General features: G+C 46.4%; 2 protein-coding genes and 2 long non-coding RNA genes across 4 annotated transcripts in view; 2 read left to right on the forward strand and 2 right to left on the reverse strand.

Annotated features, from left to right (window-relative positions):
• The window catches only part of LOC144101535 (uncharacterized), a 9,315-nt gene extending 8,685 nt beyond the window's left edge, over nt 1-630 (reverse strand). The window contains exon 1 of the mRNA XM_077634704.1: nt 420-630. The gene's annotated coding sequence lies outside the window, so the exon portion shown is untranslated. The remainder of the gene's footprint in view (nt 1-419) is intronic.
• A 13,051-nt stretch (nt 631-13,681) lies between these two features.
• Nucleotides 13,682-28,724, forward strand: LOC144101543 (uncharacterized). The gene is made up of 3 exons (XR_013308011.1): nt 13,682-13,847; nt 14,088-14,383; nt 28,313-28,724. It is a non-coding gene; the product is annotated as an uncharacterized LOC144101543 (long non-coding RNA).
• Nucleotides 28,725-52,775: 24,051 nt separating this feature from the next.
• LOC144101551 (uncharacterized) lies at nt 52,776-64,598 on the forward strand. The gene is made up of 3 exons (XR_013308012.1): nt 52,776-52,915; nt 53,156-53,451; nt 64,283-64,598. It is a non-coding gene; the product is annotated as an uncharacterized LOC144101551 (long non-coding RNA).
• A 4,229-nt stretch (nt 64,599-68,827) lies between these two features.
• The window catches only part of LOC144101558 (uncharacterized), an 8,177-nt gene continuing 4,915 nt past the window's right edge, over nt 68,828-72,089 (reverse strand). The window contains exon 4 of the mRNA XM_077634717.1: nt 68,828-69,302. Within this exon, the coding sequence (XP_077490843.1) occupies nt 69,029-69,302 (274 nt within the window). The 3' untranslated portion in view covers nt 68,828-69,028. The remainder of the gene's footprint in view (nt 69,303-72,089) is intronic.

Raw genomic sequence — 72,089 nt, forward strand, 5'->3', positions numbered from 1 at the left:
GTGCAAAGAGGGGCTTGGCTGGTGTTTTCTGCCAAGGCTTGGCTGTCGTGCTCAAAGGTAAATTGAGCAGTTGAGATTACATGTCGTCACATCAAGCGATCCGAATCTTAGCTTTAAAGGTCAAAGTCAAAGGTCAAGTGACCATTGTTCATTGGTCGCGTGGTTGCTGGTCATTAGCTATGACCATACAATACGCGCATATCGTGGCTCACAGTTACACATCGTTCGTCCAGGGGGTGTGTACTTGGCTTGACCTTGGCCGGGCTTCAAGGTAAAACGAGCGAAGCGAGGCGAAACTCTGCAGTTGCACCTCGAGTAGATAGAGCTTTCGCTCCAAAGAGCACCGATATTTACGCACTAAAAGAGTTGGGCTTCAGTGCACGGAGCAGACAGAATAAACTCGCAATGGGCAACCTTACCTTAAATACCGACGACGCTGCCGCGTGGATTCAGTAAACGCCAGAACCGGGTCCCGTAGCGCGGTAGTTGCTACGACGCCCGTTGGAGCATTCTTGAACACCGGGACCTTTTCAGAGATCTTGATGGGGTGGAATAGAACGGGTTGTCGTCGGTGGCGAGCGCTTCGCCAGCCCTGCAGTTGCAGAGTCGCGAAGCAAGGCAGCCTCAATGGCGGTCAGCAAGCGTGTTGTCTTCGTTTTCGTCACGCGTGCACTCGCGCTAGTAATTTCCACGACAGATGTCCGGCGATGAAAGCGCTAAAAAATAGGAGCTCTAAGGCAGTCGTTAAAAAAGTACCAAGAGAATGTGAATGAAGTCCAAGTCCGTCCACGAAAAAACCCGATGGATAGGTGCGTAGCCACACATTTAGAAATAAAGGAGTACTGTAAACGGCTTCCGATGGAGCAGAATCTTGTCCCATATACCGCTTTTTTTCCAGGGCTGCTACCCTGCTGCTGAACCAGAGTTCATCGACTGCCGTCTACAGGAGCGGAGCGTATATACTCCCGCTATTAATAATAATACTAATTGGTTTTTGGGGAAAGGAAATGCCGCAGTACTGTCTCATATATCGTTGGACACCTGAACCGCGCCGTAAGGGAAGGGATATGGGAGGGAGTGAAAGAAGAAAGGAAGAGAGAGAGAGAAGTGCCGTAGTGGAGGGCTCCGGAATAATTTCGACCACATGGGGATCTTTAACGTGCACTGACATCGCACAGCACACGGGCGCCTTAGCGTTTTTCCTCCATAAAAACGCAGCCGCCGCGGTCGGGTTCGAACCGAGGAACTCCGGATCAGTAGGCGAGCGCACTAACCACTGAGCCACCGCGGCGGGGTACTCCGGCTTTTCTTTCTTCTACTCCCGCTATTAGAAAACTTTGGGGGAAAAACATCTGCATATGAGCGGGGCGTCCATCCGCCGAACTTTCCGTCGCGAGCCGGGCGGGCTACTTCCAGAGCACCGGTGGGCCGGCTGCTGCAGCTTCGATGCAATGGTCAAGAACCTTCCCGGAGCAGACACCCAGCGCCGTAAGCGCTGTATCGAAACATCCTGGTTGGCTGGGAGTAGTGACGTCATCAGATACGTCACCAGAGTTAAGAAATTCAATTGGCTGTAGCCTTATCTAACAATAAGACACCTATCAACGGCGGGAAAGGCGCAGCGAGGGATACTAGTGAGGAAGAGAGCGACAGTGCGTTAATCGTGCGTCAGTGCGCCGAGGGAAGTGGATTGGTCGGCGCGCATTGTCGGAACTGAAACAATCTGGACGCAGGAGACGGCTAACACGCCTTGAGTAACCTCGTGAATAAGCCGGGTCGCGCAAATAGGGTTGCTGAGGCCTAGCGCCAAATCCCGGAGCGGAAATGATGCGTCAAGCGCGGCAAGATCCCGCTCTCCGTGCCGTCGAGACCAGCTAGAACCTCAATACTGGCAGCACACGGCTCTCCGTAACCTGTAACCCATGACCACATGCGGCATCAGAATAACGCTACACTCTGTGGAAGGTAATCAGTAGAAATGGTGGCCAACCTCATGAGGTTTCGACTTTCTGAGGTCGACCAGAACCTCAAGGTGACCTCAACCTCACGCCGCGAGGTGGAGATGACGTGAGGTCGGCGACGGCTCGAACTTTTGTATGTGAGGTCAAGAAATCAGACCTCAGCCTCACGCATGATTTTAAGGTTGAGTAAGGACGTCATTCGGTGAGGTCGAAATTTTTTGCAGTTGCCGCGACTAACTTCGAGCAGTACCGCTTCTGAAATAGAGTTGGAGCGCACCACTGCAGTGTTGATGCGATGAGGCTTGGTGTTCGGTTTCCCCTGTTTGGAGAACCGGATGCCACAGTCCGCTCTTATTTCGTATTTCAAGGGCGGACGGGAGAAGAGGCATCGAGCAGGGAGGAGCAGTGCAGTAGCACGCTGATTGGAGTACTTGTCCCGCCACTGGAACAGCCACTGCGCTTCAAGAGCAGTAAGCCAGGTTACCGCGTCTGTTTTACCAGCATTCCCCGCGTGCTGGACGACGAACTAGATCTCGAATCAGAGGTCATACTTCTGCTGCGACTGCTATCGTCGCCGTCGTCGAATAAATACAGCACCTCGGCAAGGCGATGCCACTCTTCCGTCGCTCCCGCAGACTCATCTGGCTCAAACTCATCAGATTCTCCGCAGCCAGCCGAGCGTTGACGCTTTGCAGCTGCTATGTTCGACGCCACCGATGACGAAAAAGACAAGCAAAACAGCAAAGATATGAGGTTTTCTTCATGTAACTCCTCCACTCTCGCGTTTGCAGAGGGAACAGCCCGGACTGCAGTCGACTGCTATCGGCTAAGCGAAACCACGAAAGGTCTACCATTGGAACTAAGTGCTTCTGCTCTTGTTCTCCCACTGGAAGGCGCCGCTCCTGTGAGGGCACTTGTGAGACTGCTCTTGAGTGCCCCTGCTCTCCCTCTGTAATGAGATTTTAGCTTTTGGTGCTGCGCCGTAATGTCCGTTCCGCCTGAGCCTACAGGAGTGCGCACCCCTCTGGTCTTCCTCGAAGGAGTGCTGCTTTCATGGCACGCCAATCTCCCTTCCTCTCTTCCCCCGGTGGCGTTGCAGTCCCAGCTGGCTGGCGGTCGCCTCAAATTCCCGGCAGCGCGCAGAGCACAGTTAGCTTTATCTGATGCCGCAAACAAATAAGTTCAAATAAATTGCTCACCTGCTCTCTAGAACTCAATAAACGTTTTCCTTCCTTCCTTTCGTCCTTCAGTCCACCAAGCACGCAATAAATTGGTAGCAGCACGGATGGCCCAAAGCAAGACTGCTTCTTGTTCATGTCGTTACCGCCGCTCACGTCAGGGCTCTTGCGTTAGAAGCAAGTAAAGAGGATACTGCTGTACATTACACGGTGAAAAAAAAAACGGTTTTCGGGGAAAGGAAATGGCGCTGCATCTGTCTCACATATAGGCGGACACCAGAGCCGCACGCTAAGATTGTAAGAGAAAGGATTAAGGAGCAAGTGAAAGAAGAAAGGGAGAGAGGAATGCCGTAGTGGGGGGCTCCGGAATAAGTTCGACCAACTCGGGATTATTGACATGCACTGATATCGCACAGCACACAGACGCCTTAGCGTTTCGCCTCCATTGAAACGCAGCTGCCGCAGTCGGGTTCGAACCCGGTAGCTCTTGATCAGTAGCCGAGCGCGCTAACCACTGAGCCACCACGGCGGGTAACTTAAGAGAAACTGGAGCAGTCGGAACATGCGAGAGAAAGTTATTTAGGCGGTTCATAACAGTAACACCAGTTGATTTGATGAAAAATGCATGAAGCCATAAAAGCCTGTACAACATCGTCGAAGGTTTTGATCGGTGTCTTCCCCTTCCGAATCTCACACCACTTCTGTATATTGCCTTTCGGTAATGCAAGCAGATTTAACTATAATTTCACTTTTATATCTTTCCGAATAACATCTCTATGTTGTCGTGTGCCTTGCTCCTTCTCGGAATTAGGCATATGACGAAAAATATCAGCACGGGGCGAACGTTCCAGCACACCGGTGTTGTAGCGGTAAAAATATCCAACACTGTAATAATTGCATGATGATGTAGTTGATTCTTTTTGCTTTTTTTAATGAAGATATGTGAATAGAACTGTTGACGTGCTGACGCTGGTCTGCTGAGGGGCTGCTTCAAACTTTCTAATATGAACTGTATGGGTCACACTATTGTACACTTCTGTTTTTAGTGTGTGATGTTTACTTCCAAGTTTGTAATCATTCTCTGTTTCTTTTTCTTTTCTCATATAGGATCAGTTGGGTTGACGGCCTGCCTTGCAGACGACCAGGCAGTACCCACACCGTAATCTATCTTTCCTTTAACTATTTTGCAGAGACCGAGAGTTCGCCTTAAACAGCTTAGCGGAATCCTCACGCGGTGCTCGCGGGAAAACACGTCGAGTATGGGGGCGTACCATTGCTCAGTTCAGTTTTGAAGGAAAACAAGGGATTGACTTAAAGAAGATTGCCTCAGACTGCTTCCTGAATTTTACCCAAAATTTTAATTAGGCGTGTCAGTATTTTTACGGTGTTTTTTTATCGGTGGGGGGGGGGGGGGGCGGAAAGAGATTTCGCGTCGGCGAAATTTGAGCGGAGAGCCGTGGTACTTTTGGCAGAGAGAGCGGTTCAGGCTGCCTACTTTGGGCCAGTTGTTTTGACCCGTGTGATTTCAGTAGTCGGCAGAGTCTTCGAAAACATAATGTAGCCCGTTTCCGCAAAGTGCCCCGGGATCAGCGAGTCATCGGGGAATTCCCACGAATTCGAAACCATTTGCATCGCCCTATTGAGGGAAGTGGCGGAATCGTAGCTGCAAATATTCCTATTTTCCGGCAGAATTATTGTCTTTGGTTGCTGGGTAATGTACAATATTTTATCGATATTCTGGCAATGTTTAATTTGGAAGCCACATATCAGACTTCAGGCGCTCATAAAGATACACTATCGTCATCACCATCACCATCATCTCGAAGGTCAACAGCATGTGTCGTTGCATGAGCGTTGTAGTATGTCGTTCATGAGAACTGTCACGTTTACCTTCTGGACAATGCGAATGTCAGTAATGTGGACCGGATGGTGGGCACTCTTTGTAATGCGTCATGTGCGCATGTGCACCAATTTTGGATCCATATGAACCCTGAAATGTTGTTGGGGACCTGGTATGACGTGGCATAAGATGGTAGTCGCGTGACTTAGTGTGATGTCACATACGTGAAAGTCGCGTGACCTGGCATGACTCCACACACACATGATATCATCACTAATACTAATTAGTCTGACCATTATATTATCACATTATATATTATAATCGCATACTCTGGTTTTTGTATGTAATTAGAATTATTATTTATCTGACGTCATAATCTTCATTTGGTAACACGTCGGCTCGTGACATCACATGGCAACGTTTCTTGTGAAAACTTTTTGGCGCATATGGCCTTGAAACCCAGCCATCTAATGGTTTCACATTAATAAAAGATGCCGCTGGCTTCCACACAGGCATAAATACAACGCGCCTCTGTTGGCGTACTACAGGTGTAGCTTGTTAAGTGTTTTCGAAGGGAGCCTACAGAGGACTGAAAAGAGCGTGCTGTGTGGCAAAGTTTTCATCTCCGCTGAGTCCTCCCCGCTATGCCAGATAAAGCTAGAAAATCAAATTATCCTGATATGCGCCTGCGTAGCCGCCACATTGGAAAGTATATTGGCGACCATTTTATTTACATTCGCTAACTATTAAAAAGTCTAAGAAGAGTGTCGTGAATACCACCCCACCCCCTCCCCATTTCTGGTAGATGGTGTAGAAGGTCTGTGTTTGTTAATTCCCAGATATTGCCTGAATGAGTGAGACGCTTCTAATACAACAAGAGCAAACGATGCATTGACACGGATAAGCCTACAAATCGTTAGTGAAGCAAACTTAATGAAAAAAATCCCTCCGACGTACTGGTACAACCGTGTAAGGGACGCTCTTGACCGGAGCCAATAAATTCTCCGACGGTTCATCCGAGATTATAAGCTCCTCGTATTGCGTGCACATGAAGAGTTTCTGTACACACTTTATAAAATAATTACCGCCCGCTTAGTGCTGCTATTATTATAGCTATTAATCACAATGATACCATCATGATTTTGGCTTTCCTGTCTACCAGGATTCTCAGAATTGTTTTAACTGGAAAACTTCTTAATCGCTGTTTTTTGATTCTGAGCTCGAGAAAGAGGCCTGAGCTATAAAATTTGAGGTTGAGTGAGGTCACCAGTGGCGTCAGCAAAGTGCGTTGAGGGTGTCTCAGGGGACCTCAACCTCAACTGATGAGGATGAGGTTTAGTGAGTTCGGCAAGTCTTTTTTTTAAGTTCAGGTGTGGTCGAAACTATTGACGTCAAATGCACACCTCTAGTCAGCAGAGCGTTTATCCTGGGCACTAGTGGGAGTGCAGCAGCATAAACGCAACAACCCACACTCTTTGTCAGAAAGCAGTCAGACTGTCGAAAGTATTCATATTTCCACACGCATAACCATCTGACAGATTTGTTTAACCTCTGCAGGTTGTTTGAATTTTTATATAAAAGAAACTTGGAGGCATTTGTATTCCCGTACGAACGCTGTACACAACACTGTAATTGTTAATTAGTTATGTAGCGTACTGATGTGCTTGTTTGCATCCAACAGTGAGTAAAACTGTAATTTTGACCCGAGTGCGCCATCGACTTGGTCTCCCTTTTTTTCTCCCAAAAAAACTCTTTCAGAAAAACTTTAGTTTTGAGGGTACATCTACAAAGACTTTTTGTAACATCCTAAACCTGTTATCGGCGCCGCTCAAATTTCTGAAGCTCATGTTATATCTACCAATGTCGCGCAACAGGCAGTTTTCTCTGCACTAGCCATGACTGTCTTATATGAATTTCCCTTAATCGACGTTGTAGTGCATCATAAGAGCTCCTCTGCGGCCCGAAAAATTTCGAATGGCCAGCGTTGACGACCGATGGACAGGATGAGATGAGTTTGGAACAGTGCAGAAGGGCTGGCTTCCAGAAAGGCCATCCAAACTCGAACATCCAACGAAGGCAGGCGTCAGTGGATTGTTCCCCGCGACAGGGCACTGCCCCATAAGCAAACCATCGGAATTCGACAAATATTCACCAGGCTTTTATGCAATACCAATGCGTTGTAATGACAAAATTTGAACTCAAAATTTTCCAGTTGACAGCTATAGTCGCGGCAGTAAAGCTAGGCTACATTCAACCCAAACACCGGCCGCCGAGGACATACCACCACGTTGCACGATTAAGGAGTGGTTGTGCCTGTGCTTGCGTTTCTCTCGTGTACTGTCTAGCGCTATTTGAAGGTTATCGCGCGAGCACTGACAGCCCTAGCGTTCTAGGCTGCCTAGCGGCCTGTTTTGGAACAATGAAAGTCATGATTTCGCATTCTTCTTTCTCTCGTTCGCTGTTGCATGCTACAACCATCACCTCCGTGACGACATTATCGCCCTTTCACTTTATTCTAAGCTTTGCATTCTTTGCAATCGAATGTGGATTTTGTTACCTCTTATCTTCGCGGACGATAACAAAATTGGTGGCAACGATTTAGTAAGGCGGAGCCTCAGCACTGCTTCATTTGAACGACTTTCCGAGTTGCAAAAATACACCATCACAACATCGCCTCGTCATACTGTCTGTGTCCGCCGATGAAATTTCGAAAAAGATTTTTACATAGGGTTATAACTGCCGTTACACACACCAGATTCACCTTCGTGGCGTCCAATTCCAGATAATACCGAACAGTACGTCGCGCGCAATACCATCACTGCCTGTTCGATGCAACAAAAAAGAAAATTAAAAAGCTGCTTGCCTAGCAGGGAGTGGCGGCTGCTTAAGGAACAGCAAAGAGAGTGAGGGAAGATGGCCTGATACTTCCCTCGCCACAGCAGAGGATTCTGGGCCATGGCGCTCTTCCTGTTCTCGGTCGACGCTCGGGCGATAACCATCAAATCACGCTAGACTGTACGTGGACTGTCTAATATTTTGCGCACATCGATCTTCCGTGGTATTATCATGCACCAACTGGGCCCAACAGAAGTTTTTTGAAGTTTACCCGAAAACTTGCACATCATCATCATCATCATCATCATCATCATCATCAGCCTTACTACACCCACTGTAAGGCAAAGGCCTCTCCCATGTCTTGCCAATTAACCCTAACCTTTGCCAGCTGCATCCACCCTTTGCCTGCAAACTTCTTAATCTCATCCGCCCACCTAACCTTCTGCCGACCCCTGCTCCGCTAACTTTCTCTTGGAATCCACTCCGTTACCCTTAAGGACCAGCGGTTATCTTGCCTTCGCATTACATGCCCTCCCCAAGCCCATTTCTTTCTCTTGATTTCGACTAGGATGTCATTAACTCGTGTTTGTTCCCTCACCCACTCTGCCCGCCTCCGATCTCTTAACGTTACACCTATCATTTTTCTTTCCATGGCTCGCTGCGTTGTCCTTAACTTAAGCTGAACTCTTTTCGTTAGCCTCCACGTTTCTGCTGTTATAATTCTGTAGTAATCGCCAACGTTCCAGTGCCGTGAAATCATCTGAAAGCGTGCTGCAGCCCGCGGAGCTTCCGCTCCCCCTGCCCCGCAGTCTCGTGATAGCAGCGATAGGTGGCGCAAGGGCGGTCACAAAATTTGACTGTACGGAGCCTATCTGCACGCGTCTCATGAACAGAATCTACTCTCTGACAAGCAATGCGGTTCTTTACTTTATGCTTTGAAACAACCCGATCTTTCTTTACCTCAGTTAAAGTTAGCACAGTTAACTGAAGCTTGGAACCTTTCATTTCTTTATGCTCCAGCATGGCGCGCTCTTCTCTTTGCTGCGAGCCTCCCGCGTGCAAAACGGAATCAACAACCGACTGCGTTAAGTTTCCCATCCACACTAATGGTACACTACTCTCCGGGTTGATGAAGAATCTCGTTCGCATCGCAGCTGCGCACTAACTAAACGCAATCGACCGGTGGATGTTTCACTGCCTCTGTGTTAAGCGACTCATACCTCTTAAACCATCCTGTCGCCTTTGCGCATTTTCCTGCATGCCTTTCAGCTCGCCTGGCTCATATTTGTAATACATCATGCGGTGGAACTGTTCTGCTCTGTATAGTGCACACTTTCAAGGCTAACCTCATTTTGAGCTTAGCAACCTATAGATTGGGGCACCTTTACCTTTTTCTTTCCAAGCCCGTTCCGCTTGGACTGCCGAACAAACTTCTTTTTCGATGCGTCGCGCTTATCCAACTCGGCCACTATCTGGCGTGGCATTTCCTATAATAAGGCTTTCGGGTCGGCTGTTTTCCTTTTTCAGCTTCACCTGTTTGCTGGTCGCTCTTTTCCGTTATTTTTTGTTTCATGTCAACGCGCTGCGCAGGCTTGGCAACGTTCTGTCAAGCCTCTTCGAAACCTCTGACGAGAGGTTTCGAGTTTTGTTTCCATCCCTGCCGATTACGCGCCTGTTTCGCATTCCATGCTTTGCGAGATCTTTACGCTCCGCGACAGTGTGATTCCTAGCGGTTTTGTTTTCTGGACAGGATCCGCGCCGCACCTAAATGGCTCCCCCGGTCTACCATTAAAGAGCATCCGGCCGCTTGGACACTCAGCTTTCTCACTCTCGGCTTTTGTCGAATTTCCGCATTCTTCATTCTGGACTGCGCCTCGTAGCACCTCAAGTTGAAGGTCCAATTGCTTTAGTTCCTTTTCTGCTTGTTCCTTCTCTTTTCCCACTCCCGATCAGCTTCCTCCCTATCCTTATGTGCTTTTTCCTCTTGTTCGGCTTTATGTTTAGCCTTCCGTACCGCTTACTGTACCGAGTTCTACATATCTACATGCTGATCGTTATTTTCCACGTATTTAATAATGGTTTTACATTGTTCAATTACTGTTATTTCACTCTGCACCTCCACTGACAGTTCCTGGTATATAAAGATTAAGTCCGACTTCTAGAATTTCATTAGGTCCATGACCACGCTTTCTTAGCTTTGGCTCTGCTGTCTCAAATATGTCGTGAAAGTAACCTCTCTCTTATGACCATCATATGAGCCGTAGTGAAGGGCCCTAGAAATTTCGACAACCTGGGGTGAGTGCACGTTAAAGAACCATAGGTGGTCGAAATTTCCGGAGCCCTTCACTACGGAGTCTGTCATAGCCTGAGTGCTTTGGGACACTAAACCCCCATAAACCTAAGCCTTTCTTAGCTTTGGCTCTCCTGTCTCAAAAATGTCGTGAGAGTAGCCCTTTTCATATAAGAAACACTCAATTCGTAGTGGTGCAAGATTATTCTCTCATTATCGAAAGCCTGGCAAACCCCATAGTGAAAGCCTAAATGCTCACCCGTAGAGAAGGCGATGCCGCAGGGCACGCCGGTTCCCACGAGGTGGACAGGGACATAGACGCATCGAAAACTGGCGTGTCGTCTTCCTTACGGTGGCGGGTTCTAGGCCACAGTGGCAAATGTATGCCCATCCATCTCCCAGCAGGTGGTTGAATGACCTTGTACTCCCCAGCCTGTTGCCCGAAACGCGGGAACTCTTTGCAGGTCGCAGCCGTCTTTCAATTAACATCCCAGGCTTGGCCGTTGAATAGCAAAACTCCCTCCAGCGACCCGAGGGCAGACTCCCCCACCTGGCGCCGCCGCCATTGTTGCCGCTGCAAGACCAGTCATTGCAGCTGCGTGTCTTCCCAATGAGTCATCCGCCATCATGTTGGTTTTCCAGTAATCCTTCTCAGCTCCGAATTCGCCGACCTTAACAGCACGTTCGTCGGCATAGGCTGGGCATTCAAGCAGAATATGTTGTACATATCCTATTGAGCTGCAGTTGCGCATTGTGGAGCGTTGATGTGTTTTAACGGTACAGCGAGTTGTTTGTATATGCGATGTTCAGGCGGAGACGATGTTAACCACTTTCCAGAAGGCGTTGAAGACACTGCGGTAGTCTACATTTGAGATGTGGGTCAGCTGCGCAAAGGAATGGGTGAGGGTGTGACGGCGAGTTCCGGGGCGGCTTATTTTCTTCATATGCCTATCTTTTGGCCTGTTGGAACGCCTCTGATTTTGTGAACAGAATACTCTTGTACTATTGATGCTGTAGACCTTTCCCGGCCACTTCATATGTTTTTTCGTTAGCTGGAATGCCACAGTAAGCTCGCATCCATGAAATTCTATGTGTAGTAGCTAAAGAATATAGATAAGCAATGCTGCGAGAAACTGGCTGGGTCTTCAAAAGGTTCGACAGTGTTTGTAGCGATGTTTGGAGTCCGTGAAATTCACCTATCGGCTAGGCGTTTGGGGCAGTATATAATAGACAGCTTCTTTAACTTCGTGAAGGCCTGCTCCAGTGGCCTTGTGAGCAGCCGCGACATCCTTCTACCACGCTTCCCCGCTTCAGTTTTCACTCCGCCCATGTGGCTGCCTACCCCCTTCCCCGCGCGCTCACAACGCGACTGCACAGCAGCCACCACTGCTGTGGGGATAGTGGGGAGGCTCGCGTTGGTGCCTCTTGCCACATGTTCCCTCTCTAGGTCTGCCCGCTGTTGTTGTTGCAGGAAACGGACTCCGCCTTGCGTCGCCGGCGCGCTCCGCCATTCCCGCTTCAGACGCCCAAGAGCCATCGGCGCCGGAATCACGCCGCGTCATCTTGACAGATGGGCCTTCGGCACCGTGCTCAGAGGAGACGCAGATGTAGCAAGGAACAGAAAAAAAATTGCCGGTGGTTTAGCTCTGGTTAAACCTGGAGTGACGCGATAGCTACAGCTGGCCGAGTGGAACCTGCTCAGTTGAATTGCAAAGTCTATCTTTCGCCGCTCCGTTTCGCTGAGCGTTTCTTCTTCATCTTCGTCCCACTTGTCACGGCGCATGCGCAGAGTTGTGGCAGTTCGGATTCGCCGGCGCGATGCGCCGCTGGCAGGAGCAGCTGCTCCGCACCACGTGGCTGGTGACGTGCGAACCACGTGACAAACTACGTGATCAGCCACGGCGCCGCGTTGCGGGCAGCTGCTCCACACCATGTGACCAACCACGTGACAGCGTGGCAGCACAGCCACAGGCTCGCGCGCCGCCACTCAATGGCGGCGCCGCCACAGGGTTACGCGTCGCCACTGGATGGCATCGCCTCCACGCTGAAGGCTCGAAATGCTACCGTAATTTAGCTATCGCTACAAAACAGAAAGAAAGGAAGATATCCGAGGGAAAGGACAGTGTTTGTGAACAGTGCGGAAAAGTAGTGTGAAATTTGTGTGTGTACTAAGTTCGATTATCTGACAATTTGCTTCTTATAATTGCTTAAGTAAGATAACTACACTCAATTAGTGTGACACAGTTAATCAAGTCCATTCGCGCGTACCACTCGGTTTGACTACGAACGCCTTTTTGGGCTAGGTGGTAAGTGTTTATCTTTAGGTAATGGCGTGAAATACACAGACACAAGGAGGGCGCTCAGTACCGTGTACCTTCCTTCTTACAATGTGTGTTTAACACCTTTGAGCAAAGATGTAAGTTTTAACCATACCATTTAAAAAAAAAACTTATTTTCCTGAAATTTATTTTAAAACATCGAGCGATTTCTTGGTGTCGTTTGTGTGATTGGATTTTACAGCAAGGTTGGCATCATTGCGTAAACGCAATATTAGAAAAATATTAATTACCAGACGATTAATTTTCGAAATTAAGTAACGAATTTTTAAAGTCTGGTTTTAAGGAGCAAGATTATATTATAATAAACGCCGTGAATGGAAGGCCGTCTACATCGAAGGCGATTACCGTTTTAAATTTTCTGAAATGGCATTCTGGGTCGAAAATACTCTTAAAGTGGAATTGAGCTGGCTTTGCCGCTTCCCCCTTTTATTAAGATGGCGTTGCTCGCATCTTTAAATCAGCAAATACCTTTGTAATATGTATTTTCTAGGTGTTGAAGAAGTTGACGTGATTTCGGGAACCATACCACGCGCAGCGACGCCACTGTATGTGAGCAACACGAGGAAGGAACTGAGCGAGCTTGAAAAACCGTATTTTTGACGGTTAATACTTGGAACCACAATGCCGATTCGCAGGATTTTAATTGGGGTTCACCTTCAATGCTGGTGGCTTTCTGTTTTGCCATAATATTTTTTGGCGTAGAGGAAAAAATAAAAAGTGATTAGTTAATTAAGTAATCGTCTCATTATTTAGCACAGTCCTGTAGACAATGCGCTTTTTGTTTTATAGAAATCTCATGCTAAAGCCCCGCCGACGTATCGGTCGCATTTTTAAATAAATATCTAAAAAGCACAAAAAATCGCTCGGTGTAGCAAAAGTTTTAGTGAATATAAAACGAAATGTGAGACTTTTTCTCTTACTCGAGACTAGGAAATAAAATCAATAGGTTGTTGTAAAAGAAATTCAGGATGTCCCTGGGCTACCTGCATGCTTTGTTTCTTGAATACACTTCGCCACTTACCTTGTGTTGCATTCAATCCCTTTGGTTTTTTTCTTATACTCGAGATTGGTAGATTATTTACGCCGTTCGACTGTTTTACTTTGCAGCCTACATGAGGCCCTTCCACTTTGGCCCATATATAATCGCACGCGCTTTGACTACCTTGTGGCAAAATGAACGGTGGCGGGAGAGCTCGCACCCATGACTACGAAGAAGTAGCGCGTGCTGAACGCTGGCACGACCAGCTCGCCCTACGTCTTCAGCCTGCTGCGTGCACCTGCGCTTTTGCTGGCTCCGTCGCCACAGAACTACCCTCATCATCCAAACGCAGCATTGCCGTTTGCGCTTCACAGTCTCGCCCTATTCCGCATTGCATACCGTACCCCTGGCTCTTCTTGGACGTGGTGAGCATCATCCTGCTTTCGACTCTTCCTGCGTAGCACCATCGCACCAGCGCTAAGCCTACCGGGGCTGAGAACCGCGAACACGGTGGCCATAGCGTTCGCTGCTCTCCCTAATCGCCTTCCGCCGGGGTTCTCCTCGACCTGCCATCGCCAGCAGCCGTATAAGGCAGGGGCCCACACCGAGCCTGGTTTTTGGTCTTCTGGCAATAACACAGGCCTCATGCTGCGTCCTCTTTGCAGGCCGTGATTGCAAGACATGGTCATGGTGCTTGGGATTCGGATCTTATCCTGCCATCCGCGGCGGGAAGAGGAGTTTCGTCCAGGCGGGCTTGAGCCGCAGGCACCTGACGTGGCTCGGCGTGATCCTGACGGGATAGTTTCGGCAGTCGGCCCTTTCGTGGACCAGCAGCAGCTGCACGGTGTTCTTGCTGCCGCTGTCAGGCGTGGAACGCAACGTCTCGCGCTAAGAGATGACCACATGGTTAACAGCCAAATGGAAGACGAAGGAGGGCGCGGCTTGGGTGGAAGGGACACAGGTAAGCAATCTTTGGGCGCCTGCTCAGAGACAGTCAACATCACCAGAAAGCACTGCTCCAGTGTTTGAAAGAATATTTTTTTGGCACACAAAAGAGACCAAGTGCAGCATTCTTTTACAAATATTCGAATAGTTGAAGATAGTAAGGTGCTGTTATTGAAATATTGAAGGTAATGGTCCATTCTTTCAATGCGTAGTAATATGTTTCTATTGACGTTTTTTCATCGCGAGTAATGCGCAATCGAGACTGCCATAAAAAAAATAATCGGGAACGTTTTTGGCGGTAGCAAAAACAAAGATGGCAAAAAAATGCACGTCTGGCGCTCGGACTTCTGCGGATATTTTGATTATTTCAGTGATATCTTAAAAAATATGAAAACTGTGTTCATAAACTATTTCCCGTAGAAATATGCCTTTGTCCATTATTGCTGGATGTGGATGCGTTATTTTTCCTTTCTGGGATGAGGCGCAACACAGCAGTGCCTTCCGTAATGGAGCGTAAAAGTGTACGGGATTTTAATCCGGAATGCTCGCAAACAATTATTTACGCTCTTAGATAAAAAAAGGTTATCCATTATTATCTATAAATATGCGAAAACGAGGTATGCGATTTTCCATATAAAAAAAAAAACCTGGATGGCATGACCTCTAGCCAATGTTGTATCTTGAGAAAAAAAGTCGCCAATCAAATGAAACGTCACCGCAATGACTGGTTGGGCAAAGGGGAAAAGAAAAATATACATGATTGAGGTTAACTCACGCATCGTAGAGTTTTTCCACCTTAACGGGGCTTTAGAGAAAGCATTAAACCGAGCTGGAGTACCTCTTTCGCCTGAAGACGCGTGCCTGAATATAATCCCGAAGTAGGGAATATAAACTGACATGTTCTAAGCTTATGTTATGAGGTAGAGGGCACATCTATTTTGTGCGCTGGATGAGGACCATGAATATGACAATCATCTTAGATACAATTGGGAGCCGTATTTTAGGTTTTAATTTTTACATTTATTCAATAAATCTTTTAGCGAATATTATTTCTCTTAAAAGAAATACCAGATTAATTTTTGGTTACATAGGGCACCCCTGCGCGCTCAAAAGGGACGCATAGCCTTCCTTGCCTTGTTTTTAAGGAAGGGGATTCTATGTACAAGTCATTAATACAAAAACTGTCGTACTGGAGTAGAGTTGGTAGTATGAAATACAATATTCGTATAAAAAAAGTGACAGCATAAAAGGTAGGGGGCCGGGAAGTATGACAAAAACTTAAAAAGAAGTTAATTCCTAAAATCGGTGTTGCTCAAAAACAGAAACGAGCAAAAAAGCAAAAGTTGAGCAGCGCAAAAAGAGACATGCCTGGCTTTGCCATGTGGAGCCACTCTACTGGCTTTCATGTCAATATAGCTTTTCCAAATTTTTATAAATGCAATTGCATTTGCTGGTTTCCCAGGCAATTTATTCATCGTAATACTATCTCCTTCAAGGTTTACGTAGCTGACGATCACTTAGAAACTACAAAGTTTGCAGATAACCAAGTGGTTGTCTTCAGCGACAAACTAGTGCGAAATTATGATTTGGTTCCAGAGCATTTCAAGTTTTTAATCGACAACGGCTAATCATGTCCTAGTGACTGTGCTTTTCGTTGCTGAACTTCCATCATTCTGGAGGCGATTTACGATGCTGCCTGGTTTCATGAGGTCCTCTGACGCTTTCGCGGCAACACGTATGCGATTCCGTATAACAGCTTGCTTGGTCTTGTCTCATCGCTTACTGCAAGTCCTCTTCTTTAGCACCTGATGCACCGCAGGTCGGGGAAGCATTATATTTACCTTCAAAGTTAATGGGCTGCACATAAATGAACTGTCGAAAACGCTACAGAGGATTTGATAAAATTTTTGAACGTAAATAAAAACAGTGATAGCATGACGTAATTTAAACTGATTAGGCAGCCTCGCATATATCCCATGGTGGGGTGTCAAGCAGATGGACAAATATCGAATGCCCTGACTACAAATCATTTATTGGGCTGGCTACTTGTGCCCTCTAGCGAAAATAAATTCAGCTCTGGGAGGCATTAAGAACGGGCGGTGGGCAGTCGGCGTTTGTGTGTCTATTTCGTCCCCGTTTTTTTTCGTGCTGCTACGATTATTTCAAGATGAATCTATACCAACTAGCCCAACTTCAGTTCTTTTGCATTGTATACTGGATGCTTCAAAGTGTTACGCAGCTGATGGGTGAAACCACCGACATATTGTTCCCCGCTCTATGGCTCAACCTCGAGTATTTATTTTAACTTTGCTAAGCATAAATCATATTCCTTTCAGCAAGTTCTATTTATTCTGGAAACAGACCACCTGCGGGGTCATTTTCTAGCCATAGCTACATTACGGTAACATTTCGAGCCTTCAGCGTGCCAGCGCCGTGGCGGTGGCGGCGCTAAAGCCCCACAATGAAGCAAAATTAAAGCAAAGCTTTGAACTTTCCGTCTAAACTCCTCTCCTTGCTCCGCCGGATAATCGAGCCTCCCATTGGCCGAGGTGCCCTTGTGATGTGTTAGCGTGCGCTTTCTTGCTCCACAGCACAACCGTCGCCATTGTCACGGGAGGAATTGTGCTTCGTTTTCTTTCTGTGCAACGTTTTTTGTGGGAAGTGTTTTTCCATCTTTAACTGCGTCTACGCGTTGCGGCGACGTCGAGATTCTTTTGCGCGTATGCATGCAAGAACCGAAGAAAAAGCAATGCTCTCGCCCCAAGGGTTTGACTTCGTAAGATCGGCCAGGAACGCATTGACAATGTGCTGGATCCAGGACCTTGTGGGGTGAGTGGCCGTTCTTCAGTCGTCAGTCGCTTTTTTTTTCGGTGATTTGGTGTGAAGCGCGAGCGACTGCAGTCTCTCTTCGCAGTAAATGCTGTTTGGCATTGTTGTAGATGGACTTGCTCGCTCGCAGGCTACGAAGGTTGTGCTTCTTGCTGTCTTATGCCCACCGTGCCAGCTATGCTAGATTCTGCAGGTGCAGCCTTGATGATGTGCGTATATCGTGGCGTGTCGACGTGGTTGCAGCCAGACTCGTTCGGAGGCTGGACTCGATAGTTACGCTTCATATTTTTGTAGCCACCATGTTTACGTCGCTCGCGTTGGAGGTCTAGCTTCCATTGCTGCAGGGATTTTTCTCGCAGTTAGACTCCTTCGCTTACGAGCCACAAACCAAAGAGGCGCTTGTCACTGTTTGATACCCGCTGAATATGATGCTCGCAATAGAGCTCTAGCTTTGACGTTACCCGCATTGCTTGCCGTGCTTGTGTCGTTACAGATGGACTCCTTCGCTTAGGAGTTCAATAGTGAAAGGGCGGTTCTCGCTGTTTGAGCTCATGCTGTTCATGCTGCTCGCGGTGCAGGTCGATCTTTCATGTTGGGCGCATCACTGGACGTATTTGTTTTGTTGCAGTTGGACTCCGTCGCTCATGAACTCGGCGCCAAAGGGGTGGTTATCGCGGTTGAAGCCTCCGCTGTTCATGCTGCTCGTGATTCAGGTCTAGCTTTCATGTTGCACGCATTGCTCAGCGTATTTGTCAGGCTGGGTTCATACAAAAACCTTCGTTGCTGTGCACAGTAACAGAACTTACGCTTGAACACTCGATATCCGCGAGGATCACAACTGAGAATGCAAACGAGGACCACCGTTAAACATAGTTGTAGACATTTCCGATTCAAGGCCGTCGTCACTGCCGAGAATTTGCGCAAAAGTCACGCTGCGAGGAACTTTGTAACGGGGATAGATGTTGTCAAATGAATCACCAACGCAGGTGTGCGCTCACTGATCCTGACGATTTCCAACGTCCCTGTTTGGCAACGGGCTTTTGTGGGGCCTGCTACTGTGCTAACACTTGTACATGTTTTTCATGTTATCAAAGATCGCGCTGTCTACATATTTTTCGTGCTTTGTATTGTTCCTCGTAAGTTTGTGTGATAAAAATCTTACTTTATTCGTCTTAGGATCACTTCACCGAAGACCAGTTTGAGAGCCATGTCTTTCGGAATTACAGTATAAAGAAATTAAGGCCGGATGCAGAACGCAAGCCTTTATGAGCATCGAATGTGGCCCACTCCGAGGAATGGGAATGCCCGGAACCTAACACCATACGACGTACTACTTTGTAATCACGTGATTGCTTGTTACCATAACAAACCTTGCAAAAACATATTTCTCGTAACTGTCCGAAAGGATAGTTGCTTAAAGCTGGTGAGGTTATAAAGGTTTGGTTTCGAGGCATTGACAATGTTTCAGCGGAAATACGGGAGACTTACCCCACTTTATTTTCTCCCATTTTCTTCTTGTTTTTTCAATTTTCACTTCAAGCAACTTCCAAAACGAACCAACGTGTTTGCTTTAGGGAAAGCTGAGTAAATTCGAGTTTTGATTTCACAGCATTTTAGTTGTTTTTCTTTTGCACGCTACTTCAACCGAAAGCGATTTATTAACTGCGGCAGTCCAGGCTACAGCGCGTAAGGCATAGAGGTTACAAGAGGGAAGGCAATGTTCTCTTACAAGCCATTATTGGATATGCTGACCGAAGATGATAATCACGTAAACAAGCAGCATTCGAATGATTCTTGCGGTGCTGTAGCAGTTCATGATACAGCGTTTAAATGTCTTTTTTGGTTGCTGTTAATCAACCCAAACTATTAACCCTATATAAAAGCTCTGATCCCTACTGTGTTACTGTGCGCAACTATAGGGCATCGTATTCGCCTATTTACAAACAAACATTACGTGGCTACCGTCAGACGGATATATTTAACGGTAGCCTGCGAGGTGTCCGAGGTATATTAAATCTAAAATATTCTCCAAGCTTTCCTGCACTGAAACAATTAAAATTGAGACGGGTAATCATCTACACACTGAAAAGCGCAGCCCGTTGCACCAGCGAACACGCCTTTGAGAGAATATGCTATAGGAGCATTAAACCACCGTCGATTCAAATAAAACCTAGGCCGCAAATCTAGTCGCATGTCGGTCAAATTCCTCTTTCTTAATGAGACTGGTCAAAACACGCCGGTTGAAAAGCACTACAGCGAGACATTCACTATAGTGCCGCGAGCTCACTCGCTCACTCCGCTTCCACCGTGAGCACCGCGATCAAAGCGATCGCAGTAAGAAATTTCAGATAAAGCAGTGCAACGTGGGTAGGGGCAGTTATTTTGGTAAGGTATTGTTGTATCTCCCATGCCATGCGGCCAAGTCAGGGGAAGAAAATGTAACCAAAATTCGTTTCTGCGCGAGGTCCACTACGCGCCAAAGCGCGAGCGTTGGGAGCACCAACGCGCTGAGTATATTCGCTATAGTGCCGCGAACTCGCTCGCGCACGCCACTTACAACGTATGGTCGACAATGAAAGCAATCGCAGGACAAAAAGCTTCGATAAAGCAACGCAGCGTTGGTCACGGCAGTTATTTCAGTAATAGATTTTTAGATCTTCTTTGTCATCATGTCATTTCGACCGAAGCCAAGGCAAAAAACGCTACACAAAATTTATTCGGGCGCGCAGTCTGCTGCGCGCCAAAAGGCGACGTTGGGAGCGTCTGCTAGTATCCCCCTGCTTAGGTTCCGCCATCGTCGGCGCCCGGAAGGAGCCGAGAGAAGGAGCTCCGGCCTATGAAGAGTAGGGAGCAAACGTAGTTACTTTTTGTCTAGTGAGGGGCTTTAGGCGGCGCAGCCAGGGCATAGCGGCGCCGCATCCACCACGTGGTCACGTGGTTCGGGGGAGCAGCCGGCGGCGCGGCGCCGTGGCTGGTCACGTGGTTCGTCTCGTTGTTGGTCAACGCCTACGACTTTCAGGCGCTGACCGGAGCCTGGAGCAGAGAACCCGCGCTCGAACTACACCTGGTCGCGATCAGCACGGCAGCAAGGTTTCAAACAGGACTGGCCTATCAGCAGGAAACACAGACGTGCCAGCTGCCTCCAGCTGAATGATAACTCGGACAAGCGTCTTGAGAGCGAGCTGCTGCTGCTGCTGCCTAGTTCCTTGTGAGTGTGGGATCCGAAAAAAAATTGGTGGTGGTTTAGCTCTGGTTAAACCCAGATTGACGCGATAGCTACAGCTGGCCGAGTGGAACTTGCTTAGCTGAATTGCAAAGTCAGTCTTTCGGCGCTCCGTTTGGCTGGGCGTTCCTTCATCTTCGTCCCACTTCACATGGTCCATGTGCACAGCAGTTGCAGCTTTGTTTTACCGGCGCGCCGCGCCGCCGGCAGCAGCAGCTGCTCCACACCACGTGGCCAACCAACATGCCTGGTCACGTGACCAACAACCTGCCGAACCACGTGACCACCCACAGCGCCGCGCCGCCGGCAGCTGCTCCGCACCACGTGACCAACCATGTGACCACGTGGCGGTGGCGGTGCCGCCACACTGAAGCCTCGATAGGTACTGTAATGCAGTTATCGCTATAAAAAGTGCTGATATTGTTCGCGGTCCTTTAATCGTTCCGCCCTACCCTCTTACACCGGATGCTAGTTTCAGGTTTGCGTTGCATCTCTGACAGCACTAAACAGAGCGCCTGCTGTTGTCTAGAAAGCCTAAAAGCAGCGGATCTCATTTCGAAACCAGTGCCACAGCACACCGCGAGTTGTGGCTGCAGTCGCAACTTTCAGGGTTTAAATCATGGAATGAGTTGCCAATCAGCGTCTGAGTCGTACAATGCACCACCTTTCACTAATATGCGTACCACGGGCAGAGTCGATTGGAAGCGGATTTTCAGCACAAGCTCTGCGATGCGTTTTGCCACCGTTACCGCCGCTGCTATGGTCGGAGAGGAAACGTATGAAAAGCAGTAAGGCGTGCATCCTCTCGGTGACCAACGCATTGGCCACAGCCGTTACTTCTTAAGACTGAACGCATAGGGTGTTAACTGTTAGTGCGCAGCAAATGGTCCTGTTGGGTGCAGCCATTAGTTCGCCGACAGCAAAGTACGGATGCAACTGTCCTCCTGAAGAGAGCAATGGCCAAAATGAATATCATGATAGGTTATTGCTTCAAAGAGTAGAGCGGTGCCTATTGTGTTGCCATAAACCATTTCCTCCGAATCTGTAATTAAAATTTTCTATAAAGGTCTAGTCTGCTTTTTTTCCATAGAATTAATCTAGTTTTTGCCCTGTGCGTCTTTACCTGTCATTTATACCGCTATGTCTCCGACTGGTGTTCTACATGCGTACTGGTTCGCTAACTAGTCCTTTTCCGCAACTCTGATTCCTTAACCCAAACCAGGAGATAGTTTTATACCGCCGACCTGCGTATCTTATAGCCATGTACTGTAAGCATCTGATCTGTGGGATCTTTAAATATCCTAAAAACTGCCTCAGTAGCGTTAAAAATGAAGCATAAAACTTCTCCAGAAGTATTAACCATAGTCTGTAGGCTTTTCTCTTTATTAGCTAGCAGTAACAATACCGTCCGCAGACATAACACTCGGGAGCCTCTGCTCTGCGACAGTTCCGCCTAATTTGTGCGAGAGCTTATAGTCAAAATAATTTTTGTAACCATCTCTAATTATTTATCACACAAATCATGAACAACAGCTGTGGATATTTCCAGCCCAGCCTTAGTCCTCTGTGTACCTCGACTGTTGTCGCACTTCTTAGTCCTCTGTGTACCTCGACTGTTGTCGCACTTCTGTCATTTCTTCTGCTTTGTCGCTAGCTGCCGGGCTTAAACTATTTAACGTGGCAGCGTGAAGGGTCTTGAGCTGCATTAAAGCTGGCATTGTTTGCCGTGGCGAAAACTTCCGATGGAAACAAAGAATTAATAAAATACACGAACAAACGAAAGCATATTCGAATTGACGCGAAATTTCTTAGAGAAGTTTCTTTAACCAAAGGAAAGTAATTGGGCTGAAAAGAAAAAAAAAACGGGGTTAGCTTGAGTTTTGGTGGGAATCGAAGCCAAGGCTTTCGGACTGCGACATGCGTGCGGGCTACCTATAGGATACGAAGGCTCATTGGCGCAAGCTGAATAAACGCGGAGCTAGTGAGGGCGTTGTGGACTTTAACTTGGTGAACTGTCTTAGAGGCATGTACTAATGCGTACGTGAGTGGTTATGAGTATGCTAATTGTGATATAAGCATTTATGTGAGTGTTGAGTAGGCGGTGCAAACAGGACCCGATAAGCTATCGCGTTCTACCCTTAAAGGCGAGTCTTAAGGATCCCCTAATATGGCTTTTTCAGGGCGGGAAACAAGCCTCTGCATTTTGTCTTGAGGAAAATAACCTGCATAGTCTGCATTTTATAAATCTAACATTGCTAGGCCTGCCCTACACTCTTCTACAATTCGTGGTGATATGAGGCCAATACAAACAATCTTAAAGAATGAAAACACGTCTTTTGAGCGGTGGTAGAGACTGTTTACCAGCAATTACCTGGATAACTGACTGGAACTCATTCCACAGGTGCGTACGAAAGCTAACGAGAGTGGATCCGTGGAATATGGACACAACCCATAATCTCAAGAAACTCAAGAAAGTCTTTTATTTACAAAGTTTTCCGTCCTCCTCCTTAAATAATTTTCAGCCACGCTTCCTTTCTGCTTAGACGAAGTTCATTAATTAGCTTGATTAGAATTTGTGTATCCGTACGGTGGTGCATTTAGGAATATTGCCCTCCGCGGTTTTTTCAGTTTCGATTGCTCAGTTTTAAAACTCCTTTCCGTCACGCTGTTCTGTGCTCAGGGAGATTAACCATCCTCGCTCCTAAATCATTTAAATGTAACTTCAGTAAATATTTCACGGCCGAAAACATGCCAGAATTTTTTAAGACGGATAGAGGTCCACTTCAACTGGTGAACCGGAAAAAAAAATCTGTAAATACAACAATGCTTACATTCGATCGAGTGTCGTAGCCCATCTACACGCCGTCTGGCGGAAATACTGCCGGCCCTGGCGGGCCTAAATGTCTGTGTGGCGCGCAGCCATGCGAGCCTATACGACATGCTGTGTAGACTCAGGAGCAAGAACGTGCCTTCCTGAGAGTTCAGAGAGACGTCTTCTATTGATTCAGTCTTTCTACAAATGAAATAATCTACAACCGATACGAGAAATTGTACTTTTTCTGTAGAGTAAAGTAGGAATGAGAGGCGAACATGCATATGCCGTACTTCGCCGCGAGAAGCTCTTTCCAACGGGTGCATGAATGTATACTTTGGTACAACCTTTACCCAGAAATATGAATGACACCCCTTGTAAACAGAAGCCAACTGCAAAAAGGCAAACCATTTGCTTTGCTCAGATGTGATATTCGCGTTTGATTCCGGCCAGACAGTACATTTCCTTCGCTGCTCTTTCTTTGTTTGGTGTATACAAAGACAAGTGCAAGGAAACATGGAACACAATATTGACTGTGTATATATACAAAATCTTTCATCACACTTAAATACACATTAGAAAAAACTAGCACGTAAGGAAGCACAGAATGAAACGACTTACCTTAAAGAATCATATACCACTCCTGGTATGTTGTATGAAGCTTTAACTGGGCCACCGCCACAAGTGATGATGTAGCGCCGAGTACGCGGCCTACATCATCGTCACAGCTGCCGAAGCTACATAACCCGCCACCGCCTGCCGGAGGCCCTCACTTGGCATTGGCGAGGACAAAGAAGCACACCGACTGAATATACCGCTTGCATTTTGCAGGTTAGTGTAACGACTTTATTTCTAAACCTTATTGCCCTTCTGGTCGTCGTCATTGCCAAGTTGATAGCAGCTGTGTGTGTCGCTGTGCGTGCGTGCATCAGGGGGTGTGTGTGTATCCTTATCTGCTGTAGCGAGCCTAGTCCCGATGGCAAAGGAACTAGCCAAGATAAAAGAAGAGCTAAAGCTAGAGTTCGCTCAGTTAAAGGAAAACTTTCAGCAGGAAATTAAAACTGCACGTTTGTCGCTCGAAAGGGACGTACGAACTGATATCCGAGAGCTTCGAAATGAGCAAAGAAGTTTGACCGACAGCCTTGATTTTGCGCATGCTGAAATCGAGACGCTAAAACAACAACTTGCAAAAGAAGTGGAAAAAAATGCGAATCTGAGCACTGAAAAAGCCACTTCTGAGGCAAGATGTGCGGTTCTAGAGAAAAGAAATGAGGAACTTGAAAAACGTGTAGTGTTACTGGAACAGTACTCACGGAGCACGAACCTAGAAATTCAAGGAGTAGTACAGCAAGCAGACGAAAGCATACCATCAATCCTTTCCAAGATTGGAGATGCTATCAGTGAAACCATCTCTGAGAATGATATCGAAAGATGTCACCGCGTCCCCGCTCGTGACAACCACAAAAGAGGGAATATAATCATTCAATTTAAGTCTCGTGCTAAGCGCGACATTGCACTCGCAAAAGCCAAAAAGACTAACCTAACGAACAAAGACCTTGGATTTGATGGCTCTGAAACTGTGTATATTAATGAGCACCTCTGCCCTACCATGAAGAAGCTCCTTAGCTTGGCAAAAAAACAGAAAAAGGAACACGATTGGAAATTTGTGTGGGTTCATGATGGAAAAGTATTTGCGCGGAAACATGAAACATCAAAAGTTCTTCGTGTCCAATGTGAAAACGACATTCAAAAGATTCAGTAGAACGGAAAGTACAGCCTGCCTATACTACTTCATCGTTCGAAATGGCTTCACAGCCTGCTGAGGTTGGCGATCTTATCAAAACTAGAAATATAAAGGGTATCAAGTGTTTTCACTTGAATATAAGATCAAGCCGCAAGAATGAAGATGTCCTGACTACATTTCTTGCTCAGTTTAAGTTTACTTTCGATGTTATTATGCTAACAGAGACGTGGTCTACTGCAGACTGTGATGCCATATCAGACAACAATTATCAGACATTTGCCTTGAACCGCTCCAAATCACGGGGTGGAGGAGTACAACTGAACATAAAAAAATACATTCAGTGTGACCTACTTAAGCAGTTCACAGTAATTAATGACTGCATTGAATGTTTAGCTGTAGTTAATGAGCCATATATTTTTGCTGTAGCGTACAGGCCGCCACATGGGTGTGTGGGGGGTTTTATAGATCACCTTGAAGCCTTGTTCGAATTCACTAATAAAAATAACTACACATTAATTCTAGGGGGAGATTTCAACATAGACTTACTCAACTCGTCTACCTCGGAACACTTATTCCAAATAGCACTCGCCTCTCATGGCTTCAGTAACATGATTCACATGCCCACAAGGATAACAATCAACTCAAGCACACTAATAGATTTATTTATCACAAATTTACCTGAAGATGAAGTATTAGGAGGAGCACTTTCGTGCAATATCAGTGATCACTTGCCGATATTCTTGCTTAGCACAACGTCCCCTAAACGTACCCATACCATAACTTTTCCGGTTAGAAAAATTCAAAACATTAATGAAGTAACCATCAAGGCTTTCCGTTTTAAATTGACTCAAGCAAACTGGAATGCTAAAAAAACAAAAGCCGTCATTTTTTCGCCCAGGCAGTTTCAGATACCGCACACTTTTGATATTACATTAGGATCAGAGGCAATACAAGTCGTAGACACAATTAAAACATTAGGAGTATATCTGCACAAAAACATGTCATGGGACAACCATGTCAATTATATTTTAACAAAGATGTCTAAATCAGTTGGAACTTTGGCAAAATTTCACTCGTTCTTACCGCAAGCCGTGAAACTACACATATACAATGCATTATTATGTTCTCATATAAACTATTGCTTTCTTGTATGGGGTACAACAACCTCAACTAATCTAAATCGCATACATGTACTGCAGAAAAAGTCCGTTCGTCATATTGTAGGGGCCGATCCACAAGCACATACAGAAGAATATTTTACTCAGCTTAAGATAACAAGTGTGCATTGCTTATACTCGCTGATATTGGTAAAAAAATACAAACAACAACTCCGAAATAACCAGCTAGAATTCAATGCAATAGCACAAATAAGCAAGTCAACAAGTTGCCGTGACTTGCGATTTTCACAGCCTTGGGAAATTCCTTTTTCCCGGACAAAGCTAGGACAACAAATATTGCGCCACTCACTTCCAACTAAACACACTTCACTACAATCAAATTGACATCAACCGCACTAACATTTCCAAGGTAAAGGCTTTTCTCACGAACAATACTGCCCACTTTTAACTGATGTCATCATTCTCATTGCCTTATTGTATTAGGCTTCTGCTGCGGTGCAATAAATACTTTCATCGTTATTTTATTTCCTAACTTGCTTTGTACATATTCTATCTACAATTGTATAATTTCACTGTGTGAATTGTCTTGTCGAGCTTGTTCTGTGTAATTAATACTTCTTTTGCCTTGTTCCCCCATATTATTTTTATATGTACTTATTTCTATGAACCCTGCACTTAGAATTGCATATTGGCATTGTGTAAATTATTTTGTAAGATTTTCTGTGCATAACTAACATTTTTTTTTGTTCTATTCTGCAATCTGTAAATGTATCTGTTGTTTTACTAAAATTTTGTCCTCACCAAATGCCATGTAAAGGGGGCTCGAACGTAGTCAAGTGGACTTGATTCACTTTTTGTTCGAGCCCCCTCCGTTGTTTCGAACGGAAATAAACTCAATTCAATTCAATTCAATTTATGAAGCATGCAAGATGTTCGTGTAGATCACTCGCACGTTATCGCACGTAATACTATTTTCGCGAAAAATATTGCTGATTTAATGCCATGCATCCGTGGCAGGCCATTTGTGAGCTTTTGCGTACAAAACATGAATCACGACTGGCCTCAGATATCTACTGTAGAATGCAGACCATTTTGTGACACCTGGGAGGACTTGCAAGATGTTTACTAAGTACTGCTATGTAGCCAGAATTTGAAAACGTCACAGCGAGTTCTAAGGAGAATAAATAGATGCATTCCATGGGCTGTCTGGATTGGAAGGAAATAATGTAAATTGGAGGAGAAATATGTTATGATCCTGTGCGGTGCAGCAAACGTAGCGACTGGCAATATCAGGGTCTCGCCAAAAGAGCCGAAGCGCTGAAAAGCTTACACGTATGCCCTATTTTTAATATGCTAGGCTAAAGTTGAGTCTGGAAGTGAGGACGACGCCACTTGCTTTTTGCTACGTTACCCGCAAGGCAGGGCAGAAAATCGGACACGTTGATGTTAACCCTGGGCAGCATTGGATCTTAGAGTATCACTATGGCTGCTAAAGTTCGGAGTGCAAAATGTGCTCTTGAAAATACTTCCTCAATTTCATCAAATATCTTGCAGAAAACAATAAATTGCAACACGAACTGTGCCGACGCAAGGATTCTTGACCACTCAGTTAAAAGCAGGCAGGTTTGATCTGTGAACTTTTGTGACACCTTTTATTATGGCTTTCATTAGCCTCCGCAGATTAAGAAAACTATACATAATATTAACGTTCTGAAATTACAGGGATCTTTTAAGTTTACATAATTTCTTTACATTTAAGCCGCGGTATAGCATATCAAATGTGGTAGCAACCGCAATGTGATCTTTACTGTCTTGTGATACACCGTTCGTCGAGATACTCGCAAAGTCATTGTATTTATTTGTTGAGTTCCTTTTGCACGTTAATTCTCCTCTTTATTTTTCGCCTCTGCATTCTGTGCTCGTAACGACCACCGCGCAAAAAAGTGTGATTCTCCACTGAAATTTTTCGGCTGCTAGTACACATTTTTCGTCCCTTTTCTTTGCTACTCTAATAATATAAGGACTCAGGTGTTGCTTGCCACTTTTAAATAGATAGTAAAGAGAAATGGACAAAAATAAAAGAATCCTGTCTGAATTGCCACTAATAATGCTACAGAAGTCCTCTGAAAACGTAAACGACTTCGTAAAAGTGGTTTTCTGCTTGGTACCCCAACACTAACGCTTTCTAAACGGCACTGTTGCCTTCTCATTTTTCCTAGCTATCTCGGCCATGGAAACATGCTGTTCTCGGGCGGATCTGCTAATGGGAAGGATGCCATCAACAAACCTGGCGGCACTCCGTACGTGCTTGGGCGCCGGGAGAGGCTGCTGAGAGGACCCCGCGTGGTTTTAGCCGTGGACAGCGTGTTGAGCATGCTGCTGGGGGCTGGGTTAAGGACAAGGAGCTGCACTTCCTGGGGTGCTCATTACTGCTTGGCAGTGAGGTGGGGCACCTGACAGGGGCGTGTGAAACGACAGCTGCGTCTAAATACCATCCTTGGCTGCTGCTGGAGCTGGGCACGGCAAGGAACCAGACTGGCATTTTATCCTGTATTAGGATTTTTATTGATTTCGTTATCATCAACATATATAAGACATTGAGTAAAGACAAAATAAAATTCTAAATTATTAAGCGACCATGATGCGAATGGCCTCTTTGATAGTAGAAAAACTGGCGGTGATTTAGCTGTGGTTAAACCTGGAGAGGTACCCGATTGCTACAGCTGGCCGAATGAAATTCGCTCAGTTGAATTCGCTGGGCGTTCCTTCTTCATCTTCATCCCACTTGACACGGAGCATGCGCACAGCTGTGCCGCCGACAGCAGCAGATACTCTGCGCCACGTTGCTGGCCACTTGACCAACCAGGTGACGAACCACGTGATCAGCCATGGCGCCGTTCCGCAGGCAGCTGCTTCGCACCACGGAACCAACCAAGTGAGAGCGCGGCGGCGCAACCACGGGGTGGCAGTGTAGCTACAGGGTGGCGGTGCAGCCACAGGTCGGCGGCGCCGCTGCGCTGAAGGCTCGAAGTGCTACCGTAGCGTAGATATCGCTACAAAAGTGATTCGTGAAGCTGGTTTCACTCGATGCCTGTTCTGAGAATACTGGGCAGTAATTTAAAGTTGCGGTCATTTAAACGCGTAACAGTGCATCTCAGGATAAAGACTATTGATGGAGAACAGCAATACGTGTTTTTTTACGGCACATTAAAGATCGTGCCAGTCTGTCCTGATTTCCCACTGCCCCCCTTACCATACAAACAGGCCAACAAGCAGAAAATAAAACTTCATATTAAAACTCTAGTGCGGAAACAACTCCTCCGTTTAATGTTATGTTTTACGTTGCACACGAATATTGAAAGCAGCCTCGGAAATTAAAATGAATGTGACCCTATTCTGAAGGTCGGTAATGATGCCTGCGGCAGGGGTTGTGAACCGGAGTGCTTGTTCTGTGTTGGAACAGAATTGACCGAGATAATGTTCGTAGGCACCAAATGTTTCAGTGTTGTTACATTTTGAAGTTTTTACTTCATTCAAGTGTGTGGTGTGAACTGAAATCAATTAACATGTGTACAAGCCTTCGCTGGTTGAATTATGGTTTTATCAGTGCTTTTATTACTGCACGAGCTTTGCGAATACATGAAGGCATTGAAAAGAGTGTAACTCCGTAATGCCAATGAGACTGTCACCCTCAACCTGTGTATGTATTGAGGTGCACAGCAAGAATTGGTGTAAATGGGATAGGGCTTCCTCCTTTATATAAGCTTGCTGTAGATCACAGAGGTTTGAGGAATATTAATAGTTGATACAAAATCATTACACGATGCAGATTGCTCTAGCTGAGCAAATATCTTCTAGTTAATCATTCTTGTTTTGGGCAAGATCAAGTTCAATGGTTCGTAGATGTCTTAAGTGCAAGCCAAAATTTTAGAGGGCAAATGAAACGCAAGGAAAAAAGAGCTTCAAACAAGTAACTCTAAAATTTAGGCTACCAAGAATAAGCCATAGAAGAATGCTGAAATTGACAATGGCAGTAAATGCAGTGGTTAAGAATGATGCGTGTGGCATCGTTAAGGTTATTGTCAAACCTGAAAATGTGCCTTCCCTCGAAGCTCGGGCCGAGCAAATTTTGAATACATGAGGCCAAAATACATGCTCTTTCAAGACATTTGCAAGCAAAGCATTCTCTGCAGCGCCCGCAACTCGTCAAAAGCGCCAAAAGTTGTCGGCACACAGTGGTGTGGGTAACAGTGTTTTCGAAAAAGAACAGATATGAATATTAATTACGGTGAGCTACAGGTCTCTCAATAATTAAGGAGCCTAACAAAAATAGGCACTAAACTACTAAACATTCGTTAACGTGCCTGCTACTTAGCATGCCATTGCTGTATTGTGATTTACTACAATAATGAAAATGCTATTGTCCAAAAAAGCGCTCTTAAAACTCAAAAATCTTATTTTCCAAAATTCTGTGAATTCTTAGGTAAAGCACCCTGCATAGCTATACTGCTAGGTGGGCCATTTTTCCCTAAGGCAATTTTAGCAAACTTTTCGCTGAAGCGGGCAGCCTAGCAAAGTCACAAGCATTCCTCAGAGCCGGCGACTTCAATGCGAAGGACCCTACCTGGGGCTACCAGAAAGACGAGAAAAAGGAGCAAGTGATATGCGTTGCAGCAGAAAATACAAACTGCACCCTGATAACGGACGAGACTCAGCCAACGCGACTAGGCAACAGCGTTGGCCCCGACAACTGTCGAGGCTTAACCTTTGTTAGGGGAGCGCGGCAGGCCGAGTGGGAGAACCTGCTGGAAAACCTGGGAAGCGACTACTACGTGCTAAAAGTAACGCTGGAGGCACAAAACATAAAAAAGAAGATAGGAACAGACCACATCTCTGACTGGGACACCTTCCGAAGCAATAGCAGACAACTACAGGGAGAAATTACCTCAATAGAGGAGTGGAGCACGCAACTCAGACATACAGGAGCAAAATACGCAGGGAATTGACAGAACAGTAGCTAACCGGAAGTGGACCCACGGCTACTCAAGCTATGGGAGGCAAGACGCGCACTCACGAAAAGGTGGACGCGGCAGAAACTAAACAGGAAGCTGCAAAAGAAGATCGCGGAGATTACACAAAAAGCGGAGGAGTACGCGACACAGCTGGCCAGGCAAGGGCGGGAGCAATTCAGCAGCTCGCGGAACGGCACGCTCAGCACTGCCAAAACATGGCGCATACTCAAGGCCCTCATGGACCCAACCAAGACAAAAGCAGAAAGCGGCAAAGCCGTACAAAGATTAATTCACCAATTCGATGGAACGGACGAAGAGATCCTCGCGGCGGTCAAAAAGAAGTGCTACGGCACTGAGAAGCCACAGGGATATAAAGAGGAGCGCGTATCGTACGAAAGTGTATCGTACGAATCTGCGCCGGCGTGTTCTGCCGCTATATTTTTGACCACATAACTCTGTCTTGGCGCTTTCCCTTTCGAGCCCGTTTTGCCATGAAGCAGGGTCAATATACGGTTTTTGCCTGTTCTGGTGCTTCTTCTTGGCTATGCGGAGAAATGTGCTGGAGGTGTCGTTGCAATATCTGGGTCTAGGTTTGAGCAGCCCTAAAGCCACATGACTGCGCCGGCGTTCAAAATTTTTATCGGAATCACACAGACTGCCATGCTAAAGCTTCCTGCAGAAGCCTAGCTCTATCTTTATTGTATTCAGTCCATCCATCCTACTCCAATACGCGGACCTCGTGATGCTCAACCACGCGTGTAATCGTCTACCTTTTCCTTTTGTTTTGTCCTGCGCCTTCTCACAATTATGACTTCCGAATCTTGGCCCATCCCCAAGTATGTTTACGTGCCATTCGCTGCGTGAATCAACGTTTTTTTTGCAAAACAAATCTTTCACGATTGAAATTCCACTACTCCACGTTGCGGATTCATATTCTGCTTTTATGCTTGGGTCATTGTCTCTCTTCGTTGTAATGCTTTGACTAAACGTACCGCATGGCGATATATGGGAAATAAGCACAAAGTGATTTCTTAGATAGACGTACCTCTAAGTGAACTTTGTTTTTACGGGTGCTGTGTGTACTGTTTTTACGGGTCAATATGTTTAAAAATGATGGGTGACCGTGCGAACTGATGCGATGGAGATGCGACAGCAGGGTGTCTTTTCATTTCACTCTTTGCTTCTTTTCGCTCTGTACATTTTGGCCGCTCTAGCAATCCCTGTTTCCACCCAACCGGAAAACACTAGTTCTGATTCTCCACTTTGCTCACTAACGGCCTCCCCTGTACACTCCTTCACTTCTGCTTACATTTCGAGGTTGAGCCTTTGCAATTATAGCGGACTTTCCCCCTCTTCCATAGAGCAAACTGTTGTGCAATCCCGGAGCGGCGTAACGATGTCAGGTCATTGGTATCTCTACACGTCGCTTGGCGCACTAACCCACTAAGTGGGCTACCCTTTTCCCCTACTTCACTCCACTCCGTGCGTTCTCGCCTCAACGAACGCTACTTCCAGGCGCTTCGGCTGGTGGTGTAGTAGCGGCGCAGCTGCAAATTTTGCTTCCGCACTCAAATCTGCTTACGGACAGCGAAGGGCTGGCCTTGTGCGGTATAGATACTCTTACTGCTGGCGCAGTAAAACTGGTTAAAGAAAAACAGTCCAATTCGCTAGTCAGTGTTCGCCCCCCCCCCCCCCCCTACTCGGCTGGCCGATCCGACTGACGACAGCAGAGGTACCATTCACTACGACGTCCCCCTGCAAATTCTCTTTAATTTCTTCTCTTCCCTTCCCAGTATATATGCTGATGATAACTGAATTGTTTACAAAATGAAATTAGAGACGCAATAGTGCCGGTCACTGTCCAGGCCAATCCTGGACGGGCGCCGCCGACACCAAGAAGCCACCACAGTGGCTCAGGCTGCCCCCGCAGAACGCAGCTGCGGATACTGGGCGGGAGGTCAGCGCACGTGGTGACGCCGCCATGCCGGTGCAGGACGCTCAGCGCTGCCTCGGAGCCCTGCTGCATGCCCTGATGTCGAGCGAAGGGCGGTGCCACGGGCCAGCTCCAATCTCACCAGTGAACGGCTCTGCCGCGCCAAGCGCACCTCCTGGTGCTGCAGGGCTGTCTGGAGGTGCCCTTGCCACACGAAAAAGGACACCATTGCCCCAGTGTGGCACTGGCTGATGCATCCGAAGACGGCACGGTCCTGTGGCTGGGTTTGCACACTGCGACTGAAAGTGGGCATGCATTCTCCGAATTGCGATAGAAATATTTCTGGGCGTCAAAAACAGCATCATTTATTGTGATTTCCGAACTCTTGTGCAATTTTGTGGCTTCAATTTTTTGTTCAGACTACATACTTTTCCTATTGTACAGTTATGCTTGAGCTGCTTTTTGCGTCATCTTATTCTGCATGCCCACCTCACATAATGATCCTCTATGGAGCCCATTATCACTTTAAAAATAAATTACACATAAATAAATAAAACTAAAATGCTGCGCTGCTTCTGGTATTATTCCCTGCGGTTCCTGCGTTTCTGCAGCGATGTTAAGGCTCTAATCGTCGTCACCTCCGAAAAAACAACTTTGGCTTAAGTGACCTAATTTAAAATTAGATATTCTCTGAAAGAGCTGTGCTGGCATTGCAAGGGCAGGAAGGAACAAAATTTTATAACCAGCGCATTTCGTGAAGAACAGTTGCGAGAACATCCAGAGTTTATTGGCATAAATTTCAAGAGCGCGACGATACCTGAAGCAGTCACCGGCAATAAGCCAGGTGTTTCCTTTGTATCTATGAATTCCATGTAATATAACCCCACCCTCTGGGACTGTCAGCCATTCATGTAGTATGCGCTCTGTAGCGCATTCCATTACCCAGATTTCGCCTTTTAAATTTAGGCTTCCTAAGCAATGCTTTCGTAAAAGTACGATATTAAACCACCTGCATGAATGCCTTGTTAATTTACGTAGTTTAAAGCGTCAAGATTCACGGATTACTGCTATGTTAACACGTTGGGAAAATCCTCTGAAAAGCTGTGAATTTAAATGCAAAGGCTTTTTATGAAAACATTCAGAGCAGAGAAATGGCTCTCACTATTGGTTTGGAAGGAATACGAATGAAAAAAATTGACATCTTTTCAGAACTCAGCACTATAAACACCAGCCAGCTTTTCTTTCTTATGAGTATTATAAGCTACACAGGGCAACTTTGACCATCCCATTTTGTTTTTAGTTTTCTGCGGTGAAAAAGACGGCACCATCTCTGAGCACTCTTCACGCTTCACACAAAAATACGAGGGCCCGATGGATCGCCTACCATGTAGGTGCAAGGTACTCGCGTCGCTAGACTTCTCGTCTTTCCCGTGTGCGTTAATAAGCGCTAAGATTTACCCAGGCAACGCTTGGGCACGACAGAGTATCTCGCTGGAAAGGGCAAGATGTGAGTACAAACCGGCAGTGTATGCCTTGCGTCTCATTACATGTTCACCAGAGAAACTGACCAACGCGAAAAGGAACGCGCACATCTGCAAATAGCAACACAAAATTGATGGTGGAACACCGCGGATGGTGGAGGTCTTTATTTCAGAAACCCTCCTGCAAAGCTTGACGCACCTGCACACACAGATTCCCAAGAAACACAGAAAAGAGAGAAAAGAATCCTTTACGCCACCTTTGCAGAAATACTGGTATCATTAAACGTGATAAGATACCGGAAGTTGCTCAGCCAATTCTTAAAGCTCCTAGCTGCCTGACGATCCAGTCGCTGTTCAGACCTCGATAAGTGTTCTGGACTTCTTATTCAGGACACCTCTGGTGACCAATAATGCCTTAACTCCAGAAATTGATCGCTTTTGCTTCTGGGCTATACGATGGCGTTTTTGTTTTGTTTTTAGACTGTGAGAGTCATCCGCGGACGCAGAGATGCGGCTTCGTTTCGAAAAGTTAATGCATCCTACTAACTTCTTCTGGGAGTAGAGCAGGAACAACTTTATTATTACAAAAGTACAAAAGGTCCTCAAGGGTAGGCTGGCACCTGTCCAAGAGGTCACGGGTCTGGGCCTCACGAAGCGCTCTGTCCACTACCCATGTTGGGCCAGCTGGTTGAGCAAACCGTTGTCTCATGAGGACGGGGATGCGTTCGGTATAGGGGTAGCTGCCATGGGTTGGGGGACTCTTACATGCCGTGCATGACGGTGGTCTCTGCTGCCCCACATGTTGAGCAGTGCTGGAGGGTCAAGTACTGACCTGCTACCTGTAGTTGGGCATGGTGGAGTACTCAAGGTTTGTGCAAAAGCAAGGCATTCCTACTGAGCTGCCGCACCGCACGTTTTTAGCGTAGTATTAGTAAATGTTCCATTAGAGATCAATGTCACTTGTTGTTACGGCGTGATATATGTTGATTGTTGGCCCTTTCATTACAAACTTGGAATTTCAATGCTAATTCAGCTGTGAATCACAATTATTCTAATTCAAAAACATTTCTTCCGACTTAAGCCTTGCTGACCTAGTGCGGCAGGATGGCCACATTACGTCCGTACAATTGCGATTAACGTTTACCGAAAAAGAGAACCTTTGCTGTCAGTATGAAAAAACCTAGTAGTTCCAGCATAGGGCTCGCAAGCAGGAGGCGCCTTGTGTAGAGCGAGTGTTTTCCAATGAGTGGTACACGCTTTCCTGCGGCCAAATGTTTGCCTCTACTGAGGTGAAATGCCTGGCGAAAGGGCATATGCACAACCCTATCCTCCTTCGACGATTCGTACATCCTGGAAGGCCCTAATTCGGCATAGTGCGGAAAAGCCCGATTGTTTCCTCAGTGATGTTGATAATGAAAAATCTCCAGCCTCACACGTCTTCGACACTCAAGAAAAGAGATACACCGAAACCTTCCCCCCGGCAATGCCTTACAGGAGAACTACCCATACTAAATGCACAGCAGTTCTCAGAAACAGGTTGGTCACCTCAGGTTGGCAGGTTTCTTTAAGTAGATCCTGTTTTATTTCACTGACTCTCTTCAAAGAAATCTAAAGCTAAAGGAAGTTACAGAAATGAAAGATGTCAATTGTGAGAAAAAACCCCTTGTAGAGGTTCCTTACACCAACACCAAGCCTAGGATAATCACAAAAAATGTTACCATGAGGCAAAGTGTACCGGTCTTTTGAGCACCATGGAAGCCTTGCTGTACGCCCCGATTGCCGTTACGAGAAAAGTATATAGATTTAAAAGAAGAACCATAGTAATTTACGGACTGAGAACAGTATACTTAAGGGAGGACGCGGCAATTCAAGTCGAGCTTTCCTGGACACCGCATTGAATTGTAGGGGAACTGTGGAATATTGTAACGTATTGTTATAAACATATCGATGGCAATGGTGTAACCTTCCGATGCGCACAAAAATGTTGCTTTGAAAAGTTTGTGGCGCGCACTCCTTGTGCCACAGAAAACCGCTGGGATAAGGTTTTAACAATAACTGAGGCAAGTGCAGACTATTGTAAGATGCTGTTATGAACATATTTATGGCAATGATCCAAGTCTCCGATACGTAACAAAATTCTACTTTTAATGTTTGTCCAGCGCTCGCATCGAGTAGTTAATAGTGCTGTAGGAAACCAATGGGTGCGGTTTTGACAGTAAATATGAGACAACTAAAGGCGTAGCGAGTAGGGATCTGCAGATATTTTAATCGTGACGGTTGAGTCTTACGATATGCGAAAAGTTTCGTTCACAAACAATTTCCCGTTGAAAAACTCTCATTCAGAATTTCTGGGTATAAGAACTATTTTCTTTGTTTATGCATGAAATGTTACTGTATTCGTTCGAAATATATAACCTCGATTGAAGACTTCACGGCATCTGATATTAGGCTAGATGTTATAGTTTCCAAGTGATGACAACTAATGCACTCCATATGTCAAGGCGGGATTATTATATCGTTAAAAAGAAAGCGTACTAGTATTTCTTGTAAGCATGTTAAGCACTGTTCTGTGGATTGAAGGTAGATGAAAATTGAGCTTTAGCGGTGATCTTTACATCAAAACATATTTTATAAAAATTCTTTCACAGATTTGTTCACAAACTCTCACTCGCATACACGCACCAACGGAAACATACGCGGACGCATATAAAGTAAGAGCTTTTTTGCACTCTTCAGCATGCCAGGACTCAAGCACAAAAATCATAATTAAGTTGTTGTTTTTTATCAAATGACGAAGAGATCTGTAATATCGACTGCAGAAAAAGTGAAAGCTGAAAAAATCAAGATCGCAGTTTATCTTGGATTTCTGGAAAAAAAAGTCTCAAATGCTCAAAATCCTTGTGAGCAGCGCGCCTTACTAAAGTGCAGCGCGATAGTGCACTGGCGAGGGCCGCCTCGGCCAATATTCAGTTGGAGAATAACAAGCGTCTTAAACGCAACAAAACAAAAAGAAGCAGATGCAGCTGAAATATTGCAGTATTTGCCAATCGCGCACAGTGAAGGCGAGAAACACTTCACCGAAGCAGCCCCGCATAATTCCAAGCTTCATAGGAGACGACGCATGGGCGTGCCGCTGGAACTTGACGCGCGCCATCATGCTAGCCGCCGATGGGCACGCTCCTCAGCCAACGTAGAGGCGACCCCGTTTCTGAAGGAGCGTACTGCAGCGCTGCTTTTTCTGCGACTTGATCGGGTCGTTAATTTCTGCTTTCGCTGAGTAAAATGCGGCATTGGGCCACCGGCAGCTCTGATTTCTCCTCTTCACGGTGAAACCGACGACGACGACGGTGCTCTGTCGTCGAAACAAGAGGAATCCGCGATGCGGCAGAACAATCCGGAGAACGAGTTGCTCCCAATTTTCGTGACGACCAAACAGAAAAAGGATGTCTTGTTAAGTTCGTACTGTATATTTCATCCCATTGTATCGTCACAAAACATATGATCCGAGGTAACGACGAAAAATCGAGAGATCGAAAAATTTGGCCAAATTGGTCATTTATATCCAGTGTCTATCCTTGAATTAGTTCAAACGGAAAGCACATATGCCTAACTAGTGCTCAAACCGAACACAGCTCAATCGCACAACCGGTTTTAGTGACGTCAGCATAAAATCAAGCTAGATGGGGACACGTGTCTTTCACGCTTCTGTGATTAAGCAACTTGGATCCGTGTGGATATCCGAGGACTCAGTGGCGATTTCATGAAAACCGTCATTTTTGTATACACTCCTCGGTGAGCACGTAAAATGGTATCGACTTTTCTGAGGCGGATGCAGATTGCTTTCAGTTATTTTTTGTTGTTTGCGCTTGATGGTAATTCATGTGCACAACATCATCGCATTCCGGGGTGGTAATGTTTCAGAAATTAATACACCATTTAGGCTGTAGCATCATAAATCTATTGTCCTCTTTTCAAATACGCGTTCTTTTTCCCTCTAATTTTCTTCTAATGCCCATGTTGACTTTAAGTGCGCCTTGAGAATCCTGAGGAGTAGGGCAGCTCGGTTTTACGCTTCCTATTGAATACGTAGCTGATATAAGAGCTGGAGGGCAAACGTGGATTTAGTTCACTCTTAAAAGAGACATCTCAAGTTAGGGCGCTAACCGCCGGGCAGCCGGAGTGGAAAAGGATTCAAAATTAGTAGATTCTTAACTCACGCGGAGCCTGGAACCAGGAGAGCTTTTTGCTGGCGCCTGTCCGGGAAGTGGTACAGCCAAGGCCGGTAGTCGTGGCAGATGTTCCAGGTTGGGCAGCCATGAATGCCACGACTGCGGAGCTGGCTAAGATCCGTTGTGAGGATTTTCTTTCCCGCGTGGCAGTGCAGGCGGGTTGCCGAGAGGAGGCACTCCTCATCCTCCTCGAAGAGCGAGAAAGAAAAAAGTTTATCCCTGGCCGATATTGAAAAGAAAGAATGTCGTTCAAGAAAGCACGCAATTCAGAAGCAAGCATCGAAAACCTGGCATTGAAAATTATCGCAATTTTGAATTCTTCATGCAAGGATGTTTATACTTTCATTATATATTCTACAAGACAGGCCATCTTCTCGGAAGCCATGCGGCCGTGTAAGGCCGAGACGCGCCCCTGGAATGTTCGGCACATTAACCTCAGCACGAGGAACGAATTTGAGCCACATAGGACATTGACTGACAGCAGTAACATCTACGGCGTAGAAGTGGACAAGTAAGCGAGAACGCGTGGCTGCGCTATGATTTTTATTCTCAAGCACAATGGACGGTGAGAGTGATAGCGTGGACATCTGCGCACTCCAAAGCCTTACTGCCAGAGTTGAAAGTCAAGCCAGCAAGCGTCGTGACGGCAGTAACAAGGCTGCTGAATCAGCTATGTAGAAGCAGCTTATTGCGCTTTACAAATAGCGACTGGAATAGAAAACAGGTGTGCTTGCCGACACGTCTCATTCATTAGTTCAGTGTAGGTCGTTCCGTTTCGCATTGCGCTGTTAACGTTGTCATTTATCAAGAAGCAAATACCGCGTTTGTATTGCATGTTCTCTTGAACTACAAAACTTGCTCGAAAATAATGTGTTCGCAATTCCCGAAGCAGCGAGTGTCGCATAGGCATGAACGACCAAGTCGATTCCACTCAATGTGCGCATGCATAATACAGACTTTCTTTCCTTTGTATAACTTCCACTAAAAATACATTTTCAAGAATGTTTTATGCTCGAAAGTCCTCATGCAAGCATGCTATGGAGGCCTCAGCAGTACGAATCGCCATTAATATGCCGCTTTTGTTAGTCGTTATGGCCACTCACTCAGCCTTTTCATATAAATGAATATTTGCAGCGCTTTCTTGTGGCGTCGAGCTTCAGAAATCCTCTCGTGAATCCACGAATAGCGCAGTCCTCTCTTCATGTGGCAAACACCATGAAAGGACGTGAGCTACACTTTCCATCTTCGTAGGTCCCTTCCCACATTTCCTTACTTGTGCTATGGCTGCATCAATAGCCCCCCTGTTGTCCAAGGCTCCTTTGAGATGCATGCCGAGTACACTCCCAGCGGCGAATGCAAAGACAATCAGGTGTTCCGCGATGAAGTAAGAGCCGACCACCGCCACCACACTGCCTGGGTTATCCTGATCCACCCGACGGTGTTGCGGCTGAAGTCCAGCCAGCCGGTCTTGCCACAGGTTGTGCGCGAAGAGGCGAACTTCGTGTTCAGTAGCCATGGGAGTTTCGGTCGTTGTGTTAGGGTCTGCAAAAAATTGGATGAGTTTCAACCGGGCTGAATCTTGTAGGCGAGCGAAAGCTTGGTTTTGCATGGCTTCACGTGGTTAGATGAATACACATGGTTCGATTAAAGTGTGCAAACAGTGGCTTGGCTGGTGTTTTGTGCCAAGGCATGGCTGTCTTGCTCAAAGGTAAACTGAGCACTTGAGATTGCATGTCGTCACATCAAGCGATCCGAATCTATGCTTTAAAGGTCGAAGTCAAAGGTCAAGTGACCTTTGTTCATTGGTCGCGTGGTTGCTAGTCATTAGCTATGACCATACAATACGGGCATATCGTGGCTCATTGTTGCACATCGTTTGTCCAGGGTGTGTGTACTCAGCTTGACCTTGGCCGGGCTTCAAGGTCAAACGAGCGAAGCGAGGCGAAACTGTTCAGTTGCACCTCGAGTAGATAGAGCTTTCGTTCCAAAGAGCACCGATGATTACGCACTTAAAAGAGTTAGGCTTCATTGCACGGAGCAGACAGAATAAGCTCGCAATGGGCAACCTTACCTTAAATACCGACGACGCGGCCGCGTGGATTCAGTAAACGCCAGAACCGGATCCCGTAGCAGGGTAGTTGCTACGACGCCCGTCGGAGCATTCTTGAACACCGGGACCTTTTCAGCGATCTTGATGGGGTGGAAAAGAGCGGCTTGTCGACGGTGGCGAGCGCTTCGCCAGCCCTGGAGTTGCAGAGTCGCGAAGCAAGACAGCCTCAATGGCGGTCAGCAAGCGTGTTGTCTTCGTTTTCGTCACGCGTGCACTCGCGCTAGTAATTTCCACGTCTATCGTCGCCGTCGTCGAATGCATAGAGCACCTCGGCAAGGCGATGCCACTCTTCCGTCGCTCCCGCAGACTCATCTGGCTCAAACTCATCAGATTCTTCGCAGCCAGCCGAGCGTTGACGCTTTGCAGCTGCTATGTTCGACGCCACCAATGACGAAAAAGACAAGCAAAACAGCAAAGACATGAGGTTTTCGTCATGTAACTCCTCCACTCTCGCGTTTGCAGAGGGAGCAGCCCGGACTGCAGTCGACTGCTATCGGCTAAGCGAAACCACGAAAGGTCTACCAATAGAACAAAGTGCTTCTGCTCTTGTTCTCCCACTGGAAGGCGCCTCTCCTGCGAGGGCACTTGTGAGACTGCTCTTGAGTGGCCCTGCTGTTCCTCTTGAATGCGATTTTAGCTTTTGGTGCGGCGCCGTAATGTCCGTTCCGCCTGAGCCTGCAAGAGTGCGCACCCGTCTGGTCTTCCTGGAAGGAGTGCTGCTTTCACGGCACGCGAATCTCTCTTCCTCTCTTCCCCCGGTGGAGTTGCAGTCCCAGCTGGCTGCCGGTCGGCTCAAATTCCCGGCAGCGCGCAGAGCACAGTTAGGTTTATCTGATGCCGCAAACAAATAAGTTCAAACAAATTGCTCACCTGCTCTCTAGAGCTCAATAAACGTTCTCCTTCCTTCATTTCTTCCTTCAGTCCAACAAGCACGCAATAAATTCGTAGCAGTACGGATGGCCCAAAGCAAGACTGCTTCGTGTTAATGCTCGTTACCGGCGCTCACGTCACGGCTCTTGCGTTAGAAGCTAGTAAAGAGGATACTGCTGTATATTACACGGTGAAAAAAAAAAAACGGTTTTTGGGGAAAGGAAATGGCGCTGTATCTGTCTCACATATAGGCGGACACCTGAGCAGCGCTGTAAGATTTTAAGAGAAAAGATTAAGGAGCGAGTAAAAGAAGAAAGGGAGAGAGGAATGCCGTAGTGGAGGGCTCCGGAATAAGTTCGACCAAGTCGGGAATATTGACATGCACTGATATCGCACAGCACTCGCACGCCCTAGCGTTTCGCCTGCATTGAAACGCAGCTGCCTCAGTCGGGTTCGAACCCGGTAACTCTTGATCATTAGCCGAGCGCTCTAACCACTGAGCCACCACGGCGGCAACTTAAAAGAAACTTGAGCACTCGGCACATGCGAGAGAAAGTTATTTAGGCGGTTCTTAACAGTAACACCTGTTGATTTGATGAAAAATGCATGAAGCCATCAAATCCTGTACAACATCTTCAAAGGTTTTGATCGGTGTCTTCCCCTTCCGAATCTTATACCACTTCTGTATATTGCCTTTCGGTAATGCAAGAAGATTTAACTATAATTTCACTTTTATATCTTTCCGAATAACATCTCTATGGTGTCGTGTGCCTTGTTCCTTCTCGGAAATTGGCATATGACGAAAATAACAGCACGGGGCGAACGTTCCAGCGCTCCGGAGTTATAGCGGTAAAAATATTCAACACTATAATAATTGCATGATGATGTAGTTGATTCCTTTTGCTTTTCTTAATGAAGATTTGTGAATAGAACTGTTGACGTGCTGACGCTGGTCTGCTGAGTGGCTGCTTCAAACTTTCTAATATGAACTGTATGGGTCACACGGTTGCACACTTCTGTTTTTAGTGTGTGATGTTTACTTCCAAGTTTGTAATCATTCTCTATTTCTTTTTCTTTTCTCATATGGGATCAGTTGGGTTAACGGCCTGCCTTGCAGACGACCAGGCACTACCCACACCGTAATCTTTCCTTTAACTATTTTGCAGAGACCGACAGTTCGCCTTAATTAGCTTTGCGGAATCCTCACGCGGTGTTCGCGAGAAAAAACGTCGAGAATGCGGGCGTACCATTGCTCAGTTCAGTTTTGAAGGAAAGCAAGGGATTACCTCAAAGGAGCTTGCCTGAGACTGCTTCCGGAATGGTATTTTGACGTTTTTTTTATCGTTCTGGGGGGGGGGGGGGGCGGAAAGAGATTTCGCGTCGGCGAAATTTGAGCGGAGAGCCGTGGTACTTTTGGCAGAATGAGCGGTTCAGGCTGCATACTTTGGGCCAATTGTTTTGACCCGTGTGATTTCAGTAGTCGGCGGAGTCTTCGAAAACATAATGTGGCCTGTTTCCGCAAAGTGCCCCGGGATCAGCGAGTCATTGGGGAATTCCCACGAATTCGAAACCATTTCCATCGCCCCCTTGAGGGAAATGGCGGAATCGGGGGAAGGTATTGACCGCCCAAGAACGTCAACATCATCGTGCCTATTATTAGCTGCCAATATTCCTATTTTCCCGCAGAATTATTGTCTTCGGTTGCTGGGTAATGTACAATATTTTATCGATATTCTGGCAATGTTTAATTTTGTAGCCTCATATCAGACTTCCGGGGCTCATAAAGATACACTATTATCATCACCTTCGCCATCATCTCGAGGGTCAACGGCATGTGTCGCTGCATGAGCGTTGTAGTATGTCGTTCATGAGAACTGTCACGTTTACCTTCTGGACAATGCGAATGTCAGTAATGTGGACCGGATGGTGGGCACTCTTTGTAATGCGTCATGTGCGCATGTGTACCAATTTTGGATCCATATAAACCCTGAAATGGTGATGGGGACCTGGTATGACGTGGCATAACATGGTAGTCGCGTGACTTAGTGTGATGTCACATACGTGAAAGTCGCGTGACCTGGCATGACTTCACACACACATGATATCATCACTAATACTAATCAGTCTGACCATTATATTATCACATTATATATTATAATCGCATACTCTGGTTTGTGTATGTTAATTAGAATTATTATTTATCTGACGTCATAATCTTCATTTGGTAACACGTCGGCTCGTGACATCACATGGCAACGTTTCTTGCGAAAACATTTTGGCGCATATGGCCTTGAAACCCAGCCATCTAATGGTTTCACATTAATAAAAGATGCCGCTGGCTTCCACACAGGCATAAATACAACGCGCCTCTGTTGGCGTACTACAGGTGTAGCTTGTTAAGCGTTTTCGAAGGGAGCCTACAGAGGACTGAAAAGAGCGTGCTGTGTGGCAAAGTTTTCATCTCCGCTGAGTCCTCCCCGCTATGCCAGATAGAGCTAGAACACCAAATGATCCTGATATGCGCCTGCGTAGCCGCCACATTGGAAAGTATATTGGCGACCATTTTATTTACATTCGCTAACTATTAAAAAGTCTAAGAAGAGTGTCGTGAATACCACCCCACCCCCTCCCCATTTCTGGTAGATGGTGTAGAAGGTCTGTGTTTGTTAATTCCCAGATATTGCCTGAATGAGTGAGACGCTTCTAATACAACAAGAGCAAACGATGCATTGACACGGATAAGCCTACAAATCGTTAGTGAAGCAAACTTAATGAAAAAAATCCCTCCTACGTACAGGTACAACCGTGTAAGGGACGCTCTTGACCGGAGCCAATAAATTCTCCGACGGTTCATCCGAGATTATAAGCTCCTCGTATTGCGTGCACATGAAGAGTTTCTGCGCACACTTTCGAAAATAATTACCGCCCGCTTAGTGCTGCTATTATTATAGCTATTAATCACAATGATACCATCATGATTTTGGCTTTCCTGTCTACCAGGATTCTCAGAATTGTTTTTAACTGGAAAACTTCTTAATCGCTGTTTTTTGATTCTGATCTCGAGAAAGAGGCCCCAACTATAAAATTCGAGTTTGAGTGAGGTCACCAGTGGCGTCAGCAAAGTGCGTTGAGGGAGTCTCAGGAGACCTAAACCTCAACTGATGAGGGTGAGGTTTAGTGAGGTCGGCAAGTCTTTTTTTTTAAGTTCAGGTGTGGTCAAAACTTTTGACGTCAAATGCAGACCTCTAGTCAGCAGAGCGTATATCCTGGGCACTAGTGGGAGTGCAGCAGCATAAGCGCAACAACCCACACTCTTTGTCAGAAAGCAATCAGACTGTCGAAAGTATTCATATTTCCACACGCATAAACATCTGACAGATTTCTTTAACCTCTGCAGGTTGTTTGCGTTTTTATATAAAACAAACTTGGAGGCATTCGTATTCCCGTACGAACGCTGTACACAACACTGTAATTGTTAATTAGTTAGATAGCGTACTGATGTGCTAGTTTGCATCCAACAGTAAGTAAAACTGTAATTTTGACCCTAATACGCCATCGACTTGGTCTCCCTTTTTTTCTCCCAAAATAACACTTTCAGAAGAACTTTTGTTTTGAGGGTACATCTACAAAGACTTTTTGTAACGTCTTAAACCTGTTATCAGCGCCGCTCAACTTTCTGGAACTCATGTTATATCTACCAATGTCGCGCAACAGGCAGTTTTCTCTGCACTAGCCATGACTGTCTTTTATGAATTTCCCTTAACCGACGATGTAGTGCATCTTAAGAGCTCCTCTGCGGCCCCAAAAATTTCGAATGGCCAGCGTTGACGACCGATAGACAGGATGAGATGAGGTTGGAACAGTGCAGAAGGGCTGGCTTCCAGAAAAGCCATCCAAACTCGAACATCCAACGAAGGAAGACGTCAGTGGACTATTCCCTGCGACAGGGTACTTCCCTTATAAGCAAACCATCGGAATTCGAGAAAGATCCACCAGTCTTTTATGCAATACCAATGCGTTGTAATAACAAAATGTGAACTGAAAATTTTCCTGCTCACAGTTATAGTCGCGGCTGTAAAGCTAGGCTGCATTCAACCCAATAACCGGCCGCCCAAGACATACCACCACGTTGCACGATTAAGGAGTGGTTGTGCCTGTGCTTGCGTTTCTCTCGTGTACAGTCTAGCGCTATTTGAAGGTTGTCGCGCTAGCATCGAACACCCTAGCGTTCCAGTCTGCCTGGCGGCCTGTTTTGGAACAATGAAAGTCGTGATTTCGCATTCTTCTTTCTCTCGTTCGCTGTTGCATGGAACAACCATCACCTCTGTGACGACATTATCGCCCTTTCACTTTAATCTAAGCTTTGCATTCTTTGCAATCGAATGTGGATTTTGTTACCTCTTATCTTCGCGGACGATAACAAAATTGGTGGCAACGATTTAGTAAGGCGGAGCCTCAGCACTGCTTCATTTGAACGACTTTCCGAGTTGCAAAAAATACACCATCACAACATCGCCTCGTCATACTCTCTGTGCCCGCCGGTGAAATTTCGAAAAAGATTTTTGCATAGGGTTATAACTGCCGTTACACACACCAGATTTACCTTCGTGGCGTCCAATTTCAGATAATACCGAACAGTACGTCGCGCGTAGTACCATCACTGCCTGTTCGATGCAACAAAAAAGAAAATGAAAAAGCTGCTTGCCTAGCAGGGAGTGGCGGCTGCTTAAGGAACAGCAAAGAGAGTGAGGGAAGCTGGCCTGATACTTCCCTCGCCACAGCAGAGGATTCTGGGCCATGGCGCTGTTCCTGTTCTCGGTCGACGCTCGGGCGATAACCTTCAAATCACGCTAGACTGTACGTGGACTGTCTAATATTTTGCGCACATCGATCTTCCGTGGTATTATCATGCACCAACTGGGCCCAACAGAAGTTTTTTGAAGTTTACAAGAAAACTTACACATAATCATCATCATCATCATCATCATCATCATCATCATCATCATCAGCCTTACTACACCCACTGTAAGGCAAAGGCCTCTCCCATGTCTCGCCAATTAACCCTAACCTTTGCCAGCTGCATCCACCCTTTGCCTGCAAACTTCTTAATCTCATCCGCCCACCTAACCTTCTGCCGACCCCTCCTCCGATTACTTTCTCTTGGAATCCACTCCGTTACCCTTAATGACCAGCGGTTATCTTGCCTTCGCATTACATGCCCTCCCCAAGCCCATTTCTTTCTCTTGATTTCGACTAGGATGTCATTAACTCGTGTTTGTTCCCTCACCCACTCTGCCCGCCTCCGATCTCTTAACGTTACACCTATCATTTTTCTTTCCATGGCTCGCTGCGTTGTCCTTAACTTAAGCTGAACTCTTTTCGTTAGCCTCCACGTTTCTGCTGTTATAATTCTGTAGTAATCGCCAACGTTCCAGTGCCGTGAAATCATCTGAAAGCGTGCTGCAGCCCGCGGAGCTTCCGCTCCCCCTGCCCCGCAGTCTCGTGATAGCAGCGATAGGTGGCGCAAGGGCGGTCACAAAATTTGACTCTTCGGAGCCTATCTGCACGCGTCTCATGAACAGAATCTACTCTCTGACAAGCAATGCGGTTCTTTTCTTTGTGCTTTGAAACAACCCGATCTTTCTTTACCTCAGTTAAAGTTAGCACAGTTAACTGAAGCTTGGAACCTTTCATTTCTTTATGCTCCAGCATGGCGCGCTCTTCTCTTTGCTGCGAGCCTCCCGCGTGCAACACGGAATCAACAACCAACTGCGTTAAGTTTCCCATCCACACTAATGGTACACAACTCTCCGGGTTGATGAAGAATCTCGTTCGCATCGCAGCTGCGCACTAACTACACGCAATCGACCGGTGGATGTTTCAGTGCCTCTGTGTTAAGCGACTCATACCTCTTAAACCATCCTGTCGCCTTTGCGCATCTTCCTCCATGCCTTTCAGCTCGCCTGGCTCCTATTTGTAATACATCATGCGGTGGAACTGTGCTGCTCTGTATAGTGCACACTTTTCAAGGCTAACCTCAATTTCAGCTTAGCAACCTATAGATTGGGGCACCTTTACCTTTTTCTTTTCAAGCCCGTGCCGCTTGTACTGCCGAACAAACTTCTTTTTCGAGGCGTCGCGCTTATCCAACTCGGCCACTATCTGGCGTGGCATTTCCCATAATAAGGCTTTCGGGTCGGCTGCTTTCCTTTTCCGGCTTCACCTGTTTGCTGGTCGCTCTTTTCCGTTGATTTTTGTTTCATGTCAACGCGCTGCGCAGGCTTGGCAACGGTCTGTCAAGCCTCTTCGAAACCTCTGACTAGAGTTTTCGAGTTTTGTTTCCATCCGTGCCGATTACGCGCCTGTTTCGCATTCCATGCTTTGCGAGATCTTTACGCTCCGCGACAGTGTGATTCCTAGCGGTTTTGTTTTCTGGACAGGATCCGCGCCGCACCTAAATGGCTCCCCCGCTCTACCATTAAAGAGCATCCGGCCGCTTGGACACTCAGCTTTCTCACTCTCGGCTTTTGTCGAATTTCCGCATTCTTCATTCTGGACTGCGCCTCGTAGCACCTCAAGTTGAAGGTCCAATTGCTTTAGTTCCTTTTCTGCTTGTTCCTTCTCTTTTCCCACTCCCGATCAGCTTCCTCCCTATCCCTATGTGCTTTTTCCTCTTGTTCGGCTTTATGTTTAGCCTTCCGTACCGCTTACTGTACCGAGTTCTACATATCTACATGCTGATCGTTATTTTACACGTATTTAATAATGGTTTTACATTGTTCAATTACTGTTATTTTACTCTGCACCTCCACTGACAGTTCCTGGTATATAAAGATTAAGTCCGACTTCTAGAATTTCATTAGGTCCATGACCACGCTTTCTTAGCTTTGGCTCTGCTGTCTCAAATATGTCGTGAGAGTAACCCCTCTGATATGACTGTCATATGAGCCGTAGTGAACGGCCCTAGAAATTTCGACAACCTGGGGTGAGTGCACGTTAAAGAACCCCGGATGGTCGAAATTTCCGGAGCACTTCACTACGGCGTCTGTCATAGCCTGAGTGCTTTGGGACGCTAAACCCCCATAAACCTAAATCTTTCTTAGCTTTGGCTCTCCTGTCTCAAAAATGTCGTGAGAGTAGCCCTTTTCATATAAGAAACACTCAATTCGTAGTGGTGGAAGACTATTCTCTCATTATCGGAAGCCTGGCGAACCCCATAGTGAAAGCCTAAATGCTCACCCGTAGTGAAGGCGATGCCGCCGGGTAAATCCCAGGTGCTGCCAACCATTGTTGTGGATTACACTTCATTCTAACCGCTTCCACCACTGTTAGAGACGAAGGTGCCCTTAGGTTGTCTGACTCGTTCAGCACCGCATGTCCCGGCTCCTAAGAATGGTGTCGGACTCCGTTAAGAAAGAAACTGTACAGTTGGTTCAATTTTAACATATTTACAGTCGAGATAAGTGTGTCCATAGCAAACAGCAACTCGCTAAATACCCTTCGTATTGTACAGATCCCAGACAGGGGAGTAAGTTTTGGAGAACGATTTCTAACCAAGTGAGCAGATGAAGGCACTCGTGGTGCCGCCGAAGGCAGGTGGCGGTGCTGATGCTCTTGTAGCAGCAGCAGCGGCCTCATAAAACAGACAATAAATCAATCATTACCTTCATCACGCCGGCCTCTTACTGATTGCTGCGACAATCTCTCGCAGCTCTGTCGATGGAAAGGGAAGAAGACAGTGCTCGAACACTGTAGCACTGTTGCGTCGATGACTCCACGGCGACCAGGCCGATGCCGTCGTGGGAGAGGAAGGCACGCCGGTTCCCACGAGGTGGACAGGGAAACAGACGCATCGAAAACTGGCGTGTCGTCTTCCCCACGTTGGCGGGTTCTAGGCCACAGTGGCAAATGTATGTCCATCCATCTCCCAGCAGGTGGTTGAACGACCTTGTACTCCCCAGCCTGATGCCCGAAACGCGGGAACTCTTTGCAGGTCGCAGCCGTCTTTCAATTAACATCCCCAGCTTGGACGTTGTGTAGCATAACTCCCTCCAGCGACCCGAGGGCAGACTCCCCCACCTGGCGCCGCCGCCATTGTTGCCGCTGCAAGACCAGTCATCGCAGTTGCGTGTCTTCCCAATGAGTCATCCGCCATCATGTTGGTTTTCCAGTAATCCTTCTCAGCTCCGAATTCGCCGACCTTAACAGCACATTCGTCGGCATAGGCTGGGCATTCAAGCAGAATATGTTGTACATATTCTATTGAGCTGCAGTTGTCGAATTGTGGAGCGTTGATTTGTTTTAACGGTACAGCGAGTTGTTTGTATATGCGACGTTCAGACGGAGACGATGTTAACCACTTTCCAGATGGCGTTGAAGACAGTGCGGTAGTTTACATTTGAGATGTGGGTCAGCTGCGCAAAGGGATGGGTGAGTGTCTGACGGCGAGTTCCGGGGCGGCTCATTTTCTTCATATGCTTATCTCTTGGGCTGTTGGGACGCATCTATTTTTGTGAACAGAATACTCTTGTACTATTGATGCTGTAGACCTTTCCCGGCCACTTCATATGCTTTTTCGTTAGCTGGAATGCCACAGTAAGCTCGCATCCATGAAATTCGATGTGTAGTAGCCAAAGTATATAGATAAGCAATGCCGCGAGAAACTGGCTGGGTCTTCAAAAGGTTTGACAGTGTTTGTAGCGATGTTTAGGAGTCCGTGAAAATCACCTATCGGCTAGGCGTTTGGTGCAGAATATAGGAGACAGCTTCTTTAACTTAGTGAAGCTCTGCTCCAGTGGCCTTGTGAGCAGCCACGACATTCTTCCACCGCCCTTCCCGGCTTCATTCTCCACTCATCGCATGTGGCTGCCTAACCCCTTCCCCGCGCGCTCACAACGCGACTGCACAGCAGCCACAACTGCTGTGGGGCGAGTGGGGAGGCTCGCGTTGGTGCCTCTTGCCACATGTTCCCTCTCTAGGTCTGCCCGGTGTTGTTGTGGCAGGAAACGGACTCCGGCTTGGGTCGCCGGCGTGCACCGCCATTCCCGCTTCCGACGCCGAAGAGCCATCGGCGCCGGAATCACGCCGCGTCCTCTTGACAGATGGGCCTTCGGCACCGTGCGCAAAGGAGACGCAGATGTAGCAAGGAACAGGAAAAAAATTAGCGGTGGTTTAGCTCTGGTTAAACCTGGAGTGACGCGATAGCTACAGCTGGCCGAGTGGAACCTGCTCAGCTGAGCGTTCCTTCATCTTCGTCCCACTTGACACGGCGCATGCGCACAGTTGTGGCAGATCGGATTCGCCGGCGCGCTGCGCCGCTGCCAGGAGCAGCTGCTCCGCACCACGTGGCTGGTGACGTGCGAACCACGTGTCAAACTACGTGATCAGCCACGGCGCCGCGTCGCGGGCAGCTGCTCCACACCATGTGACCAACCAAGTGACAGCGTGGCAGCACAGCCACAGGCTCGCGCGCCGCAACTGGATGGCATCGCCTCCACGCTGAAGGCTCGAAATGCTACCGTAATTTAGCTATCGCTACAAAACAGAAAGAAAGGAAGATACCCGAGGGAAAGGACAGTGTTTGTGAACAGTGCGGAAAAGTAGTGCGAAATTTGTGTGTACTAAGTTTTATTATCTGACAGTTTGCTTCATATCATTGCATAAGTAAGATAACTACAATTAATTAGTGTGACACAGTTAATCAAGTCCATTCGCGCGTACCACTCGGTTTTACTACGAACGCCTTTTTGGGCTAGGTGGTAAGTGTATCTTTAGGTAATGGCGTGAAATACACAGACACAAGGAGGGCGCTCAGTACCGTGTACCTTCCTTACTATGTGTGTTTAACACCTTTGAGCAAAGATGTAAGTTTAAACCATACCATTTAAAAAAAATCTTAGTTTTCTGAAATTTATTTTAAAACATCGAGCGATTGGTTGGTGCGGTTTGTGTGATTAGATTTTACAGCAAGGTTGCAATCACTGCGTTAACGCAAAATTAGAAATATGAATTACCAGACGATTAATTTTCAAAATAAGTAACGAATTTTTAAATGTCTGGCTTTAAGGAGCAAAATTATATTATAATAAACACCGTGAATGGAAGGCCGTCTACATCGAAGGCGATTACCGTTTTGAATTTTCTGAAATGGCATTCTGGGTCGAAAATACTCTGAAGGTGGAATTGAGCTGGCTTTGCCGCTTCCCCCTTTTATTAAGATGGCGTTGCTCGCATTTTTAAATCAGCAAATACCTGTGTAATATGTATTTTCTAGCGTTGAAGAAGTTGACGTGATTTCGGGAACCATACCACGCGCAGCGACGCCACTGTATGTGAGCAACACGAGGACGGAACTGAGCGAGCTTGAAAAACCGTATTTTTGACGGTTAATACTTGGAACCACAATGCCGATTCGCAGGATTTTAATTAGGGTTCACCTTCAATGCTAATGGCTTTCTGTTTTGCAATAATATTTTTTGGCGTAGAGAAAAAAATAAAAAGTGATTAGTTAATTAATAATTGTCTCATTATATAGCACAATCCTGTGGACAATGCGCTTTTTGTTTTATAGAAATGTCATGCTAAAGACCCGCCGACGTATCTGTCGCATTTTTTAAATAAAGATCTAAAAAGAACAAAAAATCGCTCAGTGTAGGAAAAGTTTTAGTGAAAAGAAAAGGAAATGTGAGGCTTTTTCTCTTACTCCAGACGAGGAAATAAAATCAATAGGTTGTTATAAAAGAAATTCAGGATGTCCCTGGGCTACCTGCATGCTTTATTTCTCTAATACACTTCGTCACTTACCTTATATTGGATTCAATCCCTTTAGTTTTTTCTTATACCCGACATTCATCGAAGATTATTTACGCCGTTCGACTGTTTTACTTTGCAGCCTACATGAGGCCCTTCCACATTGGCCCATATATCATCGCACACGCTTTGACTACCTTGTGGCAAAATGAGCGGTGGCGGGAGAACTCGCACCCATGACTAGAAGAAGTAGCGCGTGCTGAACGCTGGCACGACCAGCTCGCCATACGTCTTCAGCCTGCTGCGTGCAGCTGCGCTTTTGCTGGCTCCGTTGCCACAGAACTACCCTCATCATCCAAACGCAGCATTGCCTTTTGTGCATCACAGTCTCGCCTTATTCCGCAGTGCATACCGCAAGTCTGGCTCTCCTTGGACTTGGTGAGCATCATCCTGCTTTCGACCCTTCCTGCGTGGCGCCATCGCAGCAGCACTAAGCCTACCGGGGCTGAGAACCACGAGCAGGGTGGCCCTAGCGTTCGCTGCTCTCCCTAATCGCCTGCCGCCGGCGTTCTCCTTGACCTGCCATCGCCAGCTGCCATATAAGGCAGGGGCCCACACCGAGCCTGCTTTGTGGCCTTCTGGCAATAAGACAGGCCTCATGCTGCGTCCTCTTTGCAGGCCGTGACTGCAAGACATGGTCATGATGCTCGAGATTCGGATCTTATCCTGCCATCCGCGGCTGGAAGAGGAGTTGCGTCCAGGCGGGCTTGAGCCGCAGGCACCTGACGTGCCTCGGCGTGATCCTGACGGGATAGTTTCGGCAGTCGGCCCTTCCGTAAACCAGCAGCAGCTGCTCGGTGTTCTTGCTGCCGCTGTCAGGCGTGGAACGCAACGTCTCGCGCTAAGAGGTGACCACATGGTTAACAGCCAAATGGAAGACCAAGGAGGGCGCGGCTTGGGTGGAAGGGACACAGGTAAGCAATCTTTGGGCGCATGCTCAGAGACAGTCAACATCACCAGAAAGCACTGCTCCTGTCTTTGAAAGAATATTTTTTTGGCACACAAAAGAGACCAAGTGCAGCATTCTTTTACAAAATTTCGAATAGTTGAAGATAGTAAGTTGCTGTTAAGGAAATATTGAAGGTAATGGTTCATTCTTTCAATACGTAGTAATATGTTTCTATTGACGTTTTTTCATCACGAGTAATGCGCAATTGAGACTGCCATAAAAAAATAATCGGGAACGTTTTCGGCGGTAGCAAAAACAAAGATAGCAAAAAAATGCACGTCTGGCGCTCGGACTTCTGCGGATATTTTGATTATTACAGTGATATCTTAGAAAATATGAAAACTGTGCTCATAAACTGTTTCCCGTAGAAATACGCCTTTGTCCAGTATTGCTGGATGTGGATGCGTTATTTTTCCTTTCTGGGATGAGGCGCAACATAGCAGTGCCTTCCGTAATGGAGCGTAAATGTGTACGGGATTTTAATCCGGAATGCTCGCAAACAAGTATTTACGCTCTTAGATAAAAAAAGGTTATCCATTAATATCTATAAATATGCGAAAACGAGGTATGCGCTTGTCCATATAAAAAAAAACAAACTTGGATGGCATGACCTCTAGCCAACGTTGTATCTTGAGAAAAAAAGTCGCCAATCAAATGAAACCTCACCGCAATGACTGGTTGGGCAAAGGGGAAAAGAAAAATATACACGATTGAGGTTAACTAACGCATCGTACAGTTTTTCCATCTTAACGGGGCTTTAGAGAAAGCATTAAACCGAGCTTGAGTGCCTCTTTCGCCTGAAGACGGGCGCCAGAATATAATCCCGAAGTAGGGAATATAAACTGACATGTTCTAAGCTAATGTAATGAGGTAGAGGGCACATCTATTTGGTGCGCTGGCTGATGACCATGAATATGACAATCATCTTGGATACAATTGGGAGCCGTATTTTAGGTTTTCATTTTTACTTTTATTCATTAAATTTTTTAGCGAATATTGTTTCTCTTAAAAGAAACACCAGATTATTTTTTAGTTATATAGGGCACCCATGCGCGCTCAAAAGTGACGCATAGCTTACCTTGCCTTGTTTTTATTGAAGGGGAGTCTATGTATAAGTCATTAATACAAAAACTGTCGTATGGAGTAGAGTTGGTAGTATGAAATACTACATTCGTATAAAAAAAGTGACAGCATAAAAGGTAGGAGGCCGTGAAGTATGACAAAAACTTAAAAAGAAGTTTTTTCCTAAAATCGGTGTTGCTCAAAAACAGAAACAAGCAAAAAAGCAAAAGTTCAGCAGCGCAAAAAGAGACATGCCTGGCTTTGCAATGTGGAGCCTCTCTACTGGCTTTCATGTCAATATAGCTCTTCCAAATTTTTATAAATTCAATTGCATTTGCTGGTTTCCCAGGCAATTTATTCATCGTAGTAATATCTCCTTCAAGGTTTGCGTAGCTGACGATCACTTAGAAACTACAAAGTCTGCAGATAACCAAGTGGTTCTCTTCAGCGACAAACTAGTGCACCATTATGATTCGGTTCCAGAGCATTTCAAGTTTTTAATCGACAACGGCTAATCATGTCCTAGTGACCGTGCTTTTCGTTGCTGAACTTCCATCATTCTGGAGGCGATTTACGATGCTGCCTGGTTTTATGAGGTCCTCTGACGCTTTCGCGGCAACACGTATGCGATTCCGTATAACAGCTTGCTTGGTCTTGTCTCATCGCTTACTGAAAGTCCTCTTCTTTAGCACCTGATGCACCGCAGGCCGGAGAAGCATTCTATTTACCTTCAAACTTAATGGGCTGCACAAAAATGAACTCTCGAAAACACTACAGAGGATTTGATAAAATTTTTGAACGTAAATAAAAACAGTGATAGCATGACGTAGATAAAACTAATTAGGCAGCCTCGCATAAAGCATCCCTTGATGGGGTGTCAGGCATATGGACTAATAATCAAAATGCCCTGGCTGCAAATCATTTATTGGGCTGGCTACTTGTGCCCTCTAGCGAAAATAAATTGAGCTCTGGGAGGCAATAAGGACGGGCAGTGGGCAGTCGGCGTTTGTGTGTTTATTTCGTCCCCGTTTTTTTTCGTGCTGCTATGATTATTTCAAGATGGATCTATACCAACTAGCCCAACTTCAGTTCTTTTGCCTTGTATACTGGATGCTTCAAAGTGTTATGCAGCTGATGGGCGAAACCACCGACATATTGTTCGCCGCTCTATGGCTCAACCTCGAGTATTTATTTTAACTTTGCTAAGCATAAAGCATGTTCCTTTCAGCAAGTTCTATTTATTCTGGAAACAGACCACCTGCGGGGTCATTTTGTAGCCATAGCTACATTACGGTAACATTTCGAGCCTTCAGCGTGCCAGCGCCGTGGCGGTGGCGGCGCTAAAGCCCCACAATGAAGCAAAATTAAAGCAAAGCTTTGAACTTTCCGTCTAACCTCCTCTCCTTGCTCCGCCGGATAATCGAGCCTCCCATTGGCCGAGGTGCCCGTGTCATGTGTCAGCGCGCGCTTTCTTGCTCCACAGCACAACCGTCGCCATTGTCACGGGAGGAGTTGTGCTTCGTTTTCTTTCTGTGCAACGTTTTTTGTGGGAAGTGTTTTTCCATCTTTAACTGCGTCTACGCGTTGCGGCGACGTCGAGATTCTTTTGCGCGTATGCATGCAAGAACCGAAGAAAAAGCAATGCTCTCGCCGCAAGGGTGTAACTTCGTAAGATCGGGCAGGAACGCATTGACAATGTGCTGGATCCAGGACCTTGTGGGGTGAGTGGCCGTTCTTCAGTTGTCAGTCGTTTTTTTTTCGGTGATTTGGTGCGAAGCGTGAGCGACTGCAGTCTATCTTCGCCGTAAATGCTGTTTGGCATAGTTGTAGATGGACTTGCTCGCTCGCAGGCTACGAAGGTTGTGCTTCTTGCTGTCTTATGCCCACCGTGCCAGGTCTGCTAGATTCTGCAGGTGCAGCTTTGATGATGTGCGTATATCGTGGCGTGTCGACGTGGTAGCAGTCAGACTCGTTTGGAGGCTCGACTCGATAGTTACGCTTCATATTGTTGTAGCCCCCATGTTTACGTTGCTCGCGTTGGAGGTCTAGCTTCCATTGCTGCAGGGATTTTTCTCGCAGTTAGACTCCTTCGCTTACGAGCCACAAACCAAAGAGGCGCTTGTCACTGTTTGATACCCGCTGAATATGATGCTCGCAATAGAGCTCTAGCTTTGACGTTACGCGCATTGCTTGCCGTGATTGTGTCGTTACAGATGGACTCATTCGCTTAGGAGTTCGATAGTGAAAGGGTGGTTCTCGCTGTTTGAGCCCATGCTGTTCATGAGACTCGCAGTACAGGTCTATCTTTCATGTTGGGCGCATCACTGGACGTATATGTTTTGTTGCAGTTGGACTCCGTCGCTCATGAACTCGACGCCAAGGGGGTGGTTATCGCGGTTAAAGCCTCCGCTGTTCATGCCGCTCGTGATTCAGGTCTAGCTTTCATGTTGCACGCATTGCTCAGCGTATTTGTCAGGCTGGGTTCATACAAAAACCTTCGTTACTGTGCACAGTAACACAACTTACGCTTGAACACTCGATATCTGCGAGGATCACAACTGAGAATGCAAACGAGGCCCTCCGTTAAACATAGTTGTAGACATTTCCGATTCAAGGCCGTCGTCACTGCCGAAAATTCGCGCAAAAGTCACGCTGCGTGGAACTTTGTAACGGGGATAGATGTCAAATGAATCACCAACGCAGGTGTGCGCTCACTGATCCTGACGATTTCCAACGTCCGTCTTTGGCAACGGGCTTTTGTGGGGCCTGCTACTGTGGTAACACTTGTACATGTTTTTCATGTTATCAAAGATCGCGCTGTCTACATATTTTTCGTGCTTTGTATTGTTTCTCGTAAGGTTGTGTGATACAAAATCTTACTTTATTCGTCTTAGGATCACTTCACCGAAGACCAGTTTGAGAGCCATGTCTTTCGGAATTACAGTATAAAGAAATTAAGGCCGGATGCAGAACGCAAGCATTTTTTTGCATCGAATGTGGCCCACTCCGAGGAATGGGAATGCTCGGAACCTAACACCACACGACGTACTACTTTGTAATCACGTGTTTGCTTGTTACCATAACAAACCTTGCAAAAACATATTTCTCGTAACTGTCCGAAAGGATAGTTGGTTAAAGCTGGTCAGGTTATAAAGGTTTGGTTTCGAGGCATTGACAATTTTTCAGCAGAAATACGGGAGACTTACCCCACTTTATTTTCTCCCATTTTCTTCTTGTTTTTTTCAATTTTCACTTCAAGCAACTTCGAAAACGAACCAACGTGTTTGCTTTAGGAAAAGCTGAGTAAATTCGAGTTTTGATGTCACAGCATTTTAGTTGTTTTTCTTTTGCACGCTACTTCAACCGAAAGCGATTTATTAACTGCGGCAGTCCAGGCTACTGCGCGTTAGGCATAGAGGTTACAAGAGGGAAGGCAATGTTCTCTTACAAGCCATTATTGGATATGCTGACCGAAGAAGATAATCACGTAAACAAGCAGCATTCGAATGACTCATGCGGTGCTGTAGCTGTTCATGGTACAGCGTTTAAATGTCTTTTTTGGTTGCTGTTAATCAACCCAAACTATTAACCCTATATAAAAGCTCTGATCACAACTGTGTTACTGTGCTCAACTCTAGGGCATCGTATTCGTATTTACAAACAAACATTACGTGGCTACCGTCAGACGGATATATTTAACGGTAGCCTGCGAGGTGTCCGAGGTATATTAAATCTAAAATATTCTCCAAGCTTTCCTGCACTGAAACAATTAAAATTGAGACGGGTAATCATCTACACACTGAAAAGCGCAGCCCGTTGCACCAGCGAACACGCCTTTGAGAGAATATGCTATAGGAGCATTAAACCACCGTCGATTCAAATAAAACCTAGGCCGCAAATCTAGTCGCATGTCGGTCAAATTCCTCTTTCTTAATGAGACTGGTCAAAACACGCCGGTTGAAAAGCACTACAGCGAGACATTCACTATAGTGCCGCGAGCTCACTCGCTCACTCCGCTTCCACCGTGAGCACCGCGATCAAAGCGATCGCAGTAAGAAATTTCAGATAAAGCAGCGCAACGTGGGTAGGGGCAGTTATTTTGGTAAGGTATTGTTGTATCTCCCATGCCATGCGGCCAAGTCAGGGGAAGAAAATGTAACCAAAATTCATTTCTGCGCGCGGTCCACTGCGCGCCAAAGCGCGAGCGTTGGGAGCACCAACGCGCTGAGTATATTCGCTATAGTGCCGCGAACTCGCTCGCGCACGCCACTTACAACGTATGGTCGACAATGAAAGCAATCGCAGGACAAAAAGCTTCGATAAAGCAACGCAGCGTTGGTCACGGCAGTTATTTCAGTAATAGATTTTTAGATCTTCTATGTCATCATGTCATTTCGACCGAAGCCAAGGCAAAAAACGCTACACAAAATTCATTCGGGCGCGCGGTCTGCTGCGCGCCAAAAGGCGACGTTGGGAGCGTCTGCTAGTATCCCCCTTCTTAGGTTCCGCCACCGTCGGCGCCCGGAAGGAGCCGAGAGAAGGAGCTCCGGCCTATGAAGAGTAGGGAGCAAACGTAGTTACTTTTTGTCTAGTGAGGGGCTTTAGGCGGCGCAGCCAGGGCATAGCGGCGCCGCATCCACCACGTGGTCACGTGGTTCGGGGGAGCAGCCGGCGGCGCGGCGCCGTGGCTGGTCACGTGGTTCGTCTCGTTGTTGGTCAACGCCTACGACTCTCAGCCGCTCACCGGAGCCTGGAGCAGAGAACCCGCGCTCGAACCACACCTGGCCGCGATCAGCACGGCAGCAAGGTTTCAAACAGGACAGGCCTATCAGCAGGAAACACAGACGTGCCAGCTGCCTCCAGCTGAATGATAACTCGGACAAGCGTCTTGAGAGCGAGCTGCTGCTGCTGCTGCCTAGTTCCTTGTGAGTGTGGGATCCGAAAAAAAAATTGGTGGTAGTTTAGCTCTGGTTAAACCCAGATTGACGCGATAGCTACAGCTGGCCGAGTGGAACTTGCTTAGCTGAATTGCAAAGTCAGTCTTTCGCCGCTCCGTTTGGCTGGGCGTTCCTTCATCTTCGTCCCACTTCACATAGCACGTGTGCACAGCAGTTGCAGCTTGGTTTTGACGGCGCGCCGCGCCGCCGGCAGCGGCAGCTGCTCCACACCACGTGTGGCCAACCAACATGCCTGGTCACGTAACCAACAACCTGCCGAACCACGTGGCCACCCACAGCGCCGCGCCGCCGGCAGCTGCTCCGCACCACGTGACCAACCATGTGACCACGTGGCGGTGGCGGTGCCGCCACACTGAAGCCTCGATAGGTACTGTAATGCAGTTATCGCTACAAAAAGTGCTGATATTGTTCGCTGCCCTTTCATCGTTCCGCACTACCCTCTTACTCCGGATGCTAGTTTCAGGTTTGCGTTGCATCTCTGACAGCACTAAACAGAGTGCCTGCTGTTGTCTAGAAAGCCTAAAAGCAGCGGATCTCATTTCGAAACCAGTGCCACAGCAAACCGCGAGTTGTGGCTGCAGTCGCAACTTTCAGGGTTTAAATCATGGAATGAGTTGCCAATCAGCGTCTGAGTCGTACAATGCACCACCTTTCACTAATATGCGGACCACAGGCAGACTCGATTGGAAGCGGATTTTCGGCACAAGCTCAGCGATGCGTTTTGCCACCGTTACCGCTGCTATGCTCGGAGAGGAAACGTATGAAAAGCAGTAAGGCGTGCATCCTCTCGGTGACCAACGCATTGGCCACAGCCGTTACTTCTTAAGACTGAACGCATAGGGTGTTAACCGTTAGTGCGCAGCAAATGGTCCTGTTGGGTGCAGCCATTAGTTTGCCGACAGCAAAGTACGGATGCAACTGTCCTACTAAATAGAGCAATTGCCAAAAAGAATATCATGATAGATTCTTGCTTCAAAGAGTAAAGCGCTGCCTCTTCTGTTGTCATAAACGATTCCCTAGGGATCTTCCATTAAAATTTTCTATAAAGGTCTAGTCTGCTTTTTTCCATCGAATTAATCCAGTTTTTGCACTGTGTTTCTTCACCTGCCCTTTATACCTCTGTCTCCGATTGGTATCCTGCATGCGTACTGGTTTGCAAACTAGTCCTTTTCCGCAACTCTGATTCCTTAACCCAAACCAGGAGATATTTTTATTCCGCTGACCTGCGTATCTTATAGCTATGTATTGTAAGCATCTGATCTGTGGGATCTTTAAATATCCTAAAAACTGCCTCAGTAGCGTTAAAAATGAAGCATAAAACTTCTCCAGAAGTATTAACCATAGTCTGTAGGCTTTTCTCTTTATTAGCTAGCAGTAACAATACCGTCCGCAGACATAACACTCGGGAGCCTCTGCTCTGCGACAGTTCCGCCTAATTTGTGCGAGAGCTTATAGTCAAAATAATTTTTTGTAACCATCTCTAATTATTTATCACACAAATCATGAACAACAGCTGTGGTTATTTCCAGCCCAGCCTTAGTCCTCTGTGTACCTCGACTGTTGTCGCACTTCTGTCATTTCTTCTGCTTTGTCGCTAGCTGCCGGGCTTAAACTATTTAACGTGGCAGCGTGAAGGGTCTTGAGCTGCATTAAAGCTGGCATTGTTTGCCGTGGCGAAAACTTCCGATGGAAACAAAGAATTAATAAAATACACGAACAAACGAAAGCATATTCGAATTGACGCGAAATTTCTTAGAGAAGTTTCTTTAACCAAAGGAAAGTAATTGGGCTGAAAAGAAAAAAAAAAACGGGGTTAGCTTGAGTTTTGGTGGGAATCGAAGCCAAGGCTTTCGGACTGCGACATGCGTGCGGGCTACCTATAGGATACGAAGGCTCATTGGCGCAAGCTGAATAAACGCGGAGCTAGTGAGGGCGTTGTGGACTTTAACTTGGTGAACTGTCTTAGAGGCATGTACTAATGCGTACGTGAGTGGTTATGAGTATGCTAATTGTGATATAAGCATTTATGTGAGTGTTGAGTAGGCGGTGCAAACAGGACCCGATAAGCTATCGCGTTCTACCCTTAAAGGCGAGTCTTAAGGATCCCCTAATATGGCTTTTTCAGGGCGGGAAACAAGCCTCTGCATTTTGTCTTGAGGAAAATAACCTGCATAGTCTGCATTTTATAAATCCAACATTGCTAGGCCTGCCCTACACTCTTCTACAATTCGTGGTGATATGAGGCCAATACAAACAATCTTAAAGAATGAAAACACGTCTTTTGAGCGGTGGTAGAGACTGTTTACCAGCAATTACCTGGATAACTGACTGGAACTCATTCCACAGGTGCGTACGAAAGCTAACGAGAGTGGATCCGTGGAATATGGACACAACCCATAATCTCAAGAAACTCAAGAAAGTCTTTTATTTACAAAGTTTTCCGTCCTCCTCCTTAAATAATTTTCAGCCACGCTTCCTTTCTGCTTAGACGAAGTTGATTAACTAGCTTGATTAGAATTTGTGTATCCGTACGGTGGTGCATATAGGAATATTTCCCTCCGCTGTTTTTTCAGTTTGGATTGCTCAGTTTTAAAACTCCTTTCCGTCACGCTGTTCTGTGCTCAGGGAGATTAACCATTCTCGCTCCTAAATCATTCAAATGTAACTTCAGTAAATATTTCACGGCCGAAAATATGCCAGAATTTTTTAGGACGGATAGCGGTCCACTTCATCTGGTGAACCGGAAAAAAAATCTGTAAATACAACAATGCTTACATTCGATCGAGTGTCGTAGCCCATCTACACGCCGTCTGGCGGAAATACTGCCGGCCCTGGCGGGCCTAAATGTCTGTGTGGCGCGCAGCCATGCGAGCCTATACGACATGCTGTGTAGACTCAGGAGCAAGAACGTGCCTTCCTGAGAGTTCAGAGAGACGTCTTCTATTGATTCAGTCTTTCTACAAATGAAATAATCTACAACCGAAATTAGAAATTGTACTTTTTCTGTAGAGTAAAGTAGGAATGAGAGGCGAACATGCATATGCCGTACTTCGCCGCGAGAAGCTCTTTCCAACGGGTGCATGAATGTATACTTTGGTACAACCTTTACCCAGAAATATGAATGACACCCCTTGTAAACAGAAGCCAACTGCAAAAAGGCAAACCATTTTCTTTACTCATATGTGATAATCGCGTTTGATTCCGGCCAGACAGTACATTTCCTTCGCTTCTCTATCTTTGTTTGATGTATACAAAGACAAGTGCAAGGAAACATGGAACACAATATTGACTGTGTATATATACAAAATCTTTCATCACACTTAAATACACATTAGAAAAAACTAGCACGTAAGGAAGCACAGAATGAAACGACTTACCTTAAAGAATCATATACCACTCCTGGCATGTTGTATAAAGCTGTAACTGGGCCACCGCCACAAGTGATGATGTAGCGCCGAGTACGCGGCCTATTTATGAAGCATGCAAGATGTTCGTGTAGATCACTCGCACGTTATCGCACGTAATACTATTTTCGCGAAAAATATTGCTGATTTAATGCCATGCATCCGTGGCAGGCCATTTGTGAGCTTTTGCGTACAAAACATGAATCACGACTGGCCTCGGATATCTACTATAGAATGCACACCATTTTGTGACACCTGGGAGGACTTGCAAGATGTTTATTAAGTACTGCTATGTAGCCATAATTTGAAAACGTCACAGCGAGTTCTAAGGAGAATAAATAGGTGCATTCCATGGGCTGTCTGGATTGGAGGGAAATAATGTAAATTGGAGGAGAAATATGTTATGATCCTGTGCGGTGCAGCAAACGTAGCGACTGGCCATATCAGGGTCTCGCCAAAAAGGCCGAAGCGCTGAAAAGCTTACACGTATGCCCTATTTTTAATATGCTAGGCTAAAGTTGAGTCTGGAAGTGAGGACGACGCCACTTGCTTTTTGCTACGTTACCCGCAAGGCAGGGCAGAAAATCGGACACGTTGATGTTAACCCTGGGCAGCATTGGATCCCAGAGTATCACTATGGCTGCTAAAGTTCGGAGTGCAAAATGTGCTCTTGAAAATACTTCCTCAATTTCATCAAATATCTTGCAGAAAACAATAAATTGCAACACGAACTGTGCCAACGCAAGGATTCTTGACCACTCAGTTAAAAGCAGGCAGGTTTGATCTGGGAACTTTTGAGACACCTTTTATTATGGCTTTCATTAGCCTCCGCAGATTAAGAAAACTATACATAATATTAACGTTCTGAAATTACAGGGATCTTTTAAGTTTACATAATTTCTTTACATTTAAGCCGCGGTATAGCATATCAAATGTGGTAGCAACCGCAATGTGATGTTTACTGTCTTGTGATACACCGTTCGTCGAGATACTCGCAAAGTCATTGTATTTATTTGTTGAATTCCTTTTGAACGTTAATTCTCCTCTTTATTTTTCGCCTCTGCATTCTGTGCTCGTAACGACCACCGCGCAAAAAAGTGTGATTCTCCCCTGAAATTTTTCGGCTGCTAGTACACATTTTTCGTCCTTTTCTTTGCTACTCTAACAGTGTAAGGACTCAGGTGTTGCTTGCCACTTTTAAATAGATAGTAAAGAGAAATGGACAAAAATAAAAGAATCCTGTCTGAATTGCCACTAATAATGCTACAGAAGTCCTCGGAAAACGTAAACGACTTCGTAAAAGTGGTTTTCTGCTTGGTACCCCAACACTAACGCTTTCTAAACGGCACTGTTGGCTTCTCATTTTTCCTAGCTATCTCGGCCATGGAAACATGCTGTCCTCGGGCGGATCTGCCCATGGGAAGGATGCCATCAGGCAACCTGGCGGCACTCCGTACGTGCTTGGGCGCCGGGAGAGGCTGCTGAGAGGACCCCGCATGGTTTTAGCCGTGGACAGCGTGTTGAGCATGCTGCTGGGGGCTGGGTTAATGACAAGGGGCTGCACTTCCTGGGGTGCTCATTACTGCTTGGCATTGAGGTGGGGCACCTGACAGGGGCGTGTGAAACGTCAGCTGCCTCTAAATACCATCCTTGGCTGCTGCTGGAGCTGGGCACGGCAAGGAACTAGCCTGGCATTTTATCCTGTATTAGGATTTTTATTGATTTCGTTATCATCAACATATATAAGACATTGAGTAAAGACAAAATAAAATTCTAATTTATTAAGCGACCATGATGCGAATGGCCTCTTTGATAGTAGAAAAATTGGCGGTGATTTAGCTGTGGTTAAACCTGGAGAGGTACCCGATTGCTACAGCTGGCCGAATGAAACTTGCTCAGTTGAATTCGCTGGGCGTTCCTTCTTCATCTTCATCCCACTTGACACGGAGCATGCGCATAGCTGTGCCGGCGACAGCAGCAGCTACTCTGCGCCACGTTGCTGGCCACTTGACCAACCAGGTGACGAACCACGTGATCAGCCATGGCGCCGTTCCGCAGGCAGCTGCTTCGCACCACGGAACCAACCAAGTGAGAGCGCGGCGGCGCAACCACGGGGGGCAGTGTAGCCACAGGTTGGCGGTGCAGCCACAGGTCGGCGGCGCCGCTGCGCTGAAGGCTCGAAGTGCTACCGTAGCGTAGCTATCGCTACAAAAGTGATTCGTGAAGCTGGTTTCACTCGATGCCTGTTCTGAAGATACTGGGCCGTAATTTGAAGTTGCGGTCATTTAAACGCGTAACAGTGCATCTCAGGATAAAGAATATTGATGGAGAACAGCAATACGTGTTTTTTTACGGCACATTAAAGATCTAGCCAGTCTGTCTTGATTTCCCACTGCCCCCCTTACCATACAAACAGGCCAACAAGCAGAAAATAAAACTTCATATTAAAACTCTAGTGCGGAAACAACTCCTCCGTTTAATGTTATGTTTTACGTCGCACACGAATATTGAAAGCAGCCTCGGAAATTAAAATGAATGTGACCCTATTGTGAAGGTCGGTAATGATGCCTGCGCCAGGGGTTGTGAACCGGAGTGCTTGTTCTGTGTTGGAACAGAGAATTGACCGAGATAATGTTCGTAGGCACGAAATGTTTCAGTGTTGTTACATTTTGAAGTTTTTACTCCATTCAAGTGTGTGGTGTGAACTGAAATCAATTACCATGTGCACAAGCCTTCGCTGGTTGAATTATGGTTTTATCAGTGCTTTTATTACTGCACGAGCTTTGCGAATACATGAAGGCATTGAAAAGAGTGTAACTCCGTAATGCCACTGAGACTGTCACCCTCAACCTGTATATGTATTGAGGTGCACAGCAGGAATTGGTGTAAATGGGATAAGGCTTCCTCCTTCATATAAGCTTGCTGTAGATCACAGAGGTTTGAGGAATAGGAATAGTTGATACAAAATCATTACACGATGCAGATTGCTCTAGCTGAGCAAATATCTTCTAGTTAAGCATTCTTGTTTTGGGCAAGATCAAGTTCAATGGTTCGTAGATGTCTTAAGTGCAAGCCAAAATATTAGAGGGCAAATGAAACCCAAGGAAAAAAGAGCTTCAAACAAGTAACGCTGAAATTTAGGCTGCCAAGAATAAGCCATAGAAGAATGCTGAAACTGACAATGGCAGTAAATGCAGCGGTTAAGAATGATGCGTGTGGCATCGTTAAGGTTATTGTCAAACCTGAAAATGTGGCTTCACTCGAAGCTGGGGCCGAGCAAATTTTTAATACATGAAGCCAAAATGCATGCTCTTTCAAGACGTTTGCAAGCAAATCATTCTCTGCAGCGCCCGCAACTCGTCAAAAGCGCCAAAATTTTTCGGCACACAGTGCTGTGGGTAACAGTGTTTTCGAAAAAGAACAGATATGAATATTATTACGGTGAGCTACAGGTCTCTCAATAATTAAGGAGCCTAACAAAAATAGGCACTAAACTACTAAACATTCGTTAACGCGTCTGCTACTTAGCATGCCATCGCTGTATTGTGATTTACTACATTAATGAAAATGCTATTGCCCAAAAAAACGCTCTTCAAGCTCAAAAATCTTATTTTCCAAAATTCTGTGAATTCTTAGGTAAAGCACCCTGCATAGCTATACTGCTATGTGGGCCATTTTTCCCGAAGGTAATTTTAGCAAACTTTTCGCTGAAGCGGGCAGCCTAGCAAAGTCACACGCACTCCTCAGAGCCGGCGACTTCAATGCGAAGGACCCTACCTGGGGCTACCAGAAAGGCGAGAAAAAGGAGCAAGTGATATGCGTTGCAGCAGCAAATACAAACTGCACCCTGATAACGGACGAGAATCGGCCAACGCGACTAGGCAACAGCGTTGGCCCCGACAACTGTCGAGGCTTAACCTTTGTTAGGGGAGCGCGGCAGGCCGAGTGGGAGAACCTGCTGGAAAACCTAGGAAGCGACTACTACGTGCTAAAAGTAACGCTGGAGGCAGAAAACATAAAAAAGAAGATAGGAACAGACCACATCACTGACTGGGACACTTTCCGAAGCAATAGCAGACAGCTACAGGGAGAAATTACCTCAATAGAGAAGTGGAGAACGCAACTCAGACATACAGGAGCAAAATACGCAGGGTATGGACAGAACAGTAGCTAACCGGAAGTGGACCCACGGCTACTCAAGCTATGGGAGGCAAGACGTGCACTCACGAAAAGGTGGACGCGGCAGAAACTAAACAGGAAGTTGCAAAAGAAGATCGCGGAGATTACACAAAAAGCTGAGGAGTACGCGACACAGCTGGCCAGGCAAGGGCGGGAGCAATTCAGCAGCTCGCGGAACGGCACGCTCAGCACTGCCAAAACATGGCGCATACTCAAGGCCCTCATGGACCCAACCAAGACAAAAGCAGAAAGCGGCAAAGCCGTACAAAGATTAATTCACCAATTCGATGGAACGGACGAAGAGATCCTCGCGGCGGTCAAAAAGAAGTGCTACGGCACTGAGAAGCCACAGGGATATAAAGAGGAGCGCGTATCGTACGAAAGTGTATCGTACGAAACTGCGCCGGCGTGTTCTGCCGCTATATTTTTGACCACATAACTCTGTCTTGGCGCTTTCCCTTTCGAGCCCGTTTTGCCATGAAGCAGGGTCAATATACGGTTTTTGCCTGTTCTGGTGCTTCTTCTTGGCTTTGCGGAGAAATGTGCTGGAGGTGTCGTTGCAATATCTGGGTATAGGTTTGAGCAGCCCTAAAGCCACATGACTGCGCCGGCGTTCAAAATTTTTATCGGAATCACACACTGCCATGCTAAAGCTTCCTGCAGAAGCCTAGCTCTATCTTTATTGTATTCAGTCCATCCATCCTACTCCAATACGCGGACCTCGTGATGCTCAACCACGCGTGTAATCGTCTACCTTTTCCTTTTGTTTTGTCCTGCGCCTTCTCACAATTATGACTTCCGAATCTTGGCCCATCCCCAAGTATGTTTACGTGCCATTCGCTGCGTGAATCAACGTTTTTGTTTTTGCAAAACAAATCTTTCACAATTGAAATTCCACTACTCCACGTTGCGGATTCATATTCTGCTTTTATGCTTGGGTCATTGTCTCTCTTCGTTGTAATGCTTTGACTAAACGTACCGCATGGCGATATATGGGAAATAAGCACAAAGTGATTTCTTAGATAGACGTACCTCTAAGTGAACTTTGTTTTTACGGGTGCTGTGTGTACTGTTTTTACGGGTCAATATGTTTAAAAATGATGGGTCACCATGCGAACTGATGCGATGGAGATGAGACAGCAGGGTGTCTTTTCATTTCACACTTTGCTTCTTTTCACTCTGTACATTTTGGCCGCTCTAGCAATCCCTGTTTCCACCCAACCGGAAAACACTAGTTCTGATTCTCCACTTCGCTCACTAACGGCCTCTCCTGTACACTCCTTCACTTCTGCTTACATTTCGAGGTTGAGCCTTTGCAATTATAGCGGACTTTCCCCCTCTTCCATAGAGCAAACTGTTGTGCAATTCCGGAGCGGCGTAACGATGTCAGGTCATTGGTACCTCTACACGTCGCTTGGCGCACTAACCCACTAAGTGGGCTACCCTTTTCCTCTACTTCACTCCACTCCGTGCGTTCTCGCCTCAACTAACGCTACTTCCAGGCGCTTCGTCTGGTGGTGTAGTAGCGGCGCAGCAGCAAATTTGGCTTCCGGACTCAAACCTGCTTACGGACAGAGAAGCGCCGGCTTTGTGCGGTATAGATACTCTTACTGCTGGCGCAGTAAAACTGGTTCAAGAAAAACAGTCCAATTCGCTAGTCAGTGTTGCCCCCCACCCTCCCCGACTGGCCGAACCGACTGACGACATCAGAGGTACAATTCACTACGACGTCCCCCTGCCAAATTCTCTTTAATTTCTTCTCTTCCCTTCCCAGTATATATGCTGATGATAACTGAATTGTTTATAAAATAAAATTAGCGACGCAATAGTGCCGGTCACTGTCCAGGCCAATCCTGGACGGGCGCCGCCGACACCAAGAAGCCACCACAGTGGCTCAGGCTGCCCCCGAAGAACGCAGCTGCGGATACTGGGCGGGAGGTCAGCGCACGTGGTGACGCCGCCATGCTGGTGCAGGATGCTCAGCGCTTCCTCGGAGCCCTGCTGCATGCCCTGATGTCGAGCGAAGGGCGATGCCACGGGCCAGCTCCAATCTCACCAGTGAACGGCTCTGCCGCGCCAAGCGCACCTCCTGGTGCTGCAGGGCTGTCTGGAGGTGCCCTTGCCACACGACAAAGGACACCATTGCCCCAGTGTGGCACTGGCTGATGCATCCGAAGTCGGCACGGTCCTGTGGCTGGGTTTGCACACTGCGACTGAAAGTGGGCATGCATTCTCTGAATTGCGATAGAAATATTTCTGGGTGTCAAAAACAGCATAATTTAATGTGATTTCCGAACTCTTGTGCAATTTTGTGGCTTCAATTTTTTTTTTCAGACTACATACTTTTCCTATTGTACAGTTATGCTTGAGCTGCTTTTTGCGTCATCTTATTCTGCATGCCCACCTCACATAATGATCCTCTATGGAGCCCATTATCACTTTAAAAATAAATTACACATAAATAAATAAAACTAAAATGCTGCGCTGCTTCTGGCATTATTCCCTGTGGTTCCTGCGTTTCTGCAGCGATGTTAAGGCTCTAATCGTTGTCATCTCCGAAAAAACAGCTTTGGCTTAAGTGACCTAATTTAAAACTAGATATTCTCTGAAAGAGCTGTGCTGGAAGTGCAAGGGCGGGAAGGAACAAAATTTTATAACCAGCGCATTTCGTGAAGAACAGTTGCGAGAACATCCAGAGTTTATTTGCATAAATTTCAAGAGCGCGACGATACTTGCCGCAGTCACCGGCAATAAGCCAGGTGTTTCCTTTGTATCTATGAACTCCATGTAATATAACCCCACCCTCTGGGACTGTCAGTCATTCATGTAGTATGCGCTCTGTAGCGCATTCCATTACCCAGATTTCGCCTTTTAAATTTAGGCTTCCTAAGCAATGCTTTCGTAAAAGTACAATATTAAACCACCTGCATGAATGCCTTGTTAATTTACGTAGTTTAAAGCGTCAAGATTCACGGATTACTGCTATGTTAACGCGTTGGGACAATCCTCTGAGAAGCTGTGAATTTAAATGCAAAGGCTTTTTATGAAAAGATTCAGAGCAGGGAAATGGCTCTCACTATTGCTTTGGAAGGAATACGAATGAAAAAAATTGACATCTTTTCATAACTCAGCACTATAAACACCAGCCAGCTTTTCTTTCTTCTGAGTATTATAAGCTACACAGGGCAACTTTGACCATCCCTCTTTGTTTTTAGTTTTCTGCGGTGAAAAAGACGGCACCATCTCTTAGCACTCTTCACGCTTCGCACAAAAATACGAGGGCCCGATGGATCGCCTACCATGTAGGTGCAAGGTACTCGCGTCGCTAGACTTCTCGTCTTTCCCGTGTGCGTTAATAAGCGCTAAGATTTACCCAGGCAACGCTTGGGCACGACAGAGTATCTCTCTGGAAAGGACAAGATGTGAGTACAAACCGGCAGTGTATTCCTTGCGTCTCATTACATGTTCACCAGAGAAACTGACCAACGCGAAAAGGAGCGCGCACATCTGCAAATAGCAACACAAAATTGATGGTGGAACACCGCGGATGGTGGAGGTCTTTATTTCAGAAACCCTCCTGCAAAGCTTGACGCACCTGCAAAAACAGATCCTCATGAAACACAGAAAAGAGAGAAAAGAATCCTTTACGCCACCTGTGCAGAAATACTGGTATCAATAAACGTGATAAGATACCGGAAGTTGCTGAGCCAATTCTTAAAGCTCCTAGCTGCCTGACGATCCAGTCGCTGTTCAGACCTCGATAAGTGTTCTGGACTTCTTATTCAGGACAACTCTGGTGACCAATAATGCCTTAACTCCAGAAATTGATCGCTTGAGCTTCTGGGCTATACGATGGCGTTTTTTTTTGTTTTTAAATTGTGAGAGTCATCCGCGGACGCAGAGATACGGCTTCGTTTCGAAAAGTTAATGCATCCTACTAACTTCTTCTGGGAGTAGAGGAGGAACAACTTTATTATTACAAAAGTACAAAAGGTCCTCAAGGGTAGGCTGGCACCTGTCCAAGAGGTCACGGGTCTGGGCCTCACGAAGCGCTCAGTCCACTACCCATGTTGGGCCAGCTGGTTGAGCAAGCCGTTGTCCCATGAGGACGGGGATGGGTTCGGTATAGGGGGAGCTGCCATGGGCTGGGGGACTCTTACATGCCGTGCATGACGGTGGTCTCTGCTGCCCCACATGTTGAGCAGTGCTGGAGGGTCAAGTACTGACCTGCTACCTGTAGTTGGGCATGGTGGAGTACTCAAGGTTTGTGCAAAAGCAAGGCATTCCTACTAAGCTGCCACACCGCACGTTTTTAGCGTAGTATTAGTAAATGTTCCATTAGAGATCAATGTCACTAGTTGTTACGACGTGATATATGTTGATTGTTGGTCCTTTCATTACAAACTTGGAATTTCAATGCTAATTCAGCTGTGAATCACAATTAATCTAATTCAAAAACATTTCTTCCGACTTAAGCCTTGCTGACCTAGTGCGGCAGGATGGCCACATTACGTCCGTACAATTGCGATTAACGTTTACCGAAAAAGAGAATCTTTGCTGTCAGTATGAAAAAACCTAGTAGTTCCAGCATACGGCTCGCAAGCAGGAGGCGCCTTGTGTAGAGCGAGTGTTTTCCAATGAGTGGTACACGCTTTCCTGCGTGCAAAATGTTTGCCTCTACTGAAGTGAAATGCCTGGCGAAAGGGCATATGCACAACCCTATCCTCCTTCGACGATTCGTACATCCTGAACGGCCATAATTCGGCATAGTGCGGAAAAGCCCGATTGTTTCCTCAGTGATGTTGATAATGAAAAATCTCCAGCCTTACACGTCTTCGACACTCAAGAAAATAGATACACCGAAACCTTCCCCCCGGCAATGCCTTACAGGAGAACTACCCCTACTAAATGCACAGCAGTTCTCAGAAACAGGTTGGTCACCTCAGGTTGGCAGGTTTCTTTAAGTAGATCCTGTTTTATTTCACTGACTCTCTTTAAAG

Source organism: Amblyomma americanum, chromosome 1 (assembly GCF_052857255.1).
Source record: "Amblyomma americanum isolate KBUSLIRL-KWMA chromosome 1, ASM5285725v1, whole genome shotgun sequence".
Classification (NCBI taxonomy): Eukaryota; Metazoa; Arthropoda; class Arachnida; order Ixodida; family Ixodidae; genus Amblyomma; species Amblyomma americanum.